Genomic DNA, 70,348 nt, shown 5'->3' on the forward strand with positions numbered 1-70,348 from the left:
CCCATGTCCTCAGCCCGTGTAACTCTCTGTTTATGACGTCATCAACAAATGAGGGTCCCACAACTCTTCATGTATCATGCAAACACAACTCACATCACAAGACTTTGACATATAACTAATATATATATATAGGCTTACAACTAATTAGCCAATATAAGTCAAGTTATGTGGCTACACATAAATCAAACCTTTAACCATTACAAGCCAAAACATTTGGCCAAAACATAATAATTCATACACAAAATGATTGTGTCCCTATACATGCTATAAACTTAAAATGCTTGAATATGTTGACATCGATCAATAGCTTGATAGTGTGATAGAATCTCCAACGATCTCCAACCCGAGCTAGTATCTGTGACACTATAGGAAAAAGAAAGAAAGGGGGTAAGCTATATAGCTTAGTAAGTTGGTATGTAAATAATAAGCAATCTGTTAACATGCTTTTACCAATCCTCACAATATGTTCTCAAGATAATACAATCATAATTGCACATAGTTCCACTATTTACTCATGTTCACATCAAGCTGTCTACTTGAGTCATAGTCGCTAAATTATTTATATCTTGTGCTACGGAACTCCAAATTAAGATCTGATTGATTCTACAAAAACTAGGGTCATATATATTCTTACCATAAAATTTTTAGAATTTTTTGTTTAGCCAATAAGTACAGTTAATTCTTCAAAATTGTCCCTGTTCTGCTATGTGATAGTTCCAACCTTTCTTCTCTAAAAATTAATTATCTCTTAGTACGAGATTCTGATGATGTTCTCGTTTATTTCTCTTGAAAATAGACTCATTAATAATTTTAATCATATAAATTCTAACCCATTATTATTTTTATACAATTTTTAATGATTTTCCAAAGTCAGAACAGGGGATTCCGAAATCATTCTAACCTTATCTCACAAAAATTCAAATATCTCATAATATGAGGTTCTTTTGCTTACATTGTTTCTTCTATGTGAAACTAGAATCAATAAGATTTAATTTCATGTCTTATTTAACCTCTAATGCGATTTCCACAATTTTTGGTGATTTTTCAAAGTTATACAACTGCTGCTGTCCAAAACTATTTTATTGCAAATTTTACTCTTTCATGATTTGTTTGTATTAACATTTATTTTGACACACATAGCACCAAAGCATATCCATAACTAGCCATTCCAATAGCTAATCATTATCATATATATTCACATGCCATTCATTGGCCAATTTCACCTATACATCAACAACAAAGACTTAAATATATCATGTCTCAATTTAATTTGGCCTAAAAGCCTCACACATTCATCAATCAAATTTACCACATATTTATACCTCGTAAGTATAGACCTATAATCACAAGGTCATCACAAGATCTTCTCATAAGTATGACTTACTCATTTACATTCTTGCCAAAATGTCCAATATATATCGAGTTCATTACTCATAAATTTTTCGTACATACCTGTATCCTTTCAACATGATCATACCTTGTCTTTTCTTTGACATAATCTTTGGATTACCCGTTGAACCACTAGGAACACTAAGAATACTTGGGAAAACTTGTACATAATGTATCGTATCTGTCGAAACCGTTTTTTGAAAACAAAAATTTATTTGTCGACTTTTAAAAAAACAAAAACTGGAGTCGCCACCAATCATTTATTAAGGTGTGATCGGCTCACCTTAAAAATAATTTTGGTCTACGAAATTTGAGAAAATGAGTCCGGGAGTCAGTTACGCACAAGGAAGGATTAGCACCCTCGTAACGCCCAAAATTGGTACCAAATTGATTTTTTAATGCCTTGGTGTCGAAAATTTGAAAAGATTTTAAAGGGAAACTTTTTATTCATGAATGAATCAAAATAATAAGACATTCTTATTTCAAAGAAATAAAACACCACACCCAGTGAGTTAGAGCACAATGTTTTTAAATCTTCAAAATACCCGAATATTGCCTTTTGCTTTTGAAAATTCTTATTTCGAGAAATCAAAATATCAGGACCAGTAAGTTAGGACCCAACATTTTGAATCCTCGAGAATAAGCTTTATTTGAAATTTGTGAATTTATTGCAAAATAAATACTTGGCTTTCTAAATTCATCGAAAAATAATCACGATCCAGTCAGTTAGGACACAATCTTTCTCGAGAATCATGAATGCCAAATATTTTAGAAATTTGTAAAATATGATGATTTTAATAAACCAAAATATATTTCCCAAAAATTATATTTTAAAAAAAATGTACAATATGAAATAAACACTTTAATTTAAAATATGCATGTATATATGTATTGTCAAAATATAAGTATGAAACAAAAATAAAATTTGAAAACATATATATGCATATATTAAAACAGGCATATACAAGTATACATATATGTAAACATGAAATACACCAGATAGAACAACAACAAAACCTTATAATAATTCTAAGAACATATACATATATATATATATTATAGAAAATGCAGGCATATGTGCGTGGACTGTGAAATATAAAAGATGTATGTATGCTATAAAATGCCAATGCATATATATATATACACATGTATAAAAAGGTATGAAAAGAAAATGTAAAATATGTACATGTGAAAATCAATAAAATAAAAATACAAAATTATGTATATATATATTTCAAAATAAAAATGCGTAATTATGTATAAAATATAAAGCATGTGAAAGTTAAGATAAAAAAGTAAAAATTATGTACAAAGAAATTTAAAAATGTGCGAATGAAATATATGTATGCATGTAAAAAAAACTTAAAAAATATATATATATTAAATATGCAAATATATAAAAATATGCGAATGTAAATGTATAGAAAATATATAATAATAACGATAGCGAATAATATAATAATAATACACAATGCCAAATGATATAAAAGAACTAAAAAAATTGATTAAGGATCAAACTAAAAAAAGAAACAGAGTTTAAGGGCCAAATTTTAAAAAATGGAAAACACCAGAAAGGGCCAAATCGATACGCGCGCCATGAGAGGAGGACTTAAAAAGCAATATCCCCATATTGGCCTAACGGCGTTGTTTTAACAAGCTCCGTGTGCCTGGTCTATGGGTCGAATTGAAACGTGAGCGAAATTTTGTGGCGAAATTGAAAATACATGATATACCGCATTAAAATCAAAATAAAGGAGGAGGGGTCAAACGCGCAAATTCCCCATTGAAGGCCAGAACGCGCAGACCCTACTTGCGGGTTGGGTCGACGCGCGGGTCTGGCCTTCCAAACGGCGCCGTTTCGTCAATGTTCTTTATAATAGTTTTTCCTTTAAAAAAATTGCAACAGAAAGAAAAAAGAAAAAAAATGAAAGAAAAAAGATAGAAAACTCTCTGTTAGGGTTTCCTCCCTAGCCTTTAACGCCGCCACCACTCTCGGCTAATCAGTCGATTCAAATCCCTAGCCGTTCCAACTCCGATTCAATCGAAGCAGGCTTGGGTTTCGCCGGCGAGACTATGTAGGTAAGATCCCCACTTTCTCTACTGCTATTTTTTGTTAAACAAAATAAAAAATACAAAAGAAATGCAATCACCTTTTGAAAAATATTCTTTGTATTCTCAATATTCTCTCTGTTTTTTTTTGTATTTTACACTGAAAAATCCCCCCATTTACAGATTAAAAGTCGGGCTTTTATAGCCAAAATAGAAAAGAAAAGAATCTAAAAATCAAAGATCAATCTATCATGTTGTTTATCCGTATTTTGTTGCCCGATTTTTGCCCTTCTATTTTGTGTTTGTTGTTGCAGGTACTGCTGAAGGCGTGAGCGCGACGTTTGCGGAGGTGCGCAGGGAGTGCGACTCCGAGTCTTGCGAAGGTGTGCAAAGAGGGCAGTAGTTGCGGCGGCTAAGGCTGTTAGGGTTTTTGAAATTTTGATATTTTTTGGGCTGGGGTCTGAAAATTAGTTGTTGGGCCTGTTATTTTTTCCTGTTTTGGTTTATTATATGGGCCCGGGCATAGTTGGGCTTGTACAGCTGCCCCTTTTTGCTCATTGTCGTGTAACGGGAATAGAGCAAAAACTAAAAGCCCAATTGTGCCCGGTCTTACTGAGCTTCGACTTTATCAGTTCTTTTCTTCCTCAGGTAGCCTCGTTCATTCCTACTGCATCTTCAGAGGTATAGGAACCAGTGCTTCGATCCACTCCACTGCAATGTCAGGGAGATAGGATTCGTACCTTGTTCCTTCTCAAAAGAACAAAATTTGCTATCTTTAGTCTGCTCCACTGCAACTTCAGGGAGATAAGACTTATAGCCTCAACTTGTTCTACTATAACTTAAAGATAAATCTGACGCGATCTACTCTACTGCAACTTCAGAGAGATGAGATCTGCGATTTTAATCCACTCCATTGCAACCTCAAGGAAATAGGATTGGTTACTTCTGTCTGCTCCACTACAACTTCAGGGAGATAAGACCAGATATAATTTGCTCTCTGTGACTTCAGAGTAATGGGATCTGCTGCGTTTGATCTACCTCACGCCAATGAAGACAAGGTCTGTTCTCTTCGATCTACTCCACCACCAGTATGGGGAGACAAGATCTATTGTCTTCGATCTACTTCACGCTAGTATATGAAGACAAGATCTACTTTCTTTGATCTGCTTCGCCACCAGTATGGGAAGGCAAGATCTGGTATCTCTGATCTACTTCACGCCAGTACATGAAGACAAGATCTGCTTTCTTTGATCTGCTTTGCCACCAGTATGGGAAGGCAAGATCTGTTATCTTTGATCTACTTCACGCCAGTACATGAAGACAATATCTATTTTCTTTGATCTGCTTCGCCACCAGTATGGGAAGGCAAGATCTGGTATCTCCGATCTACTTCATGCCAGTACATGAAGACAAGATCTTCTTTCTTTGATCTGCTTCGCCACCAGTATGGGAAAGCAAGATTTGTTATCTCTGATCTACTTCACGCCAGTACATGAAGACAAGATCTGCTTTCTTTGAACCTGCTCCACTATTGCTCAATAAGACAAGGCTTTTTTATTCCACTGATCTGTTCTCTGTGGAACATGACCTGTATAATTCACTTTATGAGCCTAATTATGCCTAATGATTAGGATTTCATGAATAGAATGAATCAAATGCTCCTAACTAGACATGTATGAATGAGATTTGAATGAATACAGAATGTCATTTTTCGAGAATGATTCCTCCTTGTCACTTAGGTTATCATTACTCAAAGTTTATTTAAAGTTTCATCGCTAATGTGCTATAGCGCCTTCTTGCTCGGCTGGTGTCTCCAAAGAAACACTTGACCAGATTGCCCCCACTGTAAACCTCTAAGTTTGATCCATTGGGATGAAAAATTTGTACTATCTTTTTCCCGTTGTAACCCAAGAGTAAAAAGATTTGACATTTTCTCAATCCTCTGCTATCACGATTCAAGGATACAGGATGTGAATCTTTTTGGTCTTTTACACCATTCCCAGGGCATTACACCAAATGCTCATGCACAAATGAAGAAATCTTCTCCAACAATAACTTCTTCTTATTATTCGGTGATCATTGCTTGCTTGTTCATTGAAGCTTTGTCACCAACACGACATCTTGCCATTTTGTTCAATCAATACTTTGACAAGAAAATTCAAATGGATAGTCTTAGTTTAGACTATTCCTTATTAGATTTCCAACCTTTGAACCTGGTGCGTTCTAAACAATAGTCCTGCTTGAGGTTCCTATATTATTTAGAAACTTCTAGAGTAATATGCGAAACTTCCATTGTGAAATTTTTATTAGTCTATTAATCATTATTCTAATGCAACATGCTTGCAAAAAGATCATGGATAAGAATAGAGTTGGCTCTGAGCATAGCTTGAAATAAATAAATTGTCAAGGGTAATAAAGATGGATAACAAAGAAATTGATTTAGGAATACGTATCTTGGAAATGAATGAAGTGCTCCAAGAATAACAAAAATAGTATAAGGATTAGGTGCCCCAGATATCGTAGCTTGAGCTTTGCTGTACAGACTTTCTGAAGACCATTCTGAGTTTAACATGTGTTTAGGAGATCTATAGTACTTTGTCGATGCCCCAAAATGTCGCCTACCCTTTCTTGTTGATTCAGGTATAGCAAGACCACTGCATGCCCCATGTTGATCAATATTTGAGCTACTCCGATAATCTCATGCCACATTCTGATCAATATTTGAACCGCCCTTTTCGGGTTTTCAACTCAAATCCCCTTTGGTCTAAGGCGCCCTTTGGGGGTTTTCACCTTAGTCTCTCCATTTTACTTTTCCATTTTTCAGTTTTCATTTTCACTTTTTTATTTTTCATCTCGTCATTTTTTCGACTCAAAGTGCCCTTTGCGGGTTTTTACCTTGGTCATATCATTCTTTAACCGGAGTATTTCCTGACTGAACCTGAGTTTACAGGACTTTGCAGGTTTATCATCCATCTCCTTCAAAATCAAAGCTCCTTTGGAAAAGACCTTCTCTATAACATAAGGTTCTTCCCAATTTGGCATCCGTTATATTTTTTGTAGAGTGAGGATCTTCCTCAGCATTAGGTCGCCATCGTGGAATTCTCTGGGACAAACCTTTTGCTGTAGGCTCGCATCGTTCATTTCTTGGTACATTTGACCCTGATGACTAGTTTCTAGCATTTTTCTTCAACTAGGTTCAACTAGTCATATCGGGATTGGATCTTCATCCTACTTCAGCTCAGCCAAAACTCGAAGAGAAAAAATTTCAACTTCAATGAAAAACGTGATAAACTGGAAAGAGTGGCATTGCCCCGGTAGAGTTTTCATTGCTCCATTCATGATATTCACCTTGAACATATTGCAAATTTTTGATATCGTGCTGTTGTTCAAATTGCAATGACAGCGCTTGAACCGAGCACATCCTGGAATGACCATGCGAAGGCATCTTTAAATGCTTGAAGTAACTCAGCAACAACTTGCTTTGTTTTTTCGATCATGCATGTTCTTTCAAGGTCGCAGTCTCTATTGTCTCAATTGTTTCTCTTATTGGTTTGCCATCCTCAACAAGTCAAGAGATAAGCTACAATTTATGACATCTTCAAAGTCATGAGATCCCTCTAAACACATGTCTCACTCAAAAGGAGATTCTGAGTCTGTAGCAGCGTCACTCATGTCATTGATATTTGGGGACCCATGGTGGGTACCGAAGAATATACAAAAGAATGTATGAATAATATGAGTGAATGAATGAATAATTTGACAGAAAAAATCTGAAAGAATGAAAAAAAACGTAAAGAATGAAAGAACATTTGCTCAAAGATGATTGCAATAATATATTTCATTAAAATAATAATGTTCAGACGTGAGCCTATTTCACAAAGAAATTCCTATTGCTTCTAGGCTGAAAGCAACAAGTGTGTTCTGAACATTACTCTAACTGACTCTAAATACCTCAGGGGTTTCCTCTGCAGTCCCATTATTTAAAACACATCTAAGACGAATATCTAACAAGGACCCTTTTAATTGTGTCTGCATATATGGCATCGATGTGCAAACTTCTCACCACTTCTTTCATACATTGCAGTCCCTCCATCCTCAATCATGATTGGGTAATGGATTTTCTACACTGGACGAGTCACCAAACTTGACAATACCCATGTTGATAAGTCTTTCAACTTGCTTCTTGAAGGCAGTGCAATTCTCAATCGAGTGTCCCGTAACCTTAGCATGGTATTCACATTGTGTGTTCGCATCATACCATTCAGGATACGGAGGTTGTCGAGGCTTCACATGAAAAGGGGAAACAACATGTGCATCCAACAAATTTTGATACAGTTCCTTATACGATACCGGAATTGGCATGAATTGGGGCCTCTCAGTCTTTATGTCGGAATCTTGCCTCGATGAATTCTGTTGATTACCAACCACCTTTCTTGGCTGACTCACAGTAACTGATTTAGAGTAACCCATGTTGTTCACCTCATTTTCTCTTCTCATTGGGACTAACCTCCTGTTACTCTTCTCTGCATCAATTTTCCCGCTCCTTATGACTCTTTCAATCATTTCACCATTCATGATTATGTCAGGAAAGCTTTTTGTGGCACTTCCTAACATATGTGTGATGAAAGGTGCTTTTAGGGTGTTAATGAACAGTATGGTCATTTTCTTTTCCAGGAGCAGTGGCTAGACTTAGACTGCGACTTCCCTCCATCTTTGTGCATACTGCCTAAAGCTTTCGCTCGGCTTCTTCTCCATATTTTGGAGGGTAATTCTATCAGGAGCCACGTCTGTCACATGACTATACTGTTTCATGAATGCTTGTGCCAAGTCCCTCCATGAACCAATCGTGGTACGGCTCAGCTGATTGTACCACTTAGATGCTGCCCCTGCTAGGCTATCTTGGAAACAGTGTATCAACAGTTGGTCATTGTTAACGTATCCAACCATTCGCCTGCAGAACATGGTGATGTGAGCTTCTGGGCAGCTTGTCCCATTGTACTTTTCAAATTCAGGCATCTTAAACTTATGAGGGAGTACTAAATCTGGCACTAAACTCAGCTATTTTGCATCAATGCCTCGATAACTCTCAGTGACCTCCATCGCATTGAACTTCTCCTCGAGCCACCTACACCTTTCCTCTAACTGTTTCGGTAACTCCTCATTCATTCTTTCTTTCTCAACCACTTCATCAAAGTCAGGAATGGCAGAGTTAACAGGATTATTTTCAAGATTAGAACCCGGCCCAGCTTGGAAGTTTGAAATACCAGCCCGAAACTACTGAGGCATGATAGTGACAGTAGATTTACGCGGGTATTCAGCTTGAGCTCGCATATGTGGAGGGGTGAAACCTGGAGGATAGAGAGGTTCATCATCATTTCCCTCATCGGCATTTGCCATGGGGCCCTTTCCTTTATCACTTCCCTTAGTTATCAGTTGGGTTAACTTTGCCACTATATCTTCTTGGGATTCTCGCATCTTCTCAGACATCTCTTGTTTCATCTTGTCTAACTGCTCCTGCACCTGTAGCTGAAGTCGGTCTTACATCTCATTCTGACACTGTTCGAGTTTTTCCAATCTCTGATCCATGTCCTTAATCTTTGCTCGAGTACCGTAACGGTGTTTGGTTGGTTGGTTGGTTTCTTTCCAGGTTAACTGAGCAATGATTTTAGTTAATTAGGATCTTCTAATAATCTTTGATGCATATGATGTAATATAATGCAAATGCATGAAATGAATGCGAAAAGAGACGTTGATTCATGTTTAATTTTTTACTAGAAAACAAATCTCTTTACATAAAGCGGACATATATATACGGCTTTACCCTCATACTCCAAGTGAAGATATCGGCCCTTCAGATATTAAGATACATCTCACGAATTTGATCTCCGTTTTGTTTGATCTAGGTCGTAAATCCTTGCTCATTCACGTTCATTAGCTTCTTTATGAGATTGGGACCTTTGATGACTTTTGAATAAACTTTGACAATGAGGATCCCCAGGTCATGCAGCAAAGTCGTATACTCCTCTTGTTAGGCTTTTCCTGCCATGTTTTTTTGGACCACCGTATTATCTTCCACCTTATCAAGAAACCCGTATTCCATAACAAGCTTTCTGATCTAGTAATCGAACTCAAATCAACATCTCTTTTCTAAGATGCAAATGCAATGCAATCATGATGTCATGCAATCAAAACAAAATAAACCCAAGTCAGTATCACACCAAAAAGATACAATCCAATACAAACATGAAATAGCAAGAACATTTATTCAGGAATCCACTAGGGTTTGGTATAGCTCTACCTAGGGCAAGTTCCTAAAGCTCACTATATGAGGTTTAGTTTCTAGAGTAAGGGTACCCGAACCAGCAGATTCCTCGATCCTCACCCATTATAGGCTCATATGGATCGAGTTCAGTTCAGGGGGATACATTTCCCTATGGCTGCACGGAGATGAAAATCTCACGAAGACATAGGTACGGATGTATCCCGAAAGCGGTCCACTACCCTGCACGGAGGTGAAAACCTCACGAAGGACTAGCTTCTCGCTCCCACTTAAAGGGGTAAAACGGACCATGTAATGCAAAATGCAAAATGCAAATATAGATCAACCGACTTGGTTCAACCATGGAAATGAACCACGATGAAAACCAATAAATGAGAAAGGAAATCATGATTTAAAAAACTTTTAATTTTTGACACAAAGACAAAATATAACCAAGTCATGGCTCGACTCTCTAACGTCCCCAGCAGAGTCGCCAAGCTGTCGAAACCGTTTTTTGAAAACAAAAATTTAGTTGTCGACTTTTAAAAAAACAAAAACTGGAGTCGCCACCAATCATTTATTAAGGTGTGATCGGCTCACCTTAAAAATAATTTTGGTCTACGAAATTTGAGAAAATGAGTCCGGGAGTCAGTTACGCACAAGAAAGGATTAGCACCCTTGTAACGCCCAAAATTGGTACCAAATTGATTTTTTTTAATGCCTTGGTGTCGAAAATTTGAAAAGATTTTAAAGGGAAATTTTTTATTTCATGAATGAATCAAAATAATAAGACATTCTTATTTCAAAGAAATAAAACACCACACCCAGTGAGTTAGGGCACAATGTTTTTAAATCTTCAAAATACCCGAATATTGCCTTTGCTTTTGAAATTCTTATTTCGAGAAGTCAAATATAGGACCAGTAGGACCAACATTTGAATCCTCGAGATAAGCTTTATTTGAAATTTGTGAATTTATACAAAACAAATACTTGGCTTTCTAAATTCATCGAAAAATAATCACGATCCAGTCAGTTAGGACACGATCTTTCTCGAGAATCATGAATGCCAAATATTTTAGAAATTTGTAAAATATGATGATTTTAATAAACCAAAATATATTTCCCAAAAATTATATTTTAAAAAAAAATGTACAATATGAAATAAACACTTTAATTTAAAATATGCATGTATATATGTATTGTCAAAATATAAGTATGAAACATAAATAAAATTTGAAAACATATATATGCATATATTAAAACAGGCATATACAAGTATACATATATGTAAACATGAAATACACCAGATAGAACAACAACAAAACCTTATAATAATTCTAAGAACATATACATATATATATTATAGAAAATGCAGGCATATGTGCGTGGACTGTGAAATATAAAAGATGTATGTATGCTATAAAATGCCAATGCATATATATATATACACACATGTATAAAAAGGTATGAAAAGAAAATGTAAAATATGTACATGTGAAAATCAATAAAATAAAAATACAAAATTATGTATATATATATTTCAAAATAAAAATGCGTAATTATGTATAAAATATAAAGCATGTGAAAGTTAAGATAAAAAGTAAAAATTATGTACAAAGAAATTTAAAAATGTGCGAATGAAATATATGTATGCATGTAAAAAAACTTAAAAAAATATATATATTAAATATGCAAATATATAAAAATATGCGAATGTAAATGTATAGAAAATATATAATAATAACGATAGCGAATAATATAATAATAATACACAATGCCAAATAATATAAAAGAACTAAAAAAATTGATTAAGGATCAAACTAAAAAAAGAAACAGAGTTTAAGGGCCAAATTTAAAAAAAATGGAAAACACCAGAAAGGGCCAAATCGATACGCGCGCCATGAGAGGAGGACTTAAAAAGCAATATCCCCATACTGGCCTAACGGCGTCGTTTTAACAAGCTCCGTGTGCCTGGTCTATGGGTCGAATTGAAACGTGAGCGAAATTTTGTGGCGAAATTGAAAATACATGAAATACCGCATTAAAATCAAAATAAAGGAGGAGGGGTCAAACGCGCAAATTCCCCATTGAAGGCCAGAACGCGCAGACCCTGCTTGCGGGTCGGGTCGACGCGCGGGTCTGGCCTTCCAAACGGCGCCGTTTCGTCAATGTTCTTTAAAACAGTTTTTCCTTAAAAAAATTGCAACAGAAAGAAAAAATAAAAAATGAAAGAAAAAAGATAGAAAACTCTTTGTTAGGGTTTCCTCCCTAGCTTTTAACGCCGCCACCACTCTCGGCTAATCAGCCGATTCAAATCCCCAGTCGTTCCAACCCCGATTCAATCGAAGCAGGCTTGGGTTTCGCCGGCGAGACTACGTAGGTAAGATCCCCACTTCCTCTACTGCTATTTTTTGTTAAACAAAATAAAAAATACAAAAGAAATGCAATCACCTTTTGAAAAATATTCTTTGTATTCTCAATATTCTCTCTGTGTTTTTCGTATTTTACACTGAAAAATCCCCCCATTTACAGATTAAAAGTCGGGCTTTTATAGCCAAAATAGAAAAGAAAAGAATCTAAAAATCAAAGATCAATCTATCCTGTTGTTTATCCGTATTTTGTTGCCCGATTTTTTCCCTTCTGTTTTGTGTTTGTTGCTGTAGGTACTGCTGAAGGCGTGAGCGCGACGTTTGAGGAGGTGCGCGGGGAGTGCGACTCCGAGTCTTGCGGAGGTGCGCAAAGAGGGCAGTAGTTGCGGCGGCTAAGGCTGTTAGGGTTTCTGAAATTTTGATATTTTTTGGGCTGGGGTCTGAAAATTAGTTGTTGGGCCTGTTATTTTTTCCTGTTTTGGTTTATTATATGGGCCCGGGCATAGTTGGGCTTGTACAGTACCAATTCCATGTCCCAAACATGGTCTTACATGGAAATCTTGTATCGATGCCAATAGCCCAGCTATAGTCTTACATGAAATCTCAAATCGATGCCAATAGCCCAGTTATGGTCTTACACGAAATCTCAAATCGATGCCAATAGCGCAGCTATGGTCTTACACGAAATCACACCTCAGAAGTCCTAATATCATGACATCAATATCCAATACATTTACTGAGGTTCATTCGGAGCTTTCAACTTTGTAATTAAATCAATTCATTCACGAAACTAGTCTCAATTCGGCAATATATATCCATATACAAATCAAATTCGACAATGAATATCTATATACAAATCAAATTCGACAATGTATATCTATATACAAATCAAATTCGGAAATGTATAAAACATATACATTTAGTCTTTTTTACCGAATTAAGCATTCAAACAGTAAAATTCCTTTACGAAACTTTCACAAATATATAATCACATGCTTTAAATAAAAAAATAATATTAAAATGATTTTCCTCATTATATTTGTGGTTCCGAAACCACTATTCTGACTAGACCCAAAATCGGGCTGTTACAAAAACTGCATCTGTGTTTTCGGCTAGACGGATCCTTATCGTTCCTGGCTTTCAACCGTACGACCTTCTCCATAATTCTCGCACCATAAACTTCTTCGTGTGTGGGCTCGAACGAATTTTAATCAAACACAGAACTATAAATTATTTACTTTACTTTTAGTGGGAAAGTAAAATTCTCTCTTTAGTAAAAACTGGTAGAATTATTATTTCGAAAAATATAACTTATACTTTTCACTATTTTCGGGTAGAATAACAATATCTCAAAGTTGTGTATTTAGCCCTACCAGTGCCATCTATTTATAGGGAGAAGAAGGGAAATCTTTGTTGAATTAGTAGAAGTCTATTTCAATAAAATAACTAAATCCTAGCCTAACTAGTTAAATAAACTAGGGTTTGTCATCCCATGTGATAAATGATAAAACTAACATATTTTAATCTCATTCTTAATACGTTTTTGGATGATTATTTATGCAAATTGGTGAATTTGATGCTTCTAATCCCTTGAATTCGTGTTCTTATACTTAGGTGAGTATTTGAGAGGAGACGGAGTGAAAAATGAGCGAAAATTAGAGAAAAAGAGCAGATTTTAGGAGCCACACGAGTTAGGTACACGCCCATGTGAGCCACACAGGCTGGACACAAGTCCATGTGTCAGCCATGTCGATTTCGCACCTTGCTTCCCAAACACGCGGAAAAACACAATTTTTAGGCTTTCTGAGCATTCTAAAGTCTATAAATACCAAATAGAAGAAGAGATATGAGAGCCATCAGAGAAGATCGAAGAAAACACTCAAGGAACACCATTGGAGCCACTTCCGAAGCATATTTCCATCAAAATCGAAGACTTCCTTTTAATTTCTTCTAAAGTTTTTATGAGTTTTTTTTGTTTCTTGTGGTTTTTCTAACTTTGAGATTTTTTATTTCAGAATTATGAACTAATTCCCTAGATACCTAGGGAGGATGAAACCTATGATGAATTCTATTATTTAATTTCTGTTTTATATGATAAATACTTGATTCTTGTTCTCAATTATGTGTGCTTATTTTTTGTTTTAATATTTCTGGGATATTAATTCATGTTTAATATACTTAATTCATTGGAGAAAAAATCCCTATTTAAGAGTAGATCTAGCATAATTGAGTGGAGTTGCATGCAATCCTAGAAATAGGACGACATAAATTAATGGTCACTAAACTAACTATAAATATGACAAAAGTAAGCACACCTATCGAATAATAGTATAGCTATGGTGAGTAGAGAATATCATTTCCACGAGGACTAAAAGTACTAATAATTACCGCTTTTCTATTATTTAGCCAACAAATTGGAATGATTGTTTTTGATCTAAATAACTAAATTAATCTAACTAAGAACGCAACAGATAATGAAATAGGAAAATAATCGAAGATAACCAATGAGATAGACAATACCCAGGAAAGAATCCACCTAGATTTCACCTATTATTATGAATCTGAATTAAAAAATTTATTCACTTGTGTCTTGATCCGTAGAAATCCCTAAATTATGTTAATATCTCTTTCGAGAGTAAGAACAAATGACTCTAGGTTGATTAATTGAAATCTATTTCTAATTAAAACCCTATCATCACATTAACTCGATCTATGGATTCCCTTATTAGATTTGACTCTAATCCGGTAGATTTATGTCGTCCTATTTCTAGGATTGCATGTAACTCCACTCAATTATGCTAGATCTACTCTTAAATAGGGCATTTTGCTCTACTGAATTAAGCACATTAAACATGAATTAATATCCCTAGAAATATTAAAACAAGAAATAATCATACATAATTGAGAACAAGAATAAAATATTTATCGCATAAATTAGAAATCAAATAATAAGATTCATCATAAATTTCATCTTCCCTAGGTATCAAGGGAATTTATTCATAATCCTGAATAGAAATATCTCAAAGTTAGGATAACCACAAGACATAAAGAAACTCAATAAAACTTTGAAAGAAATTAAAAGGAGATCTTCGATCTAGAGGGAGATCCACTTCTGAGTTGATTCCAATGGTATTCTTTGAGTTTTTTTTTCAATCTTCTCTAATTGCCCCCTTATCTCTTCTTCTAATTGGTATTTATAGAATTTAGAATGCTTAGAAAGCCTAAAAATTGGGGGTTTTAGTGTATTTAGGAAGCAAGGTGCGATATCGACAATAGTTGGCACAAGGGCATGTGGCCAGCCCGTTTGGAAACGCCCAGGCCGTGTGGATCTTGAAAACAACTCTATTTGTCCAAATTTGGCTCGTTTTTCGCTCCTTTAGCTCCCAAATGCTCTCCTAAGTATAAAAACGTGAATTTAAAGGATTAGGAGCATCAAATTCACTAATTTGCATAATTAATCATCCAAAAACGCATTAAGAATAGGATTAAAATATGTTACTTTTATAGCTTATCAAATATCCCCACCTTAAGCATTTGCTTGTCCTCAGCAAAATCTTCAATTCACATTAAAATTAATATTTCTCAACTTTTAATTCCCATCAAGAATGTCTCAAAACAATTCATAAATAATCATGCATTGGCAATTTAACTAAAAGAGCACTAAAGTCTCAAACAATCCAAGCTAATATTTTTAAACATGAAAACATATGTGTCTCCCCGTATCTAAGTAATTACCTTTAATTCAAAATCGACAAGAATCAACATCCTCACTAAAGATTCACTCAAATCACTCAAAGTGTTTAAGGTTCAAGTATAAGCACTCAATAGTCAAACAGGAAAAGTGATTACCATAGGCTTGCATGAAAATCAAATCTCCACCACTATAAAATGATATGATACACAAATCAAAAGATCTTTAAAAGGTTGTAATGGGGCTTAGGTTAAGGTTGTGGAGAAAAGCCACAAAATGTTGGTTATAATTGAAATCGAATTGATAAATTATCAAACTAGAAAAAATAAACAAGTGCTAAATTAAAAACAATTACATCAATCGAAAGCTATTCAAGAATAAAAACGAGCTTCTTCTCGAAATATGAATTTAACTGTTCAAGCTCAATCAACATAAAACTAAATACTAATCAATATATATATTAGAATAGTCAGAAATAATTCAGCAAATCAAACAGAAGAGCATAGTTAAGTAACTAACCAAATCAAATCTCGACAAAAAGGGAGTCAATAAAATGGAAAAATTTCTCAACAAATAAAAAATGAGTTATGGGTTAACATTAATGGGTAAATTAAGAAACAGTGTATTAGGCTCAACGGGGTTCACTAAGGGTTAATTAAAACGGTAGGCTTTTATGGGATAAGTGAGTTAAAACCTAAGTGCTTTTATCATCTCAGTATATCAAATCAAATGTGTGGTCTCGACATGCATAATCGAAGTAAGTTCTAGAATAACAAATTAGGTTGACACACTCATAACCAATAATAAAATGAGTAAGAAAAATGTATGCTCTAAAGGTTCAAAATCTCACAAAAAATCATGGTTATTGATGTCAAACTTATAAATCTCAAACTTCAAGCTAATACTTCAATTTAGGGAAACAACTTGCAAATTTTTAATTACTGAAAAATAACTTATCATGCTTGATTCTCTCATGTCTTAAAGTTTAAATCAACCAATACACAATTATCTACAAATTAATCCAAAACACATCAATAAAAATCTCAAATCGATAAAAATTCATTCTAATGAAAATATGAGAAAATTACTTAAACACAAGACATAATTTAGGGATTTTCTAATAATTATAAAAATAACCTCCCCACACTTAAGATGTACATTGTCCTCAATGTAAAAATAAATATAATCATAGTATAAGAAAAATATCATAAGAAAGAGAGAAAACTAAAACTGCCTTAAATATTGGATGAAATTGCCAGAATGGTGAAAAGGAGAATTGTAGACAAATCTAGATGCAGTGTATGATTCCGAGCAAACTAATAAGAAAATAAACACAAATAGGGAAGAAGATTAAAAGGTCACTAACTTGATTAGAAACAACCATAAAAATAAAAATATAGTTCAAAAGATATAAAAAAAACAAAATAAGTCTAAGAAAATAATAAAAATAACTAAAAATAACAATAAACATAATCATAAAATAAAAATAAAAATAAAAATAAAAAAACTTAATGGTCCTCATCGTCAGAGGCGTTAGTGGCGTGAGTCGTCGATGCTGACAAGGAAATATGGAGATGTTGACAGATCTGCTGCAATGTGGCGTCAATACTATTGAACCTCCGAAAGTAGTGCTGCTCGAAGCGAGTGAGTCGCTCGGAGAGGTCCTATGAGGTAGCAGCAGAAGAAACAGGATGGTGACTTGAAGGTGGAGGATGAGGTGGGTCCTCGTGATGGAAAGAGACATCATCAGTGAAGTCCTTGGGCTCATATTAAGGGTTAGAACGAGATAATCGGTGCTGAGGAGGATCTACTCCGCCAAGTCGCTCGATCATCCTCCTATCGGTCATGCTAGATTTTCTGTCTAGGGACATCTGCTCGGCGAGTGTAAGCGAGGGGGACTGCTCCGTTGTGTCGAGGAGACCGAAGTGTGAAGCAAGTCGAGTCACATAAGGGCCTAAATAGATAGGACCCTTCATGTTGCGGTCTGTGTGATGGCGGAAGGCAAGGTGCTCCAATTTTACAGATTCGACATGCTGCTTATCGCCTCAATTTTGCTGCTGTGTCGTGCTTCAAGTTGCTGCCATCTGTGCTTGCTATTTCATTAATTTTGCTGCCTTCACCACCTCAGTTATTGCGGTTAATTATCTCCAAAATTGCTGCTCTAAGATGCTGCCAATTTCCGATTATTACTCCTATATATTGTTGTTGTTAGTCGTTTCAAGTAAGGGGCCATTAAAATCGGTTTAGTTGCTGCACTTTTTAATGTTATTGCTCGCTACTAGATTTAAGGTTAATTCTTGTTTCGGATTAATTGGTTAGTGGTGGAGTTTTGAAGCTTTGTTTGATCAGTTAATTTGATGTCTCGGAAGACTGTTAAAATTAATTAAATAGCTGAAATTTGTTTAGAATTAATTGATTGGATTAACTTTCTTTTTAAGTTAAGGGTAACTAGAATTCGTGTAGCTTAAATTTAAATTAGTCTAGCTTTTAATTTAACGGTTTAGATGAATTGGTATAAGCTTATCGACAATAATTGGGCTAAATAGAAATAGTTAAATTGAATTTAAAATAGTCGAAGATAACTTGGTTTGAGTTAAATTTAGATTAATTAATTGTGAGAGACTAAAGTAAATGTGGTGGAATTTTTAGATTGGTTTGCTTATATTAAAGTTTATTTAATTAGAATCACTCTAAATTGATTTGATAGATTAATTTAATTTGAGTTATGTTTAGATTAATTTACATATATTAAAGTTGATTTATTTGAGTTGATACATGTAGAGATGGTGTAGGATAATTAGTGTTCAACTAAAAAGAAATACATCTTGATCATGACTGTGTTCAAGATTTGGTGAATCGAGGTCATCATCTTCGACACATCCTCAACCGCGTGTTCAACGTAGTGGGACCAATGGTTCCTTTAACACGCTGCTGCAAAAGCCACCGGTCAACGACTTGCTCAAGTCATGGCTTCGCAAACCACCAACGACAATGAGGCAAAAGACGATCTAGAGTTCTGGTTTGGTTACGTGGCAACGTCGCTCTGTGAAATCGGCGTGTATCCCAAATTTTCTAAAAAATTGGCCCAACTCCTTTTTTTTTTTTTCGAAAATTGGCATATTCGCCTAATTTTCCCCTCAAAACATCATATTATACTACAGAAAATGCAATAGTACAAGGCCATCTACATAATTTGACCAAACAAAAGACACCATTGCACAGCGTTGTTAGCCTGGATAAAGCAAGCTCTTGTATTATGAATCTGAGGATCATCTCCCAAGCCATAGATCCAATCCATGGGATCTTAAAAGCCAACAATCGTTGACCTCTAAAAGACAAAAAAAAAAAAAGAAAAAGAAAAAGAAAAAAAAGCTGAAGATGCTGAAGCAGCAATGGCATTGTATCGGCTATGACCACTGGCCTCAAGTATCATTGAGCTTTGTAGTGCTTCCTGATATCTTGATTGCAAGAAAATCCAATGATAGTCATTTGTCTATCTGTTATATATGTGCCCTTCCTGACTACGGATGTTTGGATGTGTATGCATGAGAAATGATCCACAAAAAAATGGTTCATCTTTCGATATTCAATCTCTTGTTCAGATACATTATGTTTAGTTTGCAGATTTGAACTTTCAAGTGTAAATATCCTAAAAGCTCCAAATAAAGAGTAGGAGTTCCTGTTCCTTAATTTCATAAAACTTAAAAATATTAGTAGTTATCTATTGATATCTGCAGCAAAATGGCATTTCAGGTGTACCAGAGCTGAAGAGATCAACAGCCTGCCAAGATTTCAGCAACCTAATTGATTCTTCAACGATTGGGACGGCGTACAAAGGGACATTGAATTATCTTTGTGTTGTGCCACTGAATTACATATGAATATATATTTCCTATTTGTATCATGTACAAAATAACGAGACATATGCCTATGCATCCCTAAATCAACACATTTTACATGCCAAATATTGTTAAAGAAATATTTTGTTTTATACTGCAGCAGTATATTTCTAGGTAAATTAGATTGAAAAAATAAAGAAAAAAAAGAGAAGAGTTGCATGGATTGATAGATGTTTCCAATACAAGAAATTCTAAAAATTAAGAAATAATGGCAAATAAAATTACAACCGCCTTGATTTTGGAACAACTCCAGTCCAATCTGAAATCTAGCTTCGTCTTCCTTGTTCAAGGAACAATTACGAGTGCAAAACATAGTTTGGAATTGACCCGAAATGACCACACTTGAATCACATCACCTACCTTCAAGTCATTACCTTCTACCACTGATTTCCACCCAGTTACTAAGACGTAGAGGGAGCTGAAACGGCCTGTTGGCTTTGGCATGTCCCATATTCTCAAACTCATGTCCCTGGTTTTCAAACATGGCTCAATCACCAATGCTTCTATCCCCTCCTTGCTGCTTTGTTTCAGCTCTTCATCTGTAAGAAACTCGACCTCGACTTGATTCATGGGTATGGAGAGACGTCCGTGGTGCTTGCTCAAATCAGTTTTGTAGAGTGCCTTCTGTATAATTAGTTTCTCCTCGCTTCCATCCATGCATTTGATCATCTCTTTCAACCTTTGGGGCAAACAGGGTTCAGCCCCAAAAGTAGCCTTGTGCTTGTGCTTTTTCCTTTGCTGTTTCGGCATCGGCTTCTTTGCTCTACTTGACTCAACCATTTCTTTTCGTTTCTTTGAAGAACCAGCTGGAGGCTGGTTCGTAATCACGTCTTCGTCAATGGCAGCAATTATAATATCAGTTCCAAATATTCTCACAGTTGTAGAGTTTGTGGGTTGGTTATCAACGCCAGACGAGTTGTTGTCGTCAATTTTGCTCAACCCTTGTTTCAGTTTCAGTCTCATCGTTTCTTCGTCCAGCCTCTCTACCAAGGCAGCCGCATCTAGCAAGCACTGGAAGGGACTCCGATCTTCATCATTTTCCTTTAAACCCATCGTTTCTTCTTTTCTTGAGTACGTACAATGCAGTGAAAAGGGCAGAGAAGAAGAAGCAGAAGCTCTATAAAAAGTGAAATAAACCGACTTAGATCATATCAATTCTCATCAACATGAGAATTCCTATTTCTTTTGGAGTTTGAAAATTAAGTTTTCCTATACCTACAAGGATTCTCAGATTGTTTTTCAACTTATAATAAAAATAAAATAAAATAAAAGTCCCACTTATACACTAACTATGTTATATTTACTAATGTAGATTTAAAAAAAAAAAGCAAGATATTTACGAGATTAAATAGTTCAGTATAAGCTGAAATTTGTAATAACGGAAGACTTAGCCTTATCTTCAACGTAATAATTTTGAACTAATTCAGTTTGACTTTATATTTATTCGGTTAAATTTCTCAATTAGTCCCTGTACTTTACCGGAGTTTTAGATTTAGTCCTTGTATTTTTCTAATTGGTCAATTTTAGTTGAAATTTTAATCCTAACTCAAACAATAATAGTTAAATCTGTTCAATTACGTACTAGTCATTTACTATGCATGTAGCCTCGGTACAAGCCTATGGATACTAATTGGGCTAAATAGAAATAATTAAATTGAACTTGTTTTGAGTTAAATTTAGATTAATTAAATAATTAAATTGAATTTGGTGTAGCTGGAGATAACTTGAGTTGATTTAAATTTAGATTAATTAATTAATTGTGACAGGCTAAGGTAAATGTGGTGGAAATTTTACATTTAGTTTGCTTATATTAAAGTTTATTTAATTCGAATTGCTATAAATTGATTCGGTAGATTGATTCAGTCAGAGTTATGTTTAGATTAATTTGCATATATTAAAGCTAATTTATTTGAGTCGATACATGTAGACATGGTGTAGGATAATTAGTGTTCGAATAATAATTAAATTGAAAATATGTTTAAACTAGATATACAATCAAATTAATTTGACTAATTGGAATAATTAAATTTTGTTTAAAGATTAAAACGATACTAATAGCCATGGAGTTGATAACTCATAATTGTTTCTAATGAATTCGTATGTTTTTCTCTATTGAAGCCAAAGAGTTAGGCAAATTGTTGAAAGTGACGGTCGTCGAGGATTCCTCGCATCTAAGCAGTAAACGCTTAGAAAATTCGATTTGTGACCATTTAATTTTGATCGCCTTATATTGTGGTCAATTTAATTGCTTGATATTTTAAAATTATTTTGTGATTCTTTGCATTCTAAATTTATCCATATGTCCAATTCTGATTGTAATACCCGATTTTGGCCCGGGTAAAAGGCCCAAATTACAAATAGGTCTATGTCGCCCAAAACCCGAAGTACAACAGGGGCCCAAAGCTCGGTGGCCCAAATCATTTGCAAAAACCCTAGGGTTACTGAGGAAGCCCTTTGCGCCGCAGCCACAAGCGTCCCCATACCTGCGCATCAAAGAGAAACAAAAAAAGAAACACAATCAAATATTCGAAAATCAAATAAAGAAGCATATTTGTTTCTTCTTTAGATTGGTTTATGCTATTATGTTTTCATTCGGCTGTAAAAAGCCATAAAAAATACTGTAAAATGGGGGATTGACATATATTGGATACAAAAAAAGGAATAAAATACATCAGTTTTCTTTAAGGTGATTCTCAAAGTTTTTTTTATTTTTATTTATTTTTTGATCTGTTCTTGAATAAAAGAAAAAGAAAAGAAAGAAATTCTTACCTTCATACCAGCGTCGTCGAAACCTCATTTACTCCGTCCAAATCGGCGTCTGATGAAGTTTTGGGTTTGAAGGCGGCAGAAGAGTGTGAGACGATTTAGTTTTTTTTTTATGGTTTAATGAGAATGGAAAAGATTCTGATTTTAGGGTTATAGATAACTTTTATATTGTGCTTTTGGGTAATTTCGCATTTAATCCCTTTTATTTTGTAGTGTTTTCAAATTAGATTTTATTTATTTTAAATTTCAGCTTACATTTTTGTTTTTGTTTCACTTAGATCCTGAGCAATGTGCAGCGTTTTGGGGGCGAGGAAATATTTCCAATCTGCCCCCATGTAATCCATATATTACACTTTAGCCCCTCATCTTATTTATAATGCTATTCTTTTCTTGTTAATTTAGATTTAATTGTGATTTAATCTATTTTAACATTTGTTTTTTTTATTAATTTATTAATTATTTTATTATTATTATTATTGGTGGTATATTCGGCCATATTTTCATTTGTTTTATATACATTATCCTCTTATACACTATTATTTTGAGTTTTACTTATATTATTATTGTATTTTTTTATTTAACTCAACATGATATATGCTTTTTTTGTGGTTTTATTTTTTATAATATATTTTTTAAATCCATTTTTATATTTAAGTACTTTATATTTAAGTATTTGTACAATAAATATTCTTAAATATTTTTTTTAAATATTTTTATACGGGTATAATTTATATCAAATTATTTCTTATACATGCATAATAAATCATCGATTACATGTTATTATATTATTTCCATTTATTTCATATATAATTTATTTCTTTTTAAAATACTCCATTATATACTTCATTTATTTCAACCTTTTTTTTATACGTACTATTATATATATATACTGTTATATGATTTTTGTTTTTCAATCCCTATGCATAACTGATTTAAATATATATATATATATTATTTTATGTATTTTGATGTATTTTGTATATAATATCTACTTTTAAATTTATTTGGATACTATATTTTTAGATGGTATTTATTTTTAACTATATTTTTTATTTATTTCAAATTTCCATATATGTACATATTTATATATTTTTCTTGTTTTCATAAATGCATTAGGTATTTTATATATAAGTTTTATAACCCTAAAATTTTATGTATAAGTTATGTTTACGTTTTCATAATTTCCATGTATATATTTTGTACCTTTTTTTTTCTTTTTCTCTTTATATTTTTTTATTTCCTTCATTTGCTTATTGATTTGTGTTTTCATTTATTTTTTATTCGTTTGATACTTTACATGTCGTTGTTTTTTATGTACATTAATTTCGTTTATTTCTATGCCATTGTTGTATTTATTATTATATTTTACACTTAATGTAGCATTACGTCATTTTTTACTCGATTTTAAAATTTTCAAAATTGAGATAATACTCGAATTTAGGATTTTCAAGAAAATTGAGCCCTAACGTATTGGGTTCCGATTTTCTTTGTTAAATCTAACAATCGAGAATTACTCTTTAATCAAACAAAATAAAACTTGTCATCGGGAATTCAATATGTTGTGTCCTAACGTATTGGATGTGACACGTTGATTTCTCGAGATAAAGATTTTTTTTTAAAAAAAATAAAGGAAATATTGAATGTTTGAGATTTTAGGAAATTGTGCCCTAACGTATTGGACTGCGATTTCTTCATAAATTTTAAACAATTAAATATTTTCTTAAGTTTTATTACACAAATAAAACGAATTTTTTGGACCAACTCATCTTGAAAGGAATAAAATATTGTGCCCTAACGCATTTGGTGTGATATTTTTTTTAAATGAGAAAGTCTTAATAAATAACTTAATTTAATTAAAGATCGTATTTTTCAACTCTCGACATTAAGACATTTATTAATCAACTTGGTACCAATTTTTGGGCGTTACGAGGGTGCTAATCCTTTCTCGTACGTAACTGACTCCCGAACCCGTTTTTCTAAAACTCGTAGACCAAAGTCGTTTTTAGGTGATCCAATCACACCTTAATAAAAGATTGGTGGCGACTCCAAATTTTCATCGACAACTAATTTTTGTTTTTTTTTCCAAAAATAAAAATGGTTTCGACACAGATAATCTGAACTCACATTTACCGAGTTTCCCATATAGTTGCTTTTTGCGGAACACTTGCAACACGATCCTCAGATACTTATCATGTTCTGCCTCTGACCTCAAGTATATCAATATATCATCGATAAACACAACCACGAACTGATTGAGATAGAGTTTGAAAATACGATTCAAGAGATCCATAAACGTCGCAAGCGCATTCATCAACCCGAATGGCATTACAAGAAATTCATAGTGACCGTACTGCGTACGAATTGCTGCTTTTGGCACGTCACTATTCTTCACCTTCAGCTGATAATATTCTGACCTTGAATCGATCCTAGAGGAATATAAGGCACCTTTTAATTGATCGGGCAAATCGTCAATACGTGGAAACATATATCGGTTCTTGATCTTGATCGTCAGCTCATTCAACTACCGATAATCAATGCAAAGCCACATCGACCTTTCTTTCTTTTTAACGAACAATAGTTGAGCTCCCCGGGGCGATATACTAGGACATATAATGTTGCGACCTAGTAAATCTTGCAACTAAATTTTGAACATATTAAACCCAAATAAAACAAAAAATCCCAGTTATACACTAAGTAAGTTATATTTACCGAGTGTAGATTTAAAAACAAGCAAGATATTCACAAGATTAAATAGCTTTGGATAAGCTAAAATTTGTAAGAAAGGAAGACTTAGCCTTATCTTGAACATAATAATTTTGAACTAATTCAGTTTGACTTAATATTTATTCGGTTATATTTCTCAATTAGTCCCTGTATTTTACCAAATTTTTAGATTTAGTCCATGTTTTTTTTCTAATTGGTCAATTTTAGTTGAAATTTTAATCCTAACCCAAACAATAACAGTTAAATCCGTTCGATTACTAGTCATTTACTATGCATATAGTCCCGGTACAAGCCTATGGATACTAATTGGGCTAAACATAAATAATTAAACTGAACTTGATTTGAGTTAAATTTAGATTAATTAAATAATTAAATAGAACTTGGCGTAGACGAAGATGACTTGATTTGAGTTAAATTTAGATTAATTAATTAATACCAATCGGAAAGAGACAGTGCGTGGCTCATCATATCTCGACATCGCGTGGTGCAGAAAAAATGTCGAGCAGAACACCAATGTAACCTCTGAGTAGTTAGGCTTGACGATGGAGAAAAGCCGATCCCATAGAGCTGTCTCGATCAGTGCTCCCACTCTTTCGACTAAGTGAATCTCCTTTAGAGCTGTCCAGTCGATACAACGCCCCAATGCCAAGGGCTACTATCGGAGATGCTAATATTGGCTCTCGTGAGGACCTGATGGAAACTGATGCGGAAATCCCGGATCTAGACACAAGAGAAACACAAATTAGAAATAAAAACGAGAATAAATAAAATTAGTTAAATAATAAAAAAAATGGATAGATTTGCCCTATGGAACCCTTGGTTAACTTGTACCCAAAAACACCAATGATTGAGCGGCTCCCTACGAAACCCCTAGAAGAAGAACCTCTAGAAACACCGATGAACGGGAAAGAAATTTGAATATTTGTAACTCCGAAATACCCTCGAAAGTAACAAACTCCAAACTAAATAGTAAGAGAAGAATCACTCTACTCTCAAAAATTTGCCTCACACAAATTTGGAAGAAAACAAATACTCCTTTTTTTTTCTCCCCCAATGTGTAGAAAACAAGCCTATTTATAGGCAAATTACAAGAGTAATTGAATCCTAATAAAAACTCTTTAAAGAGTAATTGAATCCTAATAAAACTCTTTAAAATTATCTAAGAAAATAAATAAATAATAACCTAACCAATAAAATTACTTAATTCATAAATGATGTGTCCCAACCAATAAGAATTAAGTAAATAATGATAATAATAAGATACATAAAAGATTAATTCACCAATTTTTGGGCTTTCACTATTCCAAGATTGGTCCAGTGAATTGCATTCCCGTATTTGTCAATGTCACGAACATGATGAATTAAATTTGTAGCAACAAAGTCTTGGACAAAAGCATTCATCTTTGATTTTAATTGTCGTGCCTTGCTTCGAGTGATTGGACCACTAGGAAAAACAACCCCTTGAGTGTCACCTCATTGGCTCGTATCAGAAATTGGAGACATGGATGGCGTGCGCCGGAGGTGGGGCTCGAGGATGAGGTTGAGCTCGAAGTCTTCCGCTTTTTTGAAGCGGGAACTGCGACCTTAGATTTACCTCGAGTATTAGTCATGATGTACCTGAAATAAAAGATAAAATCAAATATCAGATAACCAGAAAAAGCAATATTACAAGCAATTAATAGAGCAAATAGATGAATTGGCATATTCATCTCAAGGCGACAGCTGGATCACTTAACTACTATGACTAAAACCTATTCCTAATACGACATACAACCAATACTAAACTAACAACCTAAAGCTAACAACAGGAATAATAAAAACAATAAATAAATAAGACATAATCAACACAGTAAAAATAATAATAATACTAAACTAGCACAATAACATTAAACATAAACATAGTGAACATCATCATCATAATAATAAATGAAATAATTAATAAAAAAATATAGTATTAAATAAAATAAAATACAATGAAAAGGGGGAGCCGAATGGTGGTGGGGGATGACGAATGGAAGCGGAGGTGGACGGCGGTGAAGGGACTGTGAAAGGCCTAAAAGAAACGAAGGATAGGGGAAGCAGACGGCGTGACTAGAGGAAGACAAAACAAAATTAAAAAAAAAAAAAATCCTAATTTTAAAGAGAGGACACGGTCTTGTATAGGGCCTGCACTCTGAGACCATGTGTAACTTCAAAATTTAAGACAATTAAGCTTCACGTATCACACGGCCCGTGACACGCCCGTGTGTCCAGGACATGTGCCACACACGGCCCTGTGGGTCACCTTAGCCTATGTGCTTCTTCAAAAAGAAAATAAAAATATGCTCAGTATCCACACGGCTTAGGACACACCCGCTTGCGATGATCATTCGCTTCTCCCATGCTTGTGTGAGAGGTTGTGTGTCTCACACGACCATGTCTCTAAATCATGTAACTTTCTATTGTTGTGTGTCGAAAGAGAATTGAAAAACATTAGCTCCAGTATGTACACGGCCTAGGACACGCTCGTGTGTCCAGGCCGTGTGGAGCACCCCAGACTGTGTGACCCTATTGTTTTTTTCAATTTGACTTAAAATAATTAAATTTTGTTTAAATATTAAAACCACACTAATAGCCATGGAATTGATAACTCATAATTGTCTTTAATGAATTCGTATGTTTTTTTCTATATTGAAGCGAAAAAGTTAGACGAATTGTTGAAAGAGAAGGTTATCGAGGATTTCTCGCATCCAAGCATTAAAAGCTTAGAAAATTCAATTTGTTACCTTTGAATTTCGATTGCCTTATATCATGGTTAATTTAATTGCTTGATATTTTAAAATTATTTTGTGACTCTTTGCATTCTAAATTTATTTTGCAAAGTAATTGATTTAATGTTATTTTTCTTCGATGATTAAGTGAAGCTCTATTTAAATTGCTATTTTTATTAAATGATAAAAATGCCTGGTAAAACTGCTGAGAAATTCTTAAGATATAGTCGGCATGCTTTAGAGTGTAGGGTTTTCCATCATTGCTTATTTGTGCGTACTGCCTTGAGCGTCCGAGAGTATTGTCATTGTTGCACTTTGTGTATTTGATGTTCAGTTGGTCATTGATTAAGTCACGTTTTATCATGCATCGGTGGATTGTCATTGTCGAAACCTTTTTTTGAAATAGACTTTTATTTTAAAAACGAAAATGGAGCTGCCACCAATATTTTTTTATTTAAGTGTGATCAAATCACCTCAAAACTCATTCATTTTAATAAAACGTTAGATTTTAACTTTCAAATAAATAGTAGGGAGTTCCTGTTCTTTGATTTCATAAAACTTAAAAATATTAATAGTTATCTATTGATAGCTGCAGCAAAATGGCATTTCAGGTGTACCAGAGCTGAAGAGATCAACAGCCTGCCAAGATTTCAGCAACCTAATTGATTCTTCAACGATTGGGACGGCGTACAAAGGGACATTGAATTATCTTTGTGTTGTGCCATTGAATTACATATGTATATATATTTCCTATTTGTATCATGTACAAAATAACTAGACATATGCCTATACATCCCTAAATCAACACATTTTACATGCCAAATATTGTTAAAGAAATATTTTGTTTTATACTGCAGCAGTATAGTTCTAGGTAAATTAGATTGAAAAAATAAAGATAAAAAAGAGAAGAGTTGCATGGATTGATAGATGTTTCCAATACAAGAAATTCTGAAAATTAAGAAATAATGGCAAATAAAATTACAACCGCCTTGATTTTGGAACAACTCCAGTCCAATCTGAAATCTAGCTTCGTCTTCCTTGTTCAAGGAACAATTACGAGTGCAAAACATAGTTTGGAATTGACCCGAAATGACCACACTTGAACCACATCACCTACCTTCAAGTCATTACTTTCTACCACTGATTTCCACCCAGTTACTAAGACGTAGAGGGAGCTGAAACGGCCTGTTGGCTTTGGCATGCCCATATTCTCAAACTCATGTCCCTGGTTTTCAAACATGGCTCAATCACCAATGCTTCTATTCCCTCCTTGCTGCTTTGTTTCAGCTCTTCATCTTTAAGAAACTCGACCTCGACTTGATTCATGGGTATAGAGAGACGTCCGTCGTGCTTGCTCAAATCAGTTTTGTAGAGTGCCTTTTGTATAATTAGTTTCTCCTCGCTTCCATCCATGCATTTGATCATCTCTTTCAACCTTTGGGGCAAACAGGGTTCAGCCCCAAAAGTAGCCTTGTGCTTGTGCTTTTTTCTTTTCTGTGTCGGCATCGGCTTCTTTGCTCTACTTGACTCAACCATTTCTTTTCGTTTCTTTGAAGAACCAGCTGGAGGCTGGTTCGTAATCACGTCTTCGTCAATGGCAGCAACTATAATATCAGTTCCAAATATTCTCACAGTTGTATAGTTTATGGGTTGGGTATCAACGCCAGACGAGTTGTTGTCGTCAATTTTGTTCAACCCTTGTTTCAGTTTCAGTCTCATCGTTTCTTCGTCTAACCTCTCTACAAAGGCAGCCGCATCTAGCAAGCACTGGAAGGGACTCCGATCTTCATCATTTTCCTTTAAACCCATCGTTTCTTCTTTTCTTGAGTACGTACAATGCAGTGAAAAGGGCAGAGAAGAAGAAGCAGAAGCTCTATAAAAAGTGAAATAAACCGACTTAGATCATATCAATTCTCATCAACATGAGAATTCCTATTTCTTTTGGAGTTTGGAAATTAAGTTTTCCTATACCTACAAGGATTCTCAGATTGTTTTTCAACTTATAATAAAATTGGAAAACCCAAATAAAATAAAATAGAAGTCCACACTTATTTACTGAGTGTTTAGAAGATTAAATAGTTTTGGGTAAGCTGAAATTTGTAATAATGGAAAACGTAATAATTTTGAACTAATTCACTTTGACTTAAAATTTATTCCGTTAAATTCTCATGTTAGTCCCTGTACTTTACCGGAGTTTTAGATGTAGTCCTTGTATTTTTCTAATTGGTCAATTTTAGTTGAAATTTTAATCCTAACCCAAACAATAATAGTTAAATCCATTCGATTGCTAGCCATTTACTATGCCTATAGTCTCAGTACAAGCCTACCGATACTAATTGGGCTAAATAGAACTAATTAAAATGGAACTTGATTTGAGTTAAATTTAGATTAATTACATAATTAAATTGAACTTGGTGTAGCCGAAAATAACTTGATTTGAGTTAAATTTAGATTAATTAATTAACTGTGAGAGGCTAAGGTAAATGTGGTGGAATTTTACATTAGTTTACTTATATTAAAGTTTATTTAATTCGAATCATTATAAATTGATTTAGTTGGACTTATGTTTAGATTAATTTGCATATATTAAAGCTAATTTATTTGAATTGATACATGTAGACATGGTGTAGGATCATTAGTGATTGAATAATGATTAAATTGAAAATATGTTATACAATCAAATTAATTTGACTGATTGGAATAATTAAATTTTTTTTAAAGATTAAAAAAATTGTTGAAAGTGAAGGTCGTCGAGGATTCCTCGCATCTAAGCATTAAACGCTTAGAAAGTTCGATTTGTGACCATTGAATTTCGATCTCCTTATATTGTGGATAATTTAATTGCTTGATATTTTAAAATTATTTTTCTGATTCTTTGCATTCTAAATTTATTTTGCAAAGTTGCTGATTTAATGCTATTTGTCTTCAATGATTAAGGTGAAGCTCTATTTAAATTGTTATTTTTATTATATGATAGAAATGCCTGATAAAAAACTAGTAAGAAATTCTTCGGATATAGTCGGCGTGTCGTAGAGTGTAGGGGGTTTCCATCGTTGCTTATTTGTGCGTACTGCCTTGAGCGTCTGGGGGTATTGTCATTGTTTCGCTTTGTGCATTTGATGTTTGGTTGGTCATTGATTAAGTCACGTTTATCGTGCATCGGTGTATTGTCATTATTGATGCTTGTGCCATTTTTATCGATCATTTGGTCTTTGCTATGGCACTTGCGTGTCTGAATGTATTTCTATCTTGTATTACTTAGGTAATTTTAAAATATGAATTTGTATCGATGCCTCATAGAAAATTGATAAATTGTTAATGATGTTTATTGTGAAATGTTATATGAAATATTTAGATTGTTTCTAAAGCTAGTTATGTTATACTCGAAATGTTTAAAATGCATTAAATAATTTGTTTATTGAAATTGAAAAAAAATTGCAATTTGCTATTAAAAAATAATTTTAGTTCCTTCCTTGATTACTCGAAAACACTCACTTTTTATTCCTCTTTTATTGTTCCAATTCTTGTATTGTTGTCATTCAGAAATCAACTTCTCTTTGTGTCGTTGCTATTCTTTGGTTTTTGTTGTTTGGTGTGTGTGATTTGGTGTTTCCAGAGATAGTGGTAAGTTTTCATGTCAGTATAGTTTGTTCTTTCTTCTTTAAAAAGGATGCTTCAGATTGGTTTATAGTTAAGAGGATATTTGTTGGTGGGCTATTGTATGATGATCTAATTATTTGTGAATCTGATAGGTGACGATCGTGAGACGCATAACCCTCATTCGAATTGAGAGCTTTGTAAATTGTTTCATCTTTGGGTAAGTAACCGAATGCTCGATTTAGGAGCTGACTGTTGATATGCAAGGGTTGAATGCCCTAATGTTTTGGTTCGAATGCCCTAATGTTTTGGGTCGAATGCTCGATTTGAGCAAAGGCTGAACACTTTGAGATTAATTTGGGTGATTTTGCTAATTGGTTTAGTTCTGTCGTCGTGTGTAGAGTTGGAATTGCTATTGGAGTGTCATCATCATGAAAAAAATAGTCAGGTGTGTGACTCAAAACCTGAAAAAAATTAGTGAAATCGTGTGAAATAGAAAATGACAGTCGACGTCACATGGCTGTGTGAGTCACTTTGACTTAATAAAGGAAGACTTAGCCTTATTTTGGGTCGGGCTTTAACGTAGTAATTTTCTTAATTCAAACTAATTCACTTTGACTTAATATTTATTATAACGCCCTTAAATTTGATTAATTGTTTGATTATAACGCCCTATCAATGAACTGACGACTTAAGTTTATTTATGCGTTAATCTGTGTCAAGAATGAGCCTGTTGGTTCTGTGTCAAGAATGAGCCTGTGCGTTAATCTATGTCAAGAGTGGGCTTGTTGGTTCAATGGATAAGCTTCTGTGTGTCTTTAGTTCTGTGTTTGAGTCTTTGTGTAAGTGAAGTGAGGATATATTTTTGCTATTTTGGAAAATTTTGTTTGATTTTATTATTATTTTAAATTTCCTAAAATTCCCTCTCTTTCTATGTTTTTTTTCCTCCCTCTTCTTTATTTCTTTTCCTTTCTTTCTTTTTGTTTCCTACCGTTTCGTTTCCCTTCTTTTACTCATTGTTTGGGAATTTTGTTGGCGAGTCTCGTTACTTCTTCCAATGGTAAGGTTAATATTGTAAGTTCTAGCTTAGAATTCGGTTAATTGTTGCTTTTTTTTGTTTTTGCCAAGAATCAGTTTCCTATTTGTTTTTGTTTGATTCTTTTGTTTATGTGTCGGTTGATCGTCATTTTTAAGCGAAGATCCAAAAAGCAGCGTCCCCTCAACGCGTTAGTTTGATATATCATTGTTTTGTACAAGGTAAGTGCATAAATTTTTCGAGATTGGTGTTCTTCGTCGAAGTTTTCTATATAACTGTTGTTCGACTTCTAGAGCGTTTCTTTGGGAATTAATTGTTGAATTGGTCTTTGATTGTTCGTTGTTAGGTCTCAGAGTCATCTTGTTACTTCTAAGTTGAGTCTACCTCAGGTGTGTAACGAAAACCCGATTTTCTGCAAGTTTTGAACGCCGAAAAACATGGTTGTCGATGCCACACGGTTGTATGGTAGGCCGTGTGTGTCACACAGTCGTGAATCAGGCCGTGTAATTCATTGTTTATGAATTAGGGTCACATAGGCTAGGGACACAAGTGTGTTTCCAAGCTGTGTAACTCACTGTTTTTGAATTAGTGTCACATGGGCCAGAGACACAAGTGTGTGTCCAAGACATGTGAGAGATATTTTGAGATTGGAGTCACACGGGTGTACACTTGGCCATGCGTCAGACCGTTGTTTTGAGCCACACGGTTGTGTGCCAGGCCATGTGTCAGGTCGTGTGAAACATTAAGAGGGCCACACGAGCATGTGCCAGGCCGTGAGGGCCACACGGGCCAGACACCCAGGCCGTGTGAATCTATACGGACGTGTGGGCTAAATTGTTGATTTTTCCCAAGGGCCTTAAGCGTCGTTCGAATTGAACGTAGGCCTTCCGTGGGGTTCGTATGATCTAAATTAGACCGTGTAATTAGATGTCTAGTAATCTGAGGTTGAATAATTGATTATCTATAAGGATAATGGATGCGACGATTGAAATGTCAATGATCTGTATTATCTTATTATGAATTTTACTTGGATAATTGTACGTACATCCTTGATATTTGATATTTGTAATCTGCATCTACATTGGGTGGGAATGATATAAAGAAGGAAGTGCTGGCAGTTAATGATCTGTTGGTTTGAGTGGCTAAGCCACAAATCTGTAACTAATTCTGGTGATTTATCGCATATTGATCTGACAGTTAGTTTGTACTCACTTTGAAATGTGTCGTACTAACACTAATTTATGTGTAGGGCTGGATGGGTATTTGATACCCAAAATGCTGTGTTGGGATGGCTAGATATGGTGTGTAGCGGATGAGGGTAGGAAACTACATTTGATCCTGATACGTTCTTTATCTGTATCTAAATTGCTTTGCATTTTATCTGAACTGTTACGATAATACTAAGTATCTTCTGTTACTGGTTTTGTATTTGAACTTGAGAAAATTACTATTATATTTATATTGTTGTCTTGTTTTTATAACTTATACACATAATGAGTTATAAACTCATTCTATCTGTAACTGAATTGCAAATAAACCAACGACTTAGGAAGGCTCAACGTGCTAGGAGCTCAGTTATATTTCTAACTAGATATTTTATTTTTTGTTTAAACTTAAACTAACGTATGTTTTATTTCAGACTATGGTTGTAAACTCGGATTTCATGTTGGTTTATTTAGTTAAGTGTTTTCTATAAGATGAATTTTAAGATACTTAGAAGTTGGTTTTACTTAAACATGTAGCCTCCAGACTTGGTCTTAACATCTAATACATTTATTCGGTTAAATTTCCCTATTAGTCCCTGTACTTTGCCAAAGTTTTAGATTTAGTTCTTGTATTTTTCTAATTGGTCAAATTTAGTCTATGTACTTTTCGAATTTTGAAATTTTATTCTTAACCCAAACAATAACAGTTAAATTTGTTCGATTACTAGTCATGTACTATGCGTACAATTGAATCTAGTCCATATTATCTAATTGAATCATTCTAAGTTCCTATAACTTTCAAACTTTGAAAGTTCAATCTTAATGCAAATGACAGTCATTAATCCATTAACCATATTTTTAGTGAGTAATATGTATAAATAACAATCAGACATGACATTCACATATGATAACATGTTTGATGCATCATATTTTGAAAATAGCAAAACTTAATGAATTTAACTATTACTAGCTAGTGAGGATTGAAATTTTAAAATTTTAAAAGTATAGGTACTAAAAATGATCATATTAAAGTAAGGATTAAATCTACAACTTTTGTAAAGTAGAGAGATTAATGACAAAATTTAACCATATCATATATATACACTTTAAAGCAATTTGAACATGCAATTTTGGTAAGAATCTTATGTGTCACACTTAAATGACTTACACATGTCACTCTTACGAAACGGAAGCATGGGCTTTAGGTTATTAAATATTCCATGAATAATTGTGTGAGGTATGTTTCGTGATTGGTTTGCTTTGTGGTGGTTTTAATGGAGAGTCACTTCGGTGGTTAATGTGACGTTAAAATTTTGGGTCGGGCTGTCCCGGCCGGGTTTGGGGCGCCACTGTCACACTTAAATGACTTAGATGTGTCACTCGTACAAGAAATTATTAGGTAGACCATTCCTACCACATCAACCACGATTATTTTTCCTTGTCATTATCAACTAATACTACTTTTTAAAACCCCTCCTCATTCATTATGAAAGTAAATATGCAAGTAGCTTAATGTATGTGTTAATGAAACACTTAAGTAAGCTTCATTTATTTGTGTTGCATTGAATGCCAATGACTTATAAATAGAATCCTTGTGGGAGTGAAAATAAGATACAAGAAAATTCTCTGTTAATTTGATCTATTGTTTAATTTTTAGTGTTTTTTATTTGATTATTTTATAATATTTCCAAAAATTTGGCAGCTTATCTTCACCCCTCACCCCCCACATTTCTCCATCCATCCATATTATGTTTAGAGGGAAAAAATTGGATATGGAAGACACACACATATATTTATATATATGTACATTCAATTTGTTCCCTTCATGAATCATCATCACGTATGCCCCTTGTAATCTTCACTGCCTTACTTCTAATCATCTGTATATATTTTTTTTTCAATTTATGAAACTAGATAGAAAGCACCATATCATTGCCAGGTGAACTTAAATCCAAAATTGATGTGATGGTTAAATGTTTTTTATTTGTTTTTATAATATCTTCATTTCTGGAGGATTTTGATCTAGTATAGTGGATATAATTACCAGTTTTGTTAATATATTTATTTTTTACTTTCTTATTAATACAATGGTGGATATAATATATTTTTTACTTTTAATTTTTGAATCATGAAGAACAAATTTTAAATAAAAAAAAAAGGAAAATCTTCCACAGCCATTTTTTTTTCTCTAAATACAGTATGTATACGGAGAATGAATGATGAAGATAGGTTAGAGGCGTGGGAAGATAGCTGCAAAACTTTTGGAAAGATTTAAAAAAAAAATTAGTTGGTAATGACATGGAAAAATAATTTGACGTCGCATTAAATTATTGGATGAAATCATAAATGTGATGAGATGCACTTACTTAATAATTGATTAGTCAACAATATAAATTATGGAGAAATTAGTACAAATTACGGAATAATATATTAATGGGAGGTAAGTATTATGCTTTGAAATATTTCCTTTGCTTTCATGAGCGAAAAACAAAATTGCTTTAATTACTTAATCAAGTAAACACTTTATTTATAAAATAAATATAATTTAATTACTTAATAAAAAATTCAAAATAAAATATTATGAGTTTGTAAATGACAAATAAATATATATCATTTGAATTTAATTATTTTATTTTTTAAAAAAAGTAAAAAAGAAATCCGATTAATACTTTTATGTCAACAAAATTTAAGTAGTATATAACCTTAAATTTTATCTAGGGTAACAGTGTAATCGAGATAACTAGAGATAGAGAGAGCACAAATTTGTAAGTTAGAAATTTTGTATGTGTGCATTATTTTTGTAAGCAATTAAGAGAATCAAACAACTTGAACCTAGCTAAAAAAATAATTTAATTAGTAATTTAATATTTTTTATTTTTTATTTTTAATAATTTATTTTTTTTAAATTGATCAGGCACGATAAAGTCCTAGTGACTTTAATAGGATTAAAAGTGAATTCAAAATATATTTTAATTAGGAAATTGATTAAATTTATTTTAATTAAACAATTAATTTAATTAAAATATTAATTAATTGGATTAATTTCTTAATTAAATTATTTTCTCAACCCAATTCTAATTCCTTTAAAGCCATGACGACTTTATCGTACTAGAATCAATGAGTAAATAAATTGAATTAACTTGTTCACTAAAACTGAAATGACTAATTAATTTAATTTCCACTTTAAACTTCAATTATTTAATTACAATCAATTAAATAATAATTTGAAGAAATTAATTTAATCTCTAAATCATCTCTTGTATACAGCGAAAAAACACATTCAATGCGAATAGTGATACACATGATTTATTTCTCTAATTTATTGTTTTCATTTATTCATCATATTGAGTTATTTGTGAAACATCCGAGTTGTACCGAGCTAGCGGAGAGACCGACTAGACATGTAATTAAGGCTCAAATAATTTGTAATTAAGTTTCAGATCTTCGTCTATTAATTAAAATACTTGTCCAATGACCTTGTCATAAGTGTTTTACCCTCATAGGATATTCTTAATCTCTTTGTGTATAACCATCGACTTAATACCCGTCATAAATATGTACTTTATTTTAAGTCATCTTGGGATGATCTCAATGAGTAACATACATGACTAGTTGTCATCTTATAGGAAGTTTCCCTAGTGACCCACAAAATAATCCTTACTGTAGGGTGTGGTTAAGGTAAAAATAACTCAAAGTATTATTATGTTATCACATAAAAACCATCCACAGAGGTTGTAGGTCTTGTTTAGGGACCTTCTCCCACGCAATATTTTAAAAAAAATGCAAGGTTTTAAATATGATTTCAAGTATGAATGATCAAACTATGCAGACAAGTATAGGTGTCATTCTTCCTAGACTATATGACATGCTTGTTCTGTAACAACCTAATTTTTAGTGGTATCGGAAACAATGATTTGAGATCACTAAATCCGACAAGTAAACTTGAAAATTTAATAAATTAATAATTATGGGTCAAGTGTGAATTTAGAAGAATTTTTGAATTAGTGAATTCTGTGATTTAGTGAATTTTGTGATTTAAAAAGAATTTAATTGGTGAATTGGGTCTAAAACGAGGTAGCGAGACCTCGAATTCATAAGTCGAGCCATAAATAGTTTCATAAATATTTATGGAGTGTCATTGAGTTAGTATAAAAGTTTCGTTAGAAAATTTTAACGTTTGGATAGTCAATTAATTAAAAAGGACTAAATTGAAAATCGAGCAAATTTTGTTAAATTGTGATTAAATAGTTTAAGTGACTAATAAGGAGGGATTTAAAAGGCAATTAGGCCTAAAGTATATGGGATGGACGGTTTGGGCAAGAAAATTAGCAAGAAAATAAGGAGAAATAAGGGTAAAATTGGAAATTTTGCAAATTAAACATATAAAATAAAGACAAAATTGAAAAATCTAGAGATATCATCATTTTTCTTCAGAAAAAACGCCATAGGAGAGATTTTTCAAGCTGTTTTTTCATATTTTTCATCATTTAAGTTCAATTCTTGCTTTTTCTTTGTAATTTTTCATGTTTTGTGACTTTTACAATTAAGTCCAACTATTGAATTCATTTGTTTTTGATTCTATGAATGATTTTGAAAGTTACCATGAGTGAGTACTGGAATTTTATTATGAATTATCATAGATTTGAAGCTTTAATTTTATTATATTATGATTTTATTAAGTGATTTTAGTAAAAAATGATTTTTAGGACTTAATTGTGAAAAAGCTAGGAATTGGAGTTTTGTACTGAAATTATGAATATCAAAGGCTATATAATAGCCTAAAATTATTAGGTAAAGTGTTATTTGAGGAAAAAATTAGTTCAATTAACGTGTTAATTGAGTAGGGACTAGATTGTAAAAATTGTAAGGTTTGGGGTAAAAGTGTAATTTTAAAATTTGAAGGGCATAAATTGTGAAGTGAATTAGTATTGAGTTAGATGCTAATGAATGGAAAATTTTATATTATAGATCGGGAATCTAAAGATAAATGTGGAAAAGAGAAAGTATCAAAATAGTCTCTAAACTTTTACAAATCCTACAAATTGGCCCAGGTAAGTTCATACGGCTGAATTTTTATGATTAATTGTTAATGTGGGAATGATATATTGTATCAATTCGTATATTGTTATTGAATTATGATTATGATAAAAATGAGAAAAAAAAATGAGATTGTTAGTTTAAATTAAGGGATACGCCGGATTGAGTACATATGTTCTGTAATCAGTGATAAATTGACGAATAAGCCCATGGTGAATCCATTGCAAATTGTGAAAAGTAGGTATGGTGTTTCAGTGAAGAAAATCATACTGAGTTGTGAAAAGTAGGTATGGTGTTTCAGTGAAGAAAACCATACTGAGTTGTGAAAAGTATGTATGGTATTTCAGTGAAGAAAACCATACTGAGTTATAGCATTGTAAAATATTCAAGCAAATTGTGGCACCAGGCAAACGATGTACTCAAACCCGTAAGACAATCCTTAATTTGACAAGTATTTGTAAGTGCAATTGAAGCTAAATGTTGGAATATAAGTTGATATTTGATATTGAGCTCAATTGAGTAAATTCATTGTTTGAGATTGTGGTTGGCAGGAAATGTTGTATTATACTTTGAAATTTCATGAATGCTATTGTATGTTATTTTAAATGAATGTTATTAAACTGGGATAATTGTGAAAATATAAATGTTTGAATAAAAGTTCTAATTTAGTGGAACATTGGATTGAGTACTTTCGTTTAGTGACTCATACGTATTGACGGAAAAGACCATGGTTGGACCATGGCAATATGTGATATGTGATTTCCGTATAAGACCATATCCGGGATATGGCATCGGTGTGATATATGCTTCCATGTAAGACCATGGCTGGGCTATGGCTTCGGTGTGTGATATGTGATTATGTGCAATACCATAGTTATACTATGGCATTTTAAAAAACGAAGTACTCAATTCCGTAACCGTTTCCTAAATTGATTAAGAAAAGGAAGAATTAGTGAAATTATATATTGTATAATTGTTATAAGATGTTCGGTAAGAATTATTTTCTATGCCTATAAACTTACTAAGCTTACATAAGCTTACTCCTGTGTGATTAATGTTCTTTGTAGATTGATGTGAAATCGGTGGATCGGATCAACACATTAGGGCACACTATCCAGATTACTTCGTTAAATTTTATTGTGCATCTTAAGGTTTATATGGCATGTATAGGGTTTAATTGAAAGAAAGTGAAGGTGTTATAAACTTAGTTATCAACATTTTCCACTAAAATAGTTTTTGGACAGCAGCATTGACATGATTTTGAAAAATCACCAAAAATTATGAAAATTGAATTAGAAGCTGAATGAGATATGAAATTAAAGTTGAATGAGTCTATTTTCACATGAAAGAAATAGAGTAAGCAAAAGAATTTTATATTTTTAGATATTTGAATTTTAGTGAGACAGGGTCAAAATAGTTTTTGAAATCCCCTATTCTGAATTTAGAAAATAATTAAAAATTGTACAGAAAGAATTGGAAGTTATAATTTATATTTCTAGATTCCTTAGTAAGTTTATTTTCAATAGAAACAAAAGATAATGTTATCCGAATTCTGTACAATGAGAGAATTAATTTTTAGTGAAGAGGGGTCAGAGCTATCGAACAATGAAATAGGGGAGGCTTTAAAGAATAAACTGTACTAATTAGCTAAACCAAAATTTCTTAAAATTTTTTGGTAAGAAAATATATGAGTCTAGTTTCAGAGAAAATTTACGGATCTAAATTTTGAGTTTTTTAATTTAATTTATAATTAAATTAGTGACTATTGCGCAGGTGGACATTTTATTATGAATAGTGAAATGAATTGTTTTGATTTGTTTTAGTATTCGGAAAATTATTAATGTTTTCGGTTTGGACCCAAACCATTTCTATTGCATGATTTAAGGTCTCGAGATTTCTTTTTAGGGACATATTGAATGAACATGAGTGAATTAATTTTAAAAGAAAATTTTTATGCTCCGAACTAGTAAGTTAAGTTAGGTAATGCCTCGTGCTCGACTCCGGCAACGGTCTCGGGTAAGGGGTGTTACATGTTCATACGTATATGCATGGACATGCTTCTCGATTTATTTTGTTCAATCATAATATTCACAAATATTATAAGCAGGAAAATAAATTGGCTCTGACCAACCAAAAACTTCTATGGTTTCATCCTAAGGGAAAAATAAAAAATAAAATTACAATTACAATTACAATTTTATCTCAAAGCATTCTTTTGGTTTTCACGAATTGGGTCAAAGCCCAAAAAGTTTGAACACAATCCCTCCAAACAAAAAAAGTTGTCGCCAACTACCACTGTCGATGTCGTTACCATTATTGTCCGACCACCTTATCATCGATCAGCCCAACCCAAAGGCCCGACGTGCCCGACGTCCCTTAGCAAACCGTTCACCCTACTGCCATTGTACACCCACATGCATGGGCTCCATTAGTAGCCCCAATTGCATGCCCCTTGCGCGGCACCCTTTAGACATGTCTATAACGACCCAGTTTCCAATGGTGTTGGAAAAGGTGGTTTCAAGACACCATTTTTGTAAACTAAATATGTAAATACTAAATATAAGTATATACGGAGTTATTATATTTTTTAATTGAAAATTGGTTAAGTAATTTAGCTTAATTAGTAACTAAGTATGGATCAAGGACTAAATTGTAAAAGTCCAAGAGATGTAGATTTTTAATTAAAAATGGCTTGATGAATTAAATTACAATTAATCAAATGTTTTAAATAGAAATTAGGCCATATTTAAACATTTATTAGTGGACAGTCATGCATGTGGTTTAATTTAAGAAATTATTAGTTAAAAATATAATTAATTAAACCTAATTAAACATTAATGTATGTATAAAAGAAAGAATCGATTGGAAAGAAAGAGAAAATATATCATATCTTCTTCCTTACCAAGACTGTCCACCATTTTCGAGCTAAGGGACCCTCAAACTTGAAGTTTCGGCTATAAATTGGTATTTCATTTAGGTCATTTTCTTGTAATTTCTATAGATCTGAGATCGTGGGAGCTTGATCTAGCTAGCCCATGTACTAATTTGTAAAACTGTTAAAGTTTTAGGAAGTTTTCATTGTTGATTTCTTGAAGTTTTAGGTGTTAAATTGATATATTTTAAACTTAGATGTGAAAACCAAATTATAAAGCTTAATTGATAGTTTTGTACATTAGGGAATAAACTGAATAAATTGTAAAATTGACTGTGGAAATGAGAAATAGGAGATCCCTAATGAGTAATAGTGAAACCAGAATTCAATTTGGAGCTTCAAGTTGAAAGTGAGGTTAGTCCTGATTTTAGGGTCTAAATTGAAATTTTCATATTAATTAGTATTTGATTATGAATTGGATGTTTATTGATAATGGTATGTGTTTATGTTAATCCGTAGCTAACGTCGACCCAGATTTGTCGATAGGGAAAGGAAAATCTAAAGTCGTCGACGAATAGCTCGAAATTTTCGATTTGTAATGATTTAGGACCCATTTAATTTTTGCATTTTCATGTTATTTTATATCATGCATTATTGAGGTAAGTCATTGATGACTATTTGAGTTGATTTGGTATATTTGAGATTGAATATTTAGACAAGGACTAAATTGAATAAAATACAAAACTTAGGATTTACTTAATATCTAATAATTGGCACAGATTTGTCCTAAAATATGTTACATAAGTTATGAAAATGAGATATGCTTATTTGATTGGTGATTATTGAATTGTACATAATGAATTAAAAATGGAATACCCTATTCGTTGTTCGGGCGAGTCGGATATAGTTGGCATACCATAGGATTAGAGTACTGAGAAAAACCATCATTTTCGGGAAATATATGGTGGTAGATTTTATGCATTGAGTCATCGTTGCTGGGAAACCCGGGATGACTGATTGATTGAGTTGAGAAAACCATTGGGGTGGTATTATGAATCATTATAGCGTCATCGTCGTCACTAGCCAAGCAACCCAAGGTGATGGATCTATGTATCCGTTCTGAGTCTGTGTTGGTTAATAGGGTTATAAATGATTGAATTACTTGATTGATATATGAGGTGGAAGTTTGATATATGAAATTAATTGAAAACGAGCCCTAGAGGCCAATTGTGCATTAATGAGCCAATAGATTCAAAAATGATATAAATGTGGTATGAGATGAAAAACATGTGTAAAGATATGTATGTTAAAGATAAAATATGATGAATATAATTGTATTAAGATAAAGTGATTGAAATGAATCAAGCTGTATATAGAATTGTTGGAAAATTGTTAACTTGTGTGTAATATAATGAATTGGTAAATGAAATTGGTAGTATGCTTGCCTTTGTGGAAATGGAAGAGTTTTACATAGAATAGTATGAAATTAGTTTAGAATTGAATGTATGCATGTTGCATAAGTGTATTTACTTTATCTTGAATCATAGATTTACCATTGAGCATTATGCTCAGCGTACAGTTTATTTTCTCCTTACACAGGTTAGTTTCAATTCAAGATCCCGTACACTGACTTCAACATCCAACCAATGATCCCAGACTCAACAATATTTGTTCATTTCTGTTTTTGTTTTTAACTTGGCATGTACCTAATTGGTTGAGTCATGTCAAATTTGATGTCTAAAAGATGGTATATACATAAATTTGTTAGGTTTGATATGTTTATACATATACGCAACTTAGAATTACCATAGTTTGATTAAGATATAAAATATAAGATGGTGCATTGAATGCAATGCATGTATGAATTAAGCAAATGGTTGGCATGTTGTACTTAAGTGTTGTAATGCTAATGATATTGTATATTGAGTATGCATGTTTAGAACCAGGTAAGTTATGTTAACTAATTGATTTATAGGTATTATGACATTAGTAAATGGTTATATATGGTGTAATGATATCATGAATTGTTGCTTAGGTTTTGATTATGATGGTCTTTGTGTTAGCTTAATTGGTTGGTAAATGAATGGTAAAGTTGTAGGTTATTTAGCAAGAATAAATTGCAGAAACAGAATGTGACATCACGACGAAAAAAGACTTATAATGTCACAACGAGACAAGGAAACCTGTTGTCTCAATAAGGCCAATACAGTAAGTGACATCATGACATGACAAATCATTTGGCGACGTCACGATATCAACCCTGTATTTTGAAATTTTTACATTTCAGTCTTGATTCGATCTCAGGTTAACTTTAAAGCATTTGTAAGCTCGTATAAGACCCGAGAATGATTATTATTGTATTTTTTCTTTAAATTCCTACGTGAATTCGTATTAAATTTTATTGTAGTTGCTTCGACAATGAATGTGACACCTTATAGTTCAGACCCAGCGATCGGGTTGGGTATAGTGTGTTACAATATCTTCCGGTTCTACTAGGCGTTATGGTCAACCCTTATCAATCGACTAGGATTGCAAAACCCTGGCCCCTTTAGCCCTTCTAATTGCTTCCACTACGTAAGGCAACATGCCTGGGGTGTGATGCTCCTATTCAATCCAGGTAGTGAGTGCGCCCTGTTTGGGCTCAAAGCCTCGGCACCTGCGTTGGCCCGTGACACTTGTTGGGGTGCAAGGCCTAGGTCACTACTTGGTCAATTGCATGCCCATCTAGGGCATGACACCTTAGCCTCCCCTGTCGACCCTCGATTTCATTCTTTTCATTCATTTGTCTCGATCAAATTTAGGTTATCTACCCATCACACTTTCCTGGGTTTTGCAAAAAAGATTTAGCTTACATAAAATTTAATCCTTTTTGGAGTCACAAAAATTCTCTAATTTTATAACAAATAAAATTTAAAATCAACCTGCAAAGAAGTGATAATCCACAATCTAATTACAAACTTCAAAAATTAATCTAAAAAATTATAACCAATTTAAATCTAGGAACCACAATTTTTGACAAATTTACTTTATAACGGTTTATAAAATAAATAATTCATACATTCACATACATGAAATCCAAGACATGCTTATAATGTAAGAATGTCACCTTTTATCAAATTTGATCAAACAAAGAGGAAAGTTTGGAAATTTGGTAAACTGATTTATGCTATAAACATAGTATAATCTGGTTCTAACACCAATTGTTGAAAAAATTAGTTTGAAAATAGTGTTTGTAAGTACATTGAAAGTTTAAAATTTTCTTTAAAACTTAATTGTTGTGACATTTACAGAAATATACCTCTTACTCTAATTATAATTATACTTTTGGATTAGACGAACTTAGTCGTTTCTAACTTTCTACCACTCGATCTTCTCTGCTAATCTCGATCTTGGTTTGCTAAAGTGTGAGCTATATTTTCAAATCGATAAAAAATTAATGTGAACTTTCAAAGGGCTAGAAACCAAGGACGAACCCTTATGCAAATATAGAATTTATTTTGGGGAAATAACTTGACTATATTTTGACAGAATATCAGCGCAAAGTGATGTGTATTTAAACCTAGCCATCAATCTCTATATATATAGAGAAAACAACAAAAGTACCAATCAAACAATGAATAATTGAATAATAATATTTTAATAGAAAACATACTCCCGTAGTGTATACATACGGGTGATGGCAACACTATATCTGGGACTAGGGTTTGTGGAACTTGCACCTTAAGAAGGACCATCTTTTTTTAGGGGTTTGACCTCATTGATGGTGGCGGTAGGTAGAGGATTCCTGTGTTTCATACTTGACTTAGGATTTAAGCCCTTGAGGATATGAGTGGTGTATAATTGTCAAATTCTACTCTCGGGACTCCTATTTTTTTGTTTGTAAGTTATTTTTCCAAGCTGTAATGGTTCTGTTTTTAGCTAAGTAAAGGGGTTGTAAGAATTGTCACCCCCTCCCCAAACGATTTTTATAGCATGTGGAACATAGCTTTCCTTTAAGATTGTTAAATGCCTTTTTAAAGAAAGATTCAATTGTCGTTAGAAATTAACCGACTAGGGTTGGAATTCTTTATGTTGAGGGTGAGTTTGTTTGCAAGGGTTGGTGTAGGGAAGCCTCCCATTATGAAGTTACAATGACGAATATTTGGTGGCCATAATCTTAGTGATTGGTCTTAGTTTACAAGTTTGAGGGGGAAGAATACAAATAGAACAAGTTTTCGTAGCCATAATCATCTCGATTTTTGTGATTTTGAGGGTTTAATCTGATATCATTAGTCTGGTAGTTGGTAGCTTTATTAGATGTCATGAGTGTCTTATGGGTTTTTTGAATAGGAAACTTTTGCAAGCAGAGACGTGGTCTATTCTGATTCTCACAGACGATGCCAATTGTTCATACAAAATTTTATGATAAAAGTTGGAGGTAGTTCACACTTACAGCAATGATTTTAGGGTTGAGATTAGAGTATTCCATTAGAGAGAATTCGACTATATAAAGGGGGTTTTCACCTCATGAGGGGTTTTTTACACAAATAGTATAGAAAAAAAAATACTGAAATAGGATGTCAAAAATTTTTTTTACCAAAATAGGTTACTTTTTTATTGGAGCCTATTAGATAGGCGCCAATGAATAAAAAATAATAATTTTTTTTGAATAAAATATTTTTTTATATTTTTTAATAATTTTTTAAAAAAAATACGAGTCAAAATACGGTCAATGGGTCGGGTCGGGTCGGGTCGGGTAGCGCCTATCAGGTAGGCGCCAATGAAGGTGCCTCATAAAGAGGCGCCAATGAATATTGTAATTTTGTATTAATATTGTAATTATTTTATAATTAAATTTGTATTTATAGTTTTGGATTAGTATTTTGTATGAATATTGTAATTTTTTGTATGAATATTGTAATTTTGTATGAATATTGTAATTTTTTATGAATATTGTAATATTATAATTTTGTATGAATATTGTAATATTGTAATTTGTATGAATATTGTAATGTCGGGATATATTGTAATATTGTAATTTTTTGTATGAATATTGTAATTATTTTATAATTAATTTGTTAGTAATTTAGGATTATGTTATAAATTTTTGTGTTTGTAATTTTGTAATCAAAAAAGTGAATTCAGTTAATTTGTTTCAAAAAATCAATAAATACTATTAAATAAATTCAAAATCAAATAAAATTTAATTATATAAAAGTTACATTATATAAAAATTAAATTAGTTAACAACAACTATATGATTAAAAAAGTCAGTTATAATTAAACTTTTAATAAAATGATTTTTAATTTTTTTATAATTAAACTTTTAATAAGATGATTTTTAATTTTTTATAAACTTTATATGTAAACTCACCAAATATTAAACTAAACACAACAACTTATAGCTTAATCCTAAATTACTAATAAATTAAATTTTAAATAATTACAAACACAAAAATTTATAACATAATCCTAAATTACTAACAAATTAATTATAAAATAATTACAATATTAATACAAAAAATTACAATATTACAATATATCCCGACATTACAATATTCATACAAAATTACAATATTACAATATTCATACAAAATTACAATATTACAATATTCATACAAAATTATAATATTACAATATTCATACAAAATTACAATATTCATACAAAAAATTACAATATTCATATAAAATACTAATCCAAAACTATAAATACAAATTTAATTATAAAATAATTACAATATTCATACAAAAAATTACAATATTACAATATATCCCGACATTACAATATTCATACAAAATTACAAAATTACAATATTCATACAAAATTATAATATTACAATATTCATACAAAAAAATACAATATTCATACAAAATACTAATCCAAAACTATAAATACAAATTTAATTATAAAATAATTACAATATTCATACAAAATTACAATATTCATTGGCGCCTCTCTATGAGGCACCTTCATTGGCGCCTCTCTGTGAGGCACCTTCATTGGCGCCTACTTGATAGGTGTCACCCGACCCGACCCGTTGACCGTATTTTGACCCATATTTTTTTAAAAAAATTATTAAAAAAATATAAAAAATATTTTATTCAAAAAAATTTATTATTTGTTTATTCATTGACGCCTATCTAATAGGCTCCAATAAAAAAATAACCTATTTTGGTAAAAAAAATTTCTGACATCCTATCTCAGTTTTTTTTTTTTTCTATACTATGGGACAAAAGCTAGGGTCAAAGAAAACCTTGGTCGGGTGTTAGAGAGTTGACACTAGAACCTTGAGACACATTGACTTAACCGTGAGTCTGTCCTAAATAGATTTCTTCAAAATTTGACAATGACCGCTTTATTTCCAAATTGGCAAGAATCCACCTGGGCAAGCCCTCCTTTTGGATAGTCATCCTGGCACTCCTTTCGGACAAGATAAGCTAAGTTGTGGGTGGTCTCTTCTTCTAAGTGAGGTGAAATTATATATGTATAATAATTATAATATATGTATATATGAAATTCTATTTTTTTTTCTATTGGATACAACAGTAGAAATGGATACACACATACATAATTTTTATTCAATCGTTACAAGTACGCATACTTCTTGATCAGATATAGTTACCATGTTTATTAATGATTCATGGTTGAGCAAAAATCACATACTCCTATTTTTTAACAGTGAAGCCGGTATAAAATTTTTAAACCTTCTCTTAAGAAATGAAAGAAGAAAAGAGTCAACAAATGGCCAAGTTGTTATGATGGCGATGTATGCCAGCAACCATATTGATTGCCTACTTCTCCGTGAAAGCTTATCGATGTGTCCTTGAACCAGAACAATCAATTTCTTAACATCTTGCTCGGCTTGTTGCATGGTATGCTTCTTCGGGTATAATTTAGCTGTGGAGTCGCCACTATTTTCTGCATCCGAATTTATATCTTCATCCTGCTTACTGTCAACCCTATGCTCATTTGACAAATAGTTTTCTGGTGAAGCATCGCTTGCTTCATTCCCCATTGCTGTCACCAGTCTATCTTCCATAACATCCAAATATGGCCCTTCATCAATTGAAGATTGCAGTGGCTTTGCCACACTGCAGCCTTGCTTCTGCAATAAAATAAAAGAAAATTCTAAAAACCGGCAGTTAACGTCACACATGTACCTTTTCTCCACGTATAAAATTAAAATGTTGAAGCTATTACCTTCTGTCTCTCTTTTATTAATGGGCTAGTCCTTAGAACACCAAAAAACTCATCAACAGCTCTTACCCACCTTCAATTCCACAAATAAGAAAATCGACACCAAATGAGCTTTATATGACAAGTTGCTAGATGATTAGACACAATTACAAGTATCTGAATATATGTATTTATACATACATACATGCCTCATTAGATGCTCAATCATGAACAGTACTTTTAATTTCATTAACAACTCTACCAATGCTATCAAAATCTTATGCTGGGATTTTCGTGACAAGCAATCTCCACAAGGGAGCTTCAGTTTAGAAACTAGTATATGAGTGAGTGAAATACATAAAGATATATGTGTGCCTATATGTATAATGAAAATGCCAATTACTGCTATCTTGGGATAAGAAAATGTCTAGTACCATAAGCTTGATGCTGTTATGCCTTCATAGAAAGCTAGATGTCCTCCACGAGGCGTAGTAGCTAGGATAATATTTTCATTAACCCTGTAAAATAAATCAAATGGAAAGTTAGCTTCGAAGAGGGATATTAGTTTAGCTTCGAAGAGGGATATTAGTTATAATGCTGTAACTAGTTACTTGTTTGACAATGGAGTAATGGTGGGTTCACTTCATTGCCTTGATATAGAACACTGATATCAGAATAGGCAAGCTCTGCTTTTTACCCACGTGTCTGAGACTATGTATTAATTGCATGCAAAATGAAGCAATGCAAGCATGTAGCCCATAATGAGCTAGTTCAACCAAAGGAGTCATGCTTAACTAAGTAGGATATTATATTAGAACCATTATTTAATGCGTATTAATTTAGAATTACAATAAAGAATCCAATAGCTTCTCTCTCATTCGACTCTACATGAAATAAGTGCCCCAATAAAATGGGGGACCATAGCATCAAAGGTGATCTCCTACCTACATTCGTCCCATGGAATAGCTTCTCTGGTACACAGAGGATCATCTAAGGCACTGATGCAGAGGAGAGGCACTGACACGTTACTTACATGATTAACACTGCTTGAACGCCTATAAAATGTATCCACAGTCTGGAACGCAAGATGACTTTTGTTAGTAACTGGAAGTATGGAAAGAAATGAAATAATAATGCTTTACCTCAAACTTTCCAAGAATACGAGTAGCATGCTTGTCAAAGTCTCTAACAGATCTGGACTGCAGAAACACAAACAGAAAAGAATTAGGAGATCTTTCATTAGGAAAAGAAAATAAATTACAAAATTATTTCAAATACTGTTAGGAAAAAGAATGATTAAGAAACTGAGAGATGAGGCATTGCTTGCTTTGATGCAAGAGATTATCAGCAATGAAGACCTAGTACATCTATAACTTTCAATTTCTAAACCAAACCTATCCGCACCAAGTTGGTGGCAATTCCATTCTTAATTTAGTATCCCTCTAAAATGCTTTAGTGATGTGATCAGCCAGGTTGTTTTTCATTTATAGATCAAACTTTTGAGTACCTTTGTAATGCCTTCCCAGTCTGCAAGACGAGACAAGATAGACTGATGCCTGAATGAAAGCACAAAGTATATTAGGTAAAGACACTCTAAAGTAATTATACTGATACTGCAAATTAAGCAACGCAGACATACAATTGTGCATAACCTTTCAGGCCAACTGTTAGCGCTCTGTCATACATTTTCTGCACAGGTTTACGGTTGATGAATCTGTCACATATCTGCCAAGAAGTGATTTAGTACATAACCTTCCAAAAAGAGGATGAAGTGGCAGGACTTTTTCTTAGGGGATCATGAAAGAGACAAAGACAAAAAGTAAGAGTGATTCAACCAGAAAGAGGTCATACTGCTACCACTACAGCCATCCTTGATAAACTTGGAAGTAGTGGCAGCAGCAGAAGGTTCTACCTTTATACCTGCATTAAAAAATGTTGACATTTAAGCTTAAATGATGCAGCATCTTTTCAAATGTTGGCAGTACACATTCCCTGTTTTCCAGGTGAGACTTAAGGAGCAATTACTCAAAGACACAACGCAGAAATTTTATTCTAGAAGGGATTTTGTTTTAAGTTAAACACATATAGGGATCCTGGCAAGAGCCAGGTTTTCTTATTATCAGTATCCTTCTCTTTTTTCCCCTCCATTTTAGGGAAAAGGAAGTATTTTCAATTGTATGATAGAATCTAACAAAGAGATATGGGGAGGGGCCATTGGTGAAAGAAGAGGATCGACCTCCAAAACTGAAAACTGCGGATAAAAGAGAGCTAAGAAATACAGAAAGAGACACTAACCAAGAGGTCCCAAGGAGAGCATATGGCTGCAGCCCCGACAAGGGGAGTGTTAGTCCCATCCTCTCCAAGATATTTTACCTGAAAGTGGAACTCAGTCTTAGTGAGGAAAAAACATAAATTTGGGACTGCAAACAACATACAGAACAACTCTTTATATGGAAAAGCAAAATATATTAGAACTTTCCAATATGAATAACAACTTGTCGAACAGGACAGAGTTTCCCGTTTGGAGGGCGAATCAAACACAAAAAAAAATGTGCATTTGCATCTAGACAGCATGAAAAGAGAGAATTATAATGCAACAGATAAAATGGTTTAATTCGTCCTCCAAACAGGAAACTCCAAATTCAACTGAGTATCAGAATTGAAATCTCCTTTTACTTAACCTGCCAGGAGCATAGCAACAGAAAACTAAACATTAACGTAAAACTTTAAGCACTAACAATTCTGCAAAACTGCATAGATGTTCAAGGCAGAAGCAATAATAAAAGCTAAGTAGAAGCATTACCACTTCCAAGGAAACTTTTCAAAATGACATTCAAGTTCTAAGACTCAACTACATTTATGATGCCCGTGAACATAAAAACCAAGAACATCGGAAAATTTTCCTTTACCAGAATATTGGCACCAATGCTAGCTCCAACAGCGAAAAGAGGAGCTTCAGGATATTCACAATGAATATGGTCAATGAGTTTCCGTAAATCCTCTGTGTATCCAGCGTTATAAAAGCAATCAGACTGAAAATAGATGTAGCAAAAAGTTATGAAACCATGTAATCTAATGGAGTTAACAAATTAGAAGCTGTTAATTTCCCATAAGAATTAGATTAACAGAATCTAGGCAAAGAAAAAAAGTTCCAAAACAAACTCACCGTGAGTGATACACCTCCCAGCCCACGATGGTTGCTTACAACAACATTCCAGCCATTTCTTGCCATGTTGAAGGCAAGATGCTTCGCATACTGTCCGCATAGCATAACTTATTTAAGTAGAACCACATGAGATGAAAGAAAGAAAGAAAGAAAGAAAGAAAAAATGAAATGAACATACAGCGGAAGAAGAATCGCTGGTTAAACCAGGAATCACAATCATAATCGGAGTTTTATCACGTTTAATAGCAGCTGAATCATCAATCACGCGGGAGCGACCCTCCGTAACTGTAATGCACAATACTGAAAATCAGGCCATACTGCAAATCTAAAATAAAATCACGACGAGAAGAACAATATATATATATATATACACTGACCATCAGAATAAGTTAGCCAGTCGAGAGCAATGGTTCCACCATCCGAAGTAAGGAACAAATGTCTGAGAATAATTAATACTTAGCACGTTAATATCTATGCAAACAACAAAGATGTAAAAGAATTGACCAACCGTCTATAAGTAACCGGAGGAGCCCTTCCAAAAACAGACAAGAAAACTGTCTGAAGATGAGGACCGGAAAGCCATGGAGTCACGGAGTACCTGTTCCATAATTTCACAAAATACAGAGACAAGTGACAAATGCTGTAAATTCGAATTTTTAACGTATCGATGGAAAGATTTTCACGAAATGAGAAGATTAAAATTACCGGCCGCGAAGGATATTACAGTTGGAAAGGAGTGATTGGCAAAGGTGGGAGGAAGAATTGTAGGTCAAAGTAACAGGGTAGCCTCTGAAAAGAGTGAGTAAATCGTGAAGAAAATGAATCTCCAGAAAAGTGTATAAAAAAGCGAGGAATATAAAGAGAGCAGCGAAGAGATAATAGGAGATGGGGATTAAAGCAAGTGCTTGGACGAGACGATCGTAGGGAGAGGCATTTGCCGCCAACATTCCGCTATCCATTGACGAACAGATTTTCAAAAAAAAAAATCCAATCGAAAACCAAGACGGAGTTTTTTTTTTCCCTTTAATCTATGCAGAAAGAAATAAGAACACATTTTTTTTTTAAAAGGAGAGAGAACATGTGAATGTGGAACGTTGGGTTTTGAGTGGCCGTTGAAAATCGATCGAGTGATGAGAAACCAAAAATCAGAAAGTGAAATCTAAGGTAGAGACAAAAAATTTTAATCTACTAATAAATCGAGCTTATGTTCTTGCATAAATATTTTTAAAATTTTAAATAAAAAAATCAATAACTTTGATGTTGTTTCTTTTGAAAAATAATTTTATATAATTATTTTTTTTTATTTTAAATATAAAATATTTATTTTTACATCACAAAAGTTAAATATAAATAAAAATATTCGATTTAATTAATGTAATTTTTTAACTTATAAATTAAAATTATCCAAATACTATAAATTCAAATTGATTTTCGATCTATCCAAAATTATATTGAGTGAACAAATTGTCTCTTGAACTTGCTTGTCGAATGCTATGTAAAGAAGTTTTGTACTTTTTTAATATATATGAACAAAAAAGTGTGTATACTACAGGGTAAATTATATCAACAGTTTCTCAACTTTAGAGTAGCAGATAAAACAGTCACTCAATTTTTAAAAAATAACAAAACAGTCAACACTAACCATTTTTCCTTATGTCTGTAACAGAGCTATTGTTTTCCGTTATTGACTAACAGAGCTATTGTTTTCCGTTATTGACTTAACAGAAATGTCACTTTCCATCCCCCTCCCTCTTCCCCACCATCCCTACCCCTATCACAAGCCCCTTTACTTTTTTGCAGACCTCTCCACCATTGTTGTCTCCCCCTCTTCCCCATATTCCTTCTTCACCATCATTCCTCTCACCCTCAGCAGAGCTTCCAATGAATTAAGGATGTTGAAGTATATACACTTGTATTAGTTAACCAACATAACCGGTAAAGACCTTCTGCAACCAATGCCGAAAGGAATGCTTCCCTAGCTTCGTGATTGAGCATGCCTGCAAAAGAGCAAAAAAGTTATCTTCATATGTATATACTACTCATGACCACAAACAAATGCACCATACAGTTTGAGAACTCTAATTAGATAGCTTAACCAGAACTTAAGAGATACGGTTCTTACGTTCTATCACAGAATTTGAATATATAGGAAATTCTTCCTCAAGCATAATTACGAACATCATCTGAGTTCTACAATAATCCAGAACCAGTTCCTTTCAAAGTTGTATTTGTTTCTCGCGAACCTCCCTCACTGGCTGCAAACTGCATATAAATCAATCTCGATCCTTGAAAAGCTCGTTAACAATTCAGGTGAAATAAAATGACAAAGATGGTGACAATGGTGAAACTTTTCTAAAGACAAAACTTTTCAGCTCCACTTCTATATCATGTTCTAGTACACATTAAAGAGTAAGAAATATTAATGCTCTGTCCGGAATATACTTTGGACATGGCAGCTTTGCTGAGGGTGAGAGGAATGATGGTGAAGAAAGAATAGGGGGAAGAGGAGGAGAGGGCAATGGTAGAGAGGTCTGCAAAAAAGTGAAGGGGGTTACGATAGGGGGAAGGATGGTGGGGAAGAGGAAGGGGGATGGAAAATGGCATTTCTGTTAAGTCAATAACAGAAAAAGATATATCTGTTACAGACGTAACAGAAAATGGTTAGTGGTGACTGTTTTGTTATTTTTTGAAAGTTGAGTGACTAAATTGAAACCCGAGTGATTGTTTTGTTAGCTACCCTATAGTTGAGTGACTGTTAGTGTAATTTACCCTATATTATATTACAAAGTAAACAACTAAAAAAAAGACAATCTTATGTAGCAGTATATAATTCCCACAAGTGGCTGCTCTAATTAATATCAAAACTAAAATTGGATTTTCGAAATTAATCTTTAAATTTTGAAAATTTTTACTTCAATTATTTTTCATGCTTGAATTTTTCAATTAGGTCCATGTAGGTATTAAAACTTTCATTATGTTTGACTATATATGATTTGATAATTAATAATGGAGATTTTGTTTTGTAAAGTGTATATATAATGATTGTTGAATTTTGTTGTAGCATCTTATTACTCGGGTCTGGCGATTGGATCAGGTAAGGGTGTTACATTTATTGGTGTCCATTGAATATCAAAATAATAGTTAGGTCTAGTGGTGAAATTAAAAAAAAATTGGAGCAATAGAATTTGAATTATAAATTTTTAGAAAGTTTAAAATGCAATGTCACTATAGTATTAATGAATTTTACAATTTTTAAGGGATTAAATAATAAAAAAAATTTATTTTTGGAGAGGGCATAACTTAATTGTAAATTTTAAGATGTGTCAAAATAAAATTTTATCATTAAATTAACTTAAAATTTTGTAAATACTCAAGGGACTAAAAGGGCAATTTTTTTTATTTTTAAAGGCTAGGGGCATGCTTGCTCCTTGTGTCACGGGTTGTAGATCAAAACCCATGACGAATACATGACAGAACGTCTCATGGAGGTCAACTAATTAAATAAGGCTCATTTGACCCATTTTAACTGACCCGATTCGTGAAATATATGGAGAAGCCCATCTACGTAAAGCATTGGTGGCCTAATAAAACACCCCACTAAAACTAGAGTTACTAGGGCAATTATTGTAAGTCCTAAGGGATAATATTGTATAGAGTTTAAATCCCTTAGATTCTCACCTTGTAGGTAGGCTTTAATTTTGATTGTTGATGTAATTTAAATTGTACCATTGGATATAGGGGAGCTCGACTATAAATAAAGGTCTTCTCCCTCATTTGTAATCACCCCTTGTACTTCACTTCATTCTTGAGCTAAAGAATATATTTGAGAGCATTTGGTGTGCATCGATTTCTTGTGGCTTTTTTGTTCAATTCAAGCTCCTTTCTCTTTTGAGTTTGTTTCCTCTTCATTTCGATGCCTTAGAGAATTTCTATGAGAATTCTCATATTTCAAAAGTTAGGCTAACTTAGGAAAATTTGAAACAAAGAAATCACCTAATGCCACGTGATTCACTAGACTTTAGTTCTAGCCCTGGGACAATTGGTATCTGAGTCAGTGTTCGAAGACGTTGATTGAGATGACGAAATGAGTAGATGATTTTTCATAATTTGATATGTCAAATTAAGCTCTTCAAAACACTTGAGGAGCTTATTCTCAAGAAATTTACAAGTTTTTTACATACTTTTGTTGACTTTTAATTTTTATCATTAATAATCATGTTTGCTTAGTTTTACTCCTTTCGAGACCCAAATTGGAAAAATGTTGTCATGGGGAACCTAACAATGTGTTTTAGTTATTGAAGGGAGACGGCAATGGCCTAACATTGATGAAAACAACATTTAACGTGGGTGTCGCAACATTGATGCTATGGATGTTGTAACATCAAGTCCCTTTGTTTCAAGAATGCAGTACTTGAACGAAAAATCAACCTGGAGCGAACTAATTACAGAGTCACGACATTGAGGGAGTGGTGTCCCAACATTGAGCCCAAAGTCGTGACACCGAACTTCCAAGGTCGCGATATCATTGAAGGTTGTGAAACGGAGAAATCGTGGTCATCACCAAGGTTGTCACGACACCAGTCAGTGGAAGTCGCAACTTCAAGAACACCAAGAGCCACAATTGTGCCACTGTCGAAGGTGTCATGACACTAAAGCTTGGATGTCACGACACTACTGCCTAATGGGGAGAAAAATTTTACAAGGGTATTCTTTTGTCCAACACAAACCAAAATCAACACACACTTTAAAGATAATTTTGTCAATGTTAGGGTTGAATTTCTCAGCTATTAAAAAACCTTTTTTATTATCAACTTAAAAGGAGCCAACTTTATTTCATCTTTTTAGCTTAGTTGTTAGTTTCTTCTCCACTTTTAGGTTTAGGTCATTTATTTTTCTGAGCTTAGTTGGTGTGGTTGGTAGTTTAGTTAGTTTTTACTGTAGCTTCGCACTTTCTTTGCAATTTAGTACTTATGTTAACTTTGTATTTTGATTTCTATTTAAATCCTTCAGTATATTTCAATTTTATTTACTTTCAAAGTATAAAAATCTTAACTTTAGTTGTGTTTCCACCTCCATTTTTGTTGTCAACATCTTCTTCAAAGCATCTATTAAGAAATTCCTAAGCTTTCTCTAACATTGCTTTTGTGTTTATTTTAATGAACTATTTAAGCATGTGTTTGACTATTATTTGCATGATTATGATGAGTGATAACTATTTTTATGGTGGTTGGTTAATGGAAATAAGGGGTGAGCAAAACTCGATTCGACTCGAAAAAATAAAAAAAAATTCGAATTTCGAGTTAAACGAATCGAGTTAATCGAGTTATTCGAATCAACTCGAATTTTTTTTTCGAATTTCGAGTTCGAATCGAGTTGAGTTTTCGAATTCGAATAATTTAAATAATTCGAATAATTTGAATATCAAACTATAATATTTTACATTTTTACCCCAAACTCCCAAACCTTTTTACTTTTCCTTCAAAACTTTTACTCCTTCCCACTTTCCCCCAAAAGCTTTTACTCCCCTCCCCTCCCAACCCCCCAATCTACCCAAAATTCATTTCCCACCAAAATTTTACTCTCCCATATACTTTTTCTCAAAATTTTACTCCCAAAAACCCTCAAAACCTTTTATTTTCCCCCAAAATTTTTACTCCCTCTCACTTTTCCCCTAAAACTTTTATTCCATTCCCATCCCACCTCCCATCTATCCCAAACCCTCCCCCTCCAATTTTTTTTAATATTTTCCCTCCAAAATTTTACCCCCTATTTACTTTCCCTCAAACTTTTATTCCCCAAAACTTTTTATTTTTCCTCTAAACTTTTACTTCTCACCATTTACTCTCAAATAAAAAATCAAAATTATCCCAAAAAAAATCACTAAACATAAATAGTAATAATTTTATTTATATCTACTATTTATATTAGTAAATTAAATTTCACATTTTATATTATTTATATTATTGAATTGTTTAGTCATATTGAATATTTATATTAAAATTGAATTATTAATTATGCCATAAAATATTCGTGTTAAAATTTTATATTGGTATCAATTTCACATTTTATTTTTAAAATAAATTTTATTAAAAAATCATATTTTTACATTTAATATATTTTTTAATTCCAAAATACTTAGTGACAAGAATCTAAAGATAACTGAAACAACTAAGCAAGCAAAGAAGCTAACCAGTATATAAAAAATTAATAAATAAAACATGAGGTGATGAAAGTTAATAAAAAATTTGATTAAGGTGGACAAATTTTATTACGATGGGTGACAATGATTACAAGGACCCAAAATTATTTTTTAAAATTTAACTCGAACAAATATATTCGATTCGATTCGAATTCCATCTCACTCGACTCGATTCGAGAAAACTTCAAATAAAGTTAGGATGATAAAATGAGATTCGAAAACTCGATTAACTCAAAATTTTTTGATTCGATTCGATTCGATTTGATCGAATGCTCACCCTTAGATGGAAATGTTGCTTAGTTAGTTTTTGGTAGAGGGACTAAATCGTAAAAGTTGGACTAAACCAAATAAACTTCAAAACTTAGAATTGACGAATCTAAGTGAATATTTAAGTAGGTTAAGCCGACAGGAGAGCCTATTGAGAACCAATTTGATTGTCTCAATTTAGTTTGATGAGGTTGAGAGATAAACCATTTTAAATTGTCTAATTTGGTAAAATGGTGACGAAGAGGTAAAATGGAACCAATTAGAATTTTAAACCTTTTAGATCCCTAATCCAACAACTAATCATCAATATGGAAATCAACCAACCGCTTGTGTTTATTCAATTGTTAATTATGTAATTTTCACTATTTTGTAATTTAATCCTTTTTAGTATAAGCTAGTCAATTAGTGTAATTACCCCCCTTAAATAGGATTTTTCATAATATGATACTTAATGAGTAGTTGGCTAGACTTCCTTTTTGCATATTTTTTCCACATTAATCACTTTGTCCCCGAACTCTCTTGGGTTCGATCCTTGGAATACTCGAAGTTTTTCATTGTAACACTTAAAAATATTACAACTGACCTGTCACACTTGTAGTACACCACTAGATTTTTAATTGTATTTGTGTTTATTCATAACCTTAGCACACACACGCTAGGGCATGGTCAATAGACAAGCAGGTTGAGCCTAAGGAGACATGTGGTAAGGGAGGCAGGAAAGCTAGCAAATCGAAGGATATGCTGTCAGCTTTAAATGGTAGGGTTATCAAACTCGAAGAATCCATAGGTGATGTAAGGGAGACCCTTGAAAAAGTTGAGGGACATACCACAAAACTAGAATCGAGATAAGATTAGCTCAAAGGGCAGGTGGCATAAGCCTTTAGTGCTAATATAGATACGATGCAAGGGATCCTCAATACCAATGTAGATGAGATGACTGAGAATAATGATGCTCTCAAGGCCATGGTGTCGGTCTTGAAGGAACATATTCAAAAGCTCAAGGGGGAGCTCATTATCTACAAAACTGCTTTGGGTAATGAAGTGTTGGCTACGACACCCAAGCTTAAGGTAGATGTCTCAAAGCTGAAAGAGTTTAATGGGATGAGGTCTGCAAATGATGTGGACAAATTCTTATGGGGAATGGAATAATAATTCCATACCAAAGACATAATTGATTATGCTGCTAAGGTAAATACTACTACTATGTATTTGACTAATGTTACTTTGTTATGGTGATGTCATAGGTCCATAGATGAGAAACGGGGTGGAGCTACCATTGGGACTTGGGAGGAGTTCCAAAGTGAATCCAAGGGGAAATTTTACCTAGAGTATGCCAAGGATGAGGCTCAAGGTAAGTTACGTTGACAAAGCATAGTTAGGGAGTATATGAAGGAGTTCAATGAACTGGTGCTCCAGATTTTTGATTTGGGTAAGAAGGAGGAATTTTACTCTTTAATGAATAGGTTGAAGCCTTGGACAAAAACAAGAGTTGCAACGTCGAGGAGTCAAAGAACTTACAAAAGCCATGACCATAATGGAGTTCTTAATTAGTCTTGTTCCAAGGAAAGACAAGTTCAATTCTTCCAAACCTAATGAGAAGGGTAATGGTGGGGGAGATAAAGAATGACAGGTTAAAAACGGTAATGGTGGTAAAGGGAAACCACATAATGGGAAGTGGAAGTCCAACAACAAATCGAATGGGCCATTAGGATACTTTCTTTGTAATAGTCCGCATATAGTGAAAGACTGTCCAAAATGATCTGTGTTTTCTGCCATTGAAGGAGAAGTTGATGTTAGGAAATGTACCCATATTGTGTAAACATGTAATTATTTTCTATGCATTGAACGATGAATAAATAAATAAATTTAATTTCACATTTCACTATTATGTCTATTATGTTTCTGTCTTTCATGTTTTGCATGTATAGCAAAATTGTGAGAAGCAAATATTAGCTCATTGATTGTCTAAGTTCAAATTGATGATAAGTGGCACTGTAAGAACGTTTACATTATGAGAAAAACAACTTACTTTGATAGATAATCTAAACGAGTCCGTAATCGCATAAAAAAATCAAAGTGAGCTTTTGATTCAAATACTTAGAAGGATTATTATGTCGTCTGCAATTCCAATTGGGGAGATGACTAGTCTTGACTATCGGAGCGATTGACTCCAACGATAGAAACATAGATGTATTCATTTGAATAATAATACATTGGACTAGACCCAAGTTGAATTAATTTTGAATCCATTTGTGAATTAATTCACTTGTGACGTTCATGATGTGATTTACCTAAATCTTGAGTTAGTCACTAACCATGCATATGTAACTCATGTGCTTTGATATAAATGGAGGCTTATGCTCTAAAAATGATCGAGTTCATAGTCAATATGTTGGGTACATGACTTTTGTATGGCATGGCTTTACTAACAATAATAGAATTCATAGTTCGATTAAAGAGTTAGCGATATCTTCTCATTGGCATTGTGTAGATTGATAGATATGGATGGTCACGGGTTGCTTATTCTCAAACGAGAAATTTATCACAGTCATTTATTGATAGTGATCATATTAATCATTAAGAAGAGACAATGGTGACAATGAGATAAAATAGGATTGTATAAGTGAACAAATTTAACTCAAAGGAATCAAAGATATCATATGATGGTAACACACACATGATAAGGTCAATGGACAAAGTAGTTGGATGAATTGCTTTCGTAAAGAGTACACAATAAGGAGTTTTCAATCATGGCACTTCTGGTGGCTGACTCCATGATTATATAAATTACAAATTATCGGAACGATGCTTCTAGACATAATTCCAACTACTAAAGCCTAATTGTATATGTCTGATTACTCTCTCTACTAGCTCAAAAAAAACTCGATCGAACTACATTTGAATCAAAAGGAAATTCTACAACTTTGGAAATAATTTAATTGAGTCAATTTACTCGGTGAGGAACTAAATAAGGCGGTCGTGAGAATTATTTAACTAGAGAATTTGATTAAAAAATTTTCTTGAAAATTAATTTAGAAAATCTTAGTGATTTTTGAGAAAATTAATTTTGATCACATAAAATTAAATTAATAAAATTAAAATTAATATAATATTTTTGGAAATTAATTTTCAAGTTAGAGAATTGGCCCAATGGGTAATTGAATATGAAAATTGGACTTGAGAGCGAAAATTGAAACTAAAAACCTAAAATCGAGACTGAGACTCAAAAATTGGTCAAAGCAAGCCTGGTATGTGAAACCAGGTTGACAGTCCAATCGATGGCAGGATCGGACTAGTCGGGCCATCACTGGCCCGGACCGAACCGACAACAGTCGAACTAGTTTGAGGTGTCGTGAGGGTGTCACACTTGCGATGGCATCATTGGACACGATGGTGCCGACAACGACGACGGTGACATTCCGGTGGTCGACAGGTGGTCCTTTGATGGTTGAGCAGTGGAGGAATCACACTCCTACTGGGACTCTACTGGATAATTTGATATCAGATTAATTATTTTAAAAATAATATTATTTTAATAAATTTAATATTTAATTTAATTTAATAATTATGTTAATAGTATTTTATTAATTTGATATTAAAGTTATTATCTTAATATTAAAATTAATTTAATATTTATCTTGTAGATAAATATTCTATTAATTTAATAAGACTTAATATTAAATTTAATCTAATATTTATCTTTATAAGTATTATATCAATCTAATATTATAGTGATTAAGTTTAATTATAGTTGAACTTTCTAAACTCTTCCTATATAAAGAGAGTCATGAGTCATATTTTTCACACACTTGAATTAAAGAAAAATTTGTGTAGAGAAAATTATCTGAAGAAATTATTTAAGAAAATTTCTAGAGATATTTTTGATTTACAACTTAACCCCAAAGTTTTAAGAAATTGTGAAACTACCCTACTGTTAATTCTGTGAAAATTTTTCTGATTCGAAACGAGCCCACACTCAGCAAACGTGAGCTTGAGGATAGCGAAGAAGACTACTCGGTCGAAGCATTAATCCTAGATGAATCAATAAGGTACACTTTTGATTAAGTGTTTATTACTTTAGATATCATAACCAAGTTCTTATTTTTGGAAAAAAAATAACTCTATTTTTTTCCTCAAATCTATTTTTCGTTATGTTTTCCAAACTCATTTTTCCAGCAATTGGTATCATAAGCCAAGTTGTGCTCTATCTATAAGTATAAACATATAATCAAAATAGATTTATCTTCTTCTTGAATGATTTGATTACATAGAAAGTGACTTTTTTAGATCTTATGCATGTTTTGAATTATATATAGGAATGAATGTGATATTATATATTTGTTATATAATTATTATTTTTTGTCAATGTTGTGGTTCTTAAAAAATAGATCGTGGATTATTATCTCCGCATAGGATTGTTTTTTTTAATTCATAGAATTCTTGTGAGCCAAAAATAGACAAAGGACTTAGATGTAATTTTTCCAAAATGAGCCCATAACGAGGAGAAGATGAAGCGATGGCAGTTGAAGACCTAAGGAATATCTTGTGGTGAAAAACTATGTAACTTTTTTCATTTATTTTCTAGAAATAAAACCTTGGAAACCTTAGCTGACAATTTTATTTTAATTACTCATCTCCTTATATATCTGTTTTATAATTGTTTATAATATTTATATTATGTAACGTTATAATTGTGATATATATGTATGAGATGATTCATAGTTGATCGATTAAAGATAAGAAATGTGGTAATGGGAAGGTGTATGTCTAGGATTGGCTCTGGTAATGAAAGGCTTGATTTTTACGCAGTCAAATAAGACTCACCTCCCTTTCCTGTGACCCTACCTGGTGCACGGTTCACATTCACTTCTTCGATCATATAAGAATCAACATTGTTTATTTTTATAATTGATTGATTCTTATGAATGAATGAATGAATGAATGTGAATATTATTAAATTGCCATCGTATCTAATGCATATATTGGAAGCATGTCATATAGATTAGGTAAGAATGTCACTAGGACTATTGTATGATCATTCTTAAAAACTAGTATAAAAACCTTGCATATTTTTAAAATATTGAGTGGGAGAATATGCCTAAACAAGACCTATGGCATTCATTGATGGTCTCTAAGCGATAGTATGATAAAGTTTCAAGTTGGTTCCAACCTTGGCCTCACCCGAAGGTAAACTTTATCATGTGGGTTCATTGGATGAGATTTTCTTTTAAGAATAACTAGTCATGCGTGACTCTCAGTGAGATTGTCCCAAGAGATGACTCACAAATGAAAGTATGTTCATGATGGGCATTGAGTCAATGGTTACACACTCAAGATCCTCTCCTATTAAATAGTTTCCTAAGAAACAATATTTAAGTTAGAGATAATGGTCAAACGTTAAACGGCCATTGGTTCGTGTGGAGTCTTGAGAATTAAGATTCACAAATTGATTGGATGTAATTCATGTTCTTGTTATTTAATCATGAGACCCTAAGATGACATGATTGATGGGTGTGAGAATAATCATAGCAGTGAAAAAATATTTTTCAAGGTTTTAATACAAGACACATGCATCATACTGCATTCTTGATATATTGCTAAAATTGAAATATTTCTCAATAAAAAAATAGTAATTAGTGAATCTTTATTATTTTTTAGTTCAACTATGTCTCATACTCTTCTTATTAGCATTCTTACTGAGAATAAATTGAATGGGGATAACTTTCGGGAATGGAAACAAAACTTGCTGATTGTTCTCAGCTATGTGAAACACAAATTCATCCTTGAAGCTTAACCCAAAGCGAGAAATTACTGGAGAGATTCTGACTCGATTGCTCTATGTTATATGTTAGCGAGCTTGAGTAGTGTGCTGCAAAAGCAACATGAGAATTTTCATACTGTCAAAGAGATCATGACAAATTTGGAGGATTTACTCGGGGGCTAAGTCGCATTGGCTTAACAATCTATTATTACAAATTTGATGAATTCTTAGCAAAAACTTGGCACTCCGATCAAAAAACATATGCTTAAGCTTATGGGATTGTTTGCAGAAGCAGAGGACAATGGGGTTAACTAGACATGAACAATCAAATTAAAATAGTGTTCAAATCCTTGACCATGTAGTTCATTGACTTTAGGCACACTTATAACTTAGGGAACAAAAAACTTACCTTGACTTAAATCATGAAGGAATTACAACCCTTTGAGTTGATGTTGAATGGTGGTAAGCAAGTTTAGAAGAAAACTAAGGCAAACTTAGTTATGGGCCCTTCGTCCTTTAAAGGGAAACAGAAAGCTAAGGGAAAAAAGAAACCTACTAAGTCTTCAGTTCCATCTCGTGTGGATAGGAAGAAGACTAAGAAGTCAAAATATCTTTAAAAGATCAAATGTTTCTTTTGCAACTGGAAAGGACACTTTAGATCAAATTGTAAGAAGTATTTGGATTGCCTAATCGAAAAGGGAAAAGGTATGGAACTCTTTGTGGTTGAAGCTTGCTTAGTGGAGAATCAATTAAAAATTAGGTTATTGATTCTGGAGCCACTAACCATGTGTGTGTTTCTTTACAGGGGTTTAGCGAAATGAGAAATTTGCGTGACAAAAGCCTCTCATTGCAGACCAGGGATGGGATCTATGTTTCAGCCAAAGCAATGAGAGAAGTTATTTTACATTTTGATAATTTCAGGAAGATTGTTTTAAATGGCATGTCTTATGTACCTTATTTTAAGAGGAACTTAATTTTTGTAGCATGTTTATTTAATGACGGTTACTCTGTGACATTCAATAAAGGGATTGTTATTCACAGAAATCATTCTTTAATTTGTAATGGATGGATGGAAAAGAATCTTTAATTTATCAAGCCAAATAACTACTCGATGTGTAACGCCCCAGAATTTTTATTTTGTTCTTGCAAAGGTGTGACACAACTGTGTATCTACTTCAGTGGTTAAGTGTTCTAGGTGTGTGAGAGGTCCCAAGTTCAAGCCAGGACTTAGGCAAATTTTGGTATTTTTATGAATAGGCCCTATCTTTGGTCAGTATGCTTTTAAGTAAAAGTTGGCAAATAATTAATAGAATGGGCCTGCTGGTCTGGTGGATAAGTGCAGTGTTGGTGTGAAGGAGGTCCTGTGTTCAATTCTCTGTGATGGTGTGGAGACAGTATTTTTGCTCCAATTTTGACTAAGAGTTGTGTTGGGGAAAAATTTTGAGTTGTTGTGTTTTAGTGGGTTAATAGGGAGTGATTTTAGTAGATAATGGGGAGAGGTTATCAGAAAATAATTTTATTATCTTTTTTGTTGCAGAAAAAAAGTAGAGTTTTGGTTTTCTCTCAAATTACCTAAATTTTTTCTGATGTTTTCTTCTTCTTTTTTCCCTCCCCTGCCGATTCTTTCCCTAGTTGCTGTCGAAATTTCCATTATGTTTTTCCCCTTCGTTTCTTTCTTTATTTTCCAATTGATATGGTTGTTCATCGTTGGTTGCGTGTGTTCGGTAAGTAACGGTTTTGTCTATTGTTAATCTTTCTTGGTTAATTTCTGAAAGGGGGATTCCTTTTTGGTGTTTAGGAGTTAATCAAGGGGCTGGTGGTTTTGAATCGACCCTGTGATTGTGTGAAGTCGTGGTTACTCAAGCGAGGTTCTGGAGGCTTAGGAGTGCTTACGTATCAAAAACGATACTAGGTGTGTACCCGAAACGCAGAAAATGGGATTTGGCAAAAAGTAGAAATTGCTTGCTATCGAGAAATAAGAGAAAATGATGCAAAAAATTGTAGAGAAAGGAAATAAGGGTGTTATAAACTTGGAAATCAACATTCTGCACTAAAATAGTTTTGGATAACAGTAGTAGTCTAACTTTGAAAAATCATCAAAAATAGTGGGAATTGAGTTAGAGGTTGAATAAAATACAAAATTAAATTTTATTGGGTCTAGTTTTTCGTGGAAGAAACAATGTAAGCAATGAAATTGTAAGTTACGAGATATAATGAATTTTGTGAGACAAGGTCAGAATGGGTTCGGGTTCCCCTGTTCTAACTTTGGAAAAATCATCAAAAAATGTAAAAATAATAATTAGGGGCTTAAATTTATATTTTTAAATCCTTAACGAGTCTATTTTTAAGAGAAACAAACAGAAACATCATCCGAATTCCATACTAAGAGATAAATAATTTTTAGTAAGGAAAGGTTGAAGTTGTCAAACAGTAGAATCGAGATAGATTTAAAGATTTTACTGTACTTATTTGATAATCTATGAACTTTAAAATTTTTATGTAGAAAGGTATTTGAGTCTAGTTTCAAAAACATCAAGCGGATCTTAATTTGGAATTCTGTAGCTCAAGATATAAATAATTTAGGGATAGTGACTCAAGTAGACAGCTTTGAATGAACATATAAGTAAATAGTGAAAACATATATGAATATTTAGCTAGCATGGGTTACATTAAAAAATGGATCACACGGCCAAGGCCAATTTGGGCCGAGTGGGCCACACGGGCACACACGGGAGTGTGGGCCCATTTTTACCGAAATGTTTCTAAGGTTGCACAGGTCGCCCAATTCGACTGTGAACCTACTGTAAGGTCAGTAAATGCTACTTAAACCCCTAAATGTGTGAAATTGACTGAATGATATTTATATTGAGCATGTTAATATCTGAACCGACTATATGTACTGAAATTGCATAATAGCATATCATCCATTGTATGTTGCATTGCATTGGGTTGGGGGTTGTTATTCGGAGGAAGTATACTAAAAGGCTTTAAGCCTAATGTACTGGCAACTCAGCTGCAAACTACTATTTTGTGTCATATTTGGTACTACTTAGAGTGTAGGGATGGGTGGGTTGATTATATCCCACATGGAGTGTAGGGTTGGACGGAGATGGTGTGTAGAGGCTGGATGGGTAGGATTTTGCTACTGCATAACTATTACTGCTACTGATATTGTGATGGGGTAAGGCCCTACTGCATTTTTGACACTGTACTGAGATGGGCTAGGGCCCAAACTGTCACTGATACTGAAAAGGGCTTAGGCCCAAGACTGTTCAACTGTGCACTGTGAATACTGATTGTTTGTTTGTTTCTGCAGGATTACACATTGAGTTTACGTAAACTCACCCTTTTTTGTTTAGTGTGCACAAGTAATCCCTAGACTTAGACGGATCGGTGCAACAAAGAACTTAGCGGTGACCATAGAAATTTTTGGACTTCATGGTTTTCAATTTACGTTTTATGGTTTTATTATTATTGATTATTTGGGTTGCAATTTAAGGACCCTCTGGGAATTTGGTTTTAAATTTTAGGTTTTTATTTATTTATTTTACTTTATGGGTTATACTTGCTGGTCATAGGAAATTTGGTTTTCAAAAAGTTAAAGTAGTTTCTAAACGCATGATCACTTAGACTATTTTATTAAAGCTTCCGCAACGAGGGATGTTTCAAAAAAATGTTTTAAATGAATAAAGACGACTTCCTAAATTCTAACAAATGTTTACTAAAGATAATAACATGGAATGTTTTCAACGTAACAACGAGGTTTCAAAAACACTATCGTGTGACATTGTTAGATACGGCCATAACGTCTAGGCTGGGTTTGGGGTGTTACACGATGTTTCAAACTGAAATGGTGAATAAGAAGATTAAAAATTCTCACTCTAATTATGGGTACCTATGGCACTTAAGACTTGGTTATATTAACTAAAAAGAATCACAAGACTTGTGAAAGATGGTCCTTTAAGCATGGTTAAGAAAGTCAGTCTTTCATAATGTGAATCTTGCTTGGAAGGTAAAATGATTAAAAGAGGTCTTTTAATGCGAAAGGTACAAGGGTCAACCAACCTTTAAAACTTGTGCACACTAACGTTTATGGTCCCACGAGCATCAATGCCCAAGGAGGTTACGATTATTATGTGACTTTCATCGACGACTATTCTCGATATAGATATCAATATCTAATGCACCTCAAAAGTGAAACCTTCAATAAATTTTAAAAGTTTCGTACTGAAGTGGAAAAGCAATTAAGTTTATTTATAAATAATCTTCGGTCTGATCGAGGTGGGGAATACTTGTTCAACGAGTTCTTAGGATACCTCAAAGAGAATGAGATTTTATCCTAGTTGACTATGCCGAGCAGTTCACAGTAGAATGGCACAACTAAGAGAAGGAATAGAACCTTGCTTGACATGGTTCATTCAATGTTAAGCTATTCACAACTCCCTACTTCCTTTTGGGATATGCAATACAAATGGCTTGTTGTATTTTGAATGACGTGTCAACCAAGTCTACTTGTAAGACACCATATGAATTATGGTATGGAAAGAAACCCGCTCTAAGTCATTTTAGAATATAGGGTTGTCCAACATACGTTCTGGATAAGGATGCAAAGAAATTGGATGCATGGACAGAATTGTGCATGTTTATAGGATATTCGAAAGAAACAAAGGATGGATTATTCTACAATTTGAAAGATAATACGATTAAAGTTTCTACTCATGCTACTTTCCTTAAGGAAATCTACATGGATAACTTTAAGCCTCGAAGTAAAGTGCTACTCGAGGAACTTTTGGGAGTTGTAAAATAATTACCAAGTTTAATTCTCGATAAAGTTGCAGAAAGACTTACAAACAATCAACAGTATAAAGGAATCCTTCGTAGTGGTAGAGTTTCTAAGAAAGCAAAATTCTTCATCTATGATGGTAGTATTTATAATACAGAATCCAATCATGAGGATGATGATCCACTCACTTAAAATGAGGCTATGCAGGATGTTGATTCCAAGCTTCAAAAACATGCAATGGATGACGAGATGGATTCTATGAAATCCAATACGATATGGGAACTTATAGACTTGTGGATTCTATATGGTGTAAGTAGATCTACAAGAATAGAAAAATGTGGAAAGAAAAGTGGAAACACATAAAGCTAGACTTGTAGGGAAAGACTGCACACAAAAAGAAGGCATCAATTACGATGAGACTTTCTCTCTGATAGCCATGCTCAAGTCTATCTGCATACTCTTATCCATTGTCATTGCTCTCAGTTACGAGATCTGGAAAATGGATGTCAAGACAGCTTTCTTTAATGACTATCTTGATGAGACCATCTACATGGCTCAACCTGCAAACGGATACAACATGAACAGCCTCGCGTAGAAACATCTCATGATCAATCCAATTACGGTGCATCTAAACTCCGCATAAAGACATGTGGCGGATAGCACATGCGGATATACATATTTCGAATAGTCTAAAAAATGGACTTATAACAATTTGACTTGGCGGACTCATACATACACAATGTTGTTGGAAAAACGGGTTTAAAAAACGCAATGAAAAATAAGTTTAGGGAAAACTTAGAGTTCTAAATTTTTTTTCCAAAAACAAGTACTTGGTTATGATATCTAAAGTAATAAACACTTAATCAAAATTGTACATTTTTTATTCGTTTAGGATGAATGCTTCGACCGAGTAGTCTTCTGCACTATCCTCAAGCTCACGTCGTTCAAGTGTGGACTCGCTTCAAATCAAAAAAATTTCCATAAAATTATCAATAGGGAAATTTTGCAATTTCTCTAAACTTTTAAAGTCAAGTTGTAAATAAGAAAAATATCTCTAGAAATCTTCTGAAACAATTTCTTTAGAGAATTTTATCTCTACAACTTTCTCTTAAATTCAAGTTTGTGTAAAATAATGACCCAAGACTCTCTTTATCTAGGAAGAGTATAAAGAGTTCAACTAAGATCAAACTTAATCACTTTAATATTAAATATTAACTTTAATATTAAATCTATTAAATTAATAGAATATTTATCTACAAATTAAATATTAAATTAAATTTAATATTAAGATAACCACTTTAATATTAAATTTAAAAAATTACTATCAAATAAGTATTAAATTAAATTTAATATTAATTTATTAAAATATTATT

At 33.1% G+C, this 70,348-nt stretch overlaps 3 protein-coding genes and 1 long non-coding RNA gene across 6 annotated transcripts; all 4 read right to left on the reverse strand.

Annotated features, from left to right (window-relative positions):
• Nucleotides 1-19,770: 19,770 nt before the first annotated feature.
• On the reverse strand, nucleotides 19,771-20,892 carry LOC107947425 (B3 domain-containing protein At5g24050). Its single transcript, XM_016882090.2, has one exon. The coding sequence runs from the start codon at nucleotides 20,707-20,709 to the stop codon at nucleotides 19,942-19,944; it is 768 nt and encodes a 255-aa protein (XP_016737579.1). The 5' UTR covers nucleotides 20,710-20,892; the 3' UTR covers nucleotides 19,771-19,941.
• Nucleotides 20,893-21,939: 1,047 nt separating this feature from the next.
• On the reverse strand, nucleotides 21,940-22,564 carry LOC107947426 (uncharacterized). Its single transcript, XR_001697111.2, has 2 exons — nucleotides 22,426-22,564; nucleotides 21,940-22,139 (listed from the first exon to the last, which is right to left on the reverse strand). It is a non-coding gene; the product is annotated as an uncharacterized lncRNA (long non-coding RNA).
• Nucleotides 22,565-28,943: 6,379 nt separating this feature from the next.
• LOC121224647 (uncharacterized) lies at nucleotides 28,944-29,827 on the reverse strand. Its single transcript, XM_041108333.1, has one exon. It carries the CDS (start codon nucleotides 29,703-29,705, stop codon nucleotides 29,055-29,057), a length of 651 nt encoding a protein of 216 aa, XP_040964267.1. The 5' UTR covers nucleotides 29,706-29,827; the 3' UTR covers nucleotides 28,944-29,054.
• Nucleotides 29,828-48,132: 18,305 nt separating this feature from the next.
• On the reverse strand, nucleotides 48,133-53,126 carry LOC107945187 (embryogenesis-associated protein EMB8). Of its 3 annotated transcripts, none has more exons than XM_041108335.1 (14): nucleotides 52,671-53,126; nucleotides 52,474-52,563; nucleotides 52,343-52,404; nucleotides 52,144-52,250; nucleotides 51,966-52,055; nucleotides 51,709-51,831; nucleotides 51,095-51,172; nucleotides 50,439-50,524; nucleotides 50,307-50,355; nucleotides 49,942-49,998; nucleotides 49,744-49,874; nucleotides 49,234-49,317; nucleotides 48,824-48,893; nucleotides 48,133-48,751 (listed from the first exon to the last, which is right to left on the reverse strand). In XM_041108335.1, the coding sequence occupies exons 1-14, from the start codon at nucleotides 52,922-52,924 to the stop codon at nucleotides 48,644-48,646; spliced, it is 1,389 nt and encodes a 462-aa protein (XP_040964269.1). In that variant the 5' UTR covers nucleotides 52,925-53,126; the 3' UTR covers nucleotides 48,133-48,643. The 3 variants fall into 3 exon arrangements, with proteins under 3 accessions (XP_040964269.1, XP_040964268.1, XP_016734547.1); XM_041108334.1 differs by having other exon boundaries at nucleotides 48,133-48,728; nucleotides 49,833-49,874; nucleotides 50,452-50,524; nucleotides 52,671-53,125; XM_016879058.2 differs by having other exon boundaries at nucleotides 48,133-48,728; nucleotides 52,671-53,122.
• Between the last annotated feature and the right edge of the window lie 17,222 nt (nucleotides 53,127-70,348).

Source organism: Gossypium hirsutum, chromosome D12 (assembly GCF_007990345.1).
Source record: "Gossypium hirsutum isolate 1008001.06 chromosome D12, Gossypium_hirsutum_v2.1, whole genome shotgun sequence".
In the NCBI taxonomy this organism is placed as follows: domain Eukaryota; kingdom Viridiplantae; phylum Streptophyta; class Magnoliopsida; order Malvales; family Malvaceae; genus Gossypium; species Gossypium hirsutum.

Excerpts from the sequence above, each read along its gene's own strand:
- LOC107947425 (XM_016882090.2), bottom strand. The coding sequence starts at position 20,709 with ATGGGTTTAAAGGAAAATGATGAAGATCGGAGTCCCTTCCAGTGCTTG.
- LOC121224647 (XM_041108333.1), bottom strand. The coding sequence starts at position 29,705 with ATGGGTTTAAAGGAAAATGATGAAGATCGGAGTCCCTTCCAGTGCTTG.
- LOC107945187 (XM_016879058.2), bottom strand. The coding sequence starts at position 52,924 with ATGGATAGCGGAATGTTGGCGGCAAATGCCTCTCCCTACGATCGTCTC. Across the intron at positions 50,525-51,094 it reads GCTCTCCTTGGGACCTCTTG|ATATGTGACAGATTCATCAA; the intron begins GTTAGTGTCTCT and ends ACTTCTTGGCAG. Across the intron at positions 49,999-50,306 it reads ACTGGGAAGGCATTACAAAG|TCCAGATCTGTTAGAGACTT; the intron begins GTACTCAAAAGT and ends GTGTTTCTGCAG.